Source organism: Spea bombifrons, chromosome 2 (genome assembly GCF_027358695.1).
Source record: "Spea bombifrons isolate aSpeBom1 chromosome 2, aSpeBom1.2.pri, whole genome shotgun sequence".
NCBI classification, from domain to species: Eukaryota; Metazoa; Chordata; class Amphibia; order Anura; family Pelobatidae; genus Spea; species Spea bombifrons.
In genome coordinates, this window is record NC_071088.1 from 68,131,597 (window position 1) to 68,202,703 (window position 71,107).

A 71,107-nucleotide genomic window follows, 5' to 3' on the forward strand; every position below is an offset into this window, starting at 1 on the left:
ATTTAATAAAAGCTATGATTGAGACGTTTGGTTTTTATTTCCTTTCATTTGACAACCTACCCCCGAGTTATGCACCTCTGCCCCCAGGCTTTGCCCCCCTGATATGCCTTCTAACCCCCTATATGCCACTCTGCCTCCAGAAATGCCTTATACCCCCTATATGCCACTCTGTCCCATGATATGCCTTCTAACCCCCTATATGCCACTCTGCAATATAGGGGGTTAAAAGGCATATCATGGGACAGAGGGGCATATAGTGGGTATAAGGCATTCCTGGAGGCAGAGTGGCATGAAGGGGGTTAAAAGGCATATCATGGGGCACTCTGCCTCCAGGAAAGCCTTATGCCCCCCTATATGCCACTCTGCCTCCCTAATATGCTTTATACCCTCCTATATGCCACTCTGCCCCATAATATGCCTTTAAATCCCCTATATGCCACTCTGCCTCCAGAAATGCCTTATACCCCCCATATGCCACTCTGCCTCCCTGATATGCCTCAACCCTCCTATATGCCCCTCTGCCCTGTGATATGCCTTTTAACCCCCTTTTTGCCACTCCACCTCCAGATATGCCTTTTGACCCCCTATATGTCACTCTGCACCCAGAAATGCCTTATACCCCTATATGCCACTCTGTCCCATGATATGCCTTCTAACCCCCTATATGCCACTCTGCCATATAGGGGGTTAAAAGGCATATCATGGGACAGAGTGGCATATAGTGGGTATAAGGCATTTCTGGAGGCAGAGTGGCATGAAGGGGGTTAAAAGGCATATCATGGGGCACTCTGCCTCCAGAAAAGCCTTATGCCCCCTATATGCCACTCTGCCTCCCCAATATGCTTTATAACCTCCTATATGCCCCTCTGCTCCATGACATCCCTTTTAACCCCCTTTATGCCACTCTGCCTCCAGACAGGGCCGGACTGGCCCACCGGGATACCGGGAAATTTCCCGGTGGGCCGGAAGGTCCGTGGGCTGGGCGGCCATGAAGACAGCCGCTGAGCTGCCCCCCAGGCTGCCCGAAATCTAATCAAAGCGGCCGCTGGGTGCTGATGCGGCCGGCCGGCATCAGCACCCAGCAGCCGTGTGCGATGGTCGTCTAGTGATGGGAGCAGTGTGAGGGGTGAAAGCTCCGCCCCCTCGCACTGACCTTTCACCCCTCACGCTGCTCCCATCACTATGCGGCCATCAGATTGCTGGGAATGTAATCTGAACGGCCGATGCGTGCTGATGCCGCCGGCCGCCTCTGCTTTAATACTTTTTTTTTTACTTTATATGGCGAGCCGATCCAGCTTACCATATAAATAAAAAAAAAAGTGTTAAAGTAGCTCCGGCCGGCGGCATCAGCACGCACCGGCCGTTTAGATTACATTCCCAGCAGTCTGATGGGAGCAGTGTGAGGTAGAAGCTCCGCCCCCTCGCTGCAGCACCGGATGTCAGGTCAGTGGCATCCTGTCAGCATAGAGGAGAACAGTGTGCAGCTACCAGGAAGTCAAGTAGAAGGTGAGTGAAATAATGTATTTTTTGTACTGTATAATGTTTTTTTGTATTTGTTAAAAACAAAAAAATCGACATGTGTGTGTATGTAAGTGTGTCCCCCTATATGCCACTCTGCCTCCAGAAATGCCTTATACCCCCCTATATGCCACTCTGTCCCATGATATACCTTTTAACCCCCTATATGCCAGAGTTGCATATAGGGGTATAAGGCATTTCTGGATGCAGAATGGCATATAGGGGGTCAAAAGGCATATCTGGAGGCAGAGTGGCATAAAGGGGGTTAAAAGGTATATCATGGGGCAGAGGAGCATATAGGAGGGTATAAAGCATATCAGGGAGGCAGAGTGGCATATAGGGGGCATAAGGCTTTTCTGGAGGCAGAGTGCCCCATGATATGCCTTTTAACCCCCTTCATGCCACTCTGCCTCCAGAAATGCCTTATACCCCCTATATGCCACTCTGTCCCATGATATGCCTTTTAACCCCCTATATGGCAGAGTGGCATATAGGGGGTTAGAAGGCATATCATGGGACAGAGTGGCATATATTATTTTTTATTTAATATGGCAAGCTGGATCGGCTTGCCATATAAAGTAAACAAAAATGTCCCATGATATGCCTTTTAACCTCCTATATGGCAGAGTGGCATATAGGGGGTTAGAAGGCATATCATGGGACAGAGTGGCATATAGGAGGGTTGAGGCAAATCAGGGAGGCAGAGTGGCATATAGGGGGTATAAGGCTTTTCTGGAGGCAGAGTGCCCCATGATATGCCTTTTCACCCCCTTTATGCCACTCTGCCTCCAGAAATGCCTTATACCCCCCTATATGCCACTCTGTCCCATGATATGCCTTTTAACCCCCTATATGCCAGAGTGGCATATAGGGGTATAAGGCATTTCTGGATGCAGAGTGACATATAGGGGGTCAATGGCATATCTGGAGGCAGAGTGGCATAAAGGGAGTTAAAAGGGATGTCATGGGGCAGAGGGGCATATAGGAGGGTATAAAGCATATTGGGGAGGCAGAGTGGCATATAGGGGGCATAAGGCTTTTCTGTAGGCAGAGTGCCCCATGATATGCCTTTTAACCCCCTTTATGCCACTCTGCCTCCAGAAATGCCTTATACCCCCCTATATGCCACTCTGTCCCATGATATGCCTTTTAACCCCCTATATGGCAGAGTGGCAAATAGGGGGTTAGAAGGCATATCATGGGACAGAGTGGCATATAGGGGTATAAGGTATTTCTGGATGCAGAGTGACATATAGGGGGTCAAAAGGCATATCTGGAGGTGGAGTGGCAAAAAGGGGGTTAAAAGGCATATCACGGGGCAGAGGGGCATATAGGAGGGTTGAGGCATATCAGGGAGGCAGAGTGGCATATGGGGGGTATAAGGCATTTCTGGAGGCAGAGTGACATAGGGAGTAAAAGGCATTTCTGGAGGCAGAGTGGCATATAGGGGATTAAAAGGCATATTATGGGGCAGAGTGGCATATAGGAGGGTATAAAGCATATCAGGGAGGCAGAGTGGCATATAGGGGGGCATAAGGCTTGTCTGGAGGCAGAGTGCCCCATGATATGCCTTTTAACCCCCTTCATGCCACTCTGCCTCCAGGAATGCCTTATACCCACTATATGCCACTCTGTCCCATGATATGCCTTTTAACCCCCTATATGGCAGAGTGGCAAATAGGGGGTTAGAAGGCATATCATGGGACAGAGTGGCATATAGGGGTATAAGGCATTTCTGGATGCAGAGTGACATATAGGGGGTCAAAAGGCATATCTGGAGGTCGAGTGGCAGAAAGGGGGTTAAAAGGCATATCACGGGGCAGAGGGGCATATAGGAGGGTATAAAGCATATTGGGGAGGCAGAGTGGCATATAGGGGGCATAAGGCTTTTCTGTAGGCAGAGTGCCCCATGATATGCCTTTTAACCCCCTTTATGCCACTCTGCCTCCAGAAATGCCTTATACCCCCCTATATGCCACTCTGTCCCATGATATGCCTTTTAACCCCCTATATGGCAGAGTGGCATATAGGAGGTTAGAAGGCATATCATGGGACAGAGTGGCATATAGGGGTATAAGGCATTTCTGGATGCAGAGTGACATATAGGGGGTCAAAAGGCATATCTGGAGGTGGAGTGGCAAAAAGGCATATCACGGGGCAGAGGGGCATATAGGAGGGTTGAGGCATATCAGGGAGGCAGAGTGGCATATGGGGGGTATAAGGCATTTCTGGAGGCAGAGTGACATAGGGAGTAAAAGGCATTTTTGGAGGCAGAGTGGCATATAGGGGATTAAAAGGCATATTATGGGGCAGAGTGGCATATAGGAGGGTATAAAGCATATCAGGGAGGCAGAGTGGCATATAGGGGGGCATAAGGCTTGTCTGGAGGCAGAGTGCCCCATGATATGCCTTTTAACCCCCTTCATGCCACTCTGCCTCCAGGAATGCCTTATACCCACTATATGCCACTCTGTCCCATGATATGCCTTTTAACCCCCTATATGGCAGAGTGGCATATAGGGGATTAGAAGGCATATCATGGGACAGAGTGGCATATAGGGGGTATAAGGCATTTCTGGAGGCAGAGTGGCATATAGGGGGTTAGAAGGCATATCAGGGGGCAGAGTGGCAAGCCTGGGGGCAGAGGTGCATAACTCGGGGGTAGGTTGTCAAATGAAAGGAAATAAAAACCAAACATGTCTCAATCATAGCTTTTATTAAATATGGAAAAAAATAGTCTACATGAATTAATAAAGAAATAAAAGTTTCTTACCAGAATATCGTGAAGAATAATGTGATCAGTGTTTTGTTCCACTGAATAAAATGGAACTCTTTCATCTAAAAATGTTCGCAGTAGTAAATGTTTTGATCCCATTCTGTGTAATGTATTTCATTTATTAGGGCCTTTTAACTCTTTTGCTTTCTGGGATTTTAATACAAATAATGAGATAAAAAGAATGGCACATAGTGTGACTCGGGTGTGTATAAGGGGTGCGTGTGGGTATAAGACCTTCACCGTGAGATAAACTATATGGGGCTGGTCTCCAAATTTTTCCAGGGCTGCTTTTCAGTCCCAGTCCGGCCCTGCTACGCATCATGATTGGCAATCTTTTAAATAGCAAAAAAAGTACACATAGAAACGAGATGTTTCAGAGGTAGAACTCTCTAAATATACTGACATTGTATGATTTTCTCGTCTAGGACCTCATGGGAATCCATTTGAAGATAAGGTGTTCAGGCATTCCCTCGCCGAGCACAGAAGACACGCTACCGACACGCTGCGTGTAGAACCGGAGACATCTTCACCGGCCTGCGAGGACGTCACTGCGGAAGAAAATAGTCCAAAATCTCATCGGCGCTCCCGAACCCACCCACGCACCCGAGTACGAATAACCTATGGAGGAATATTTTTGTTTGAGGGGTGGGGCTAGGTTTGTGGTAGGGGTGGGCAGGGCCGGCCCAAGGCAAATTACCTTTCAGCAGTCCTGCGGCTTGTCTCCCTGTTCGGTCTCGGTGCCGGCTTGTAATGCTGAGCGCCAGAAATCTTCCGGCACTCAGCATTATAAGCCGGCACCGAGAACGAACAGGGAGACTCGCCGCAGAGGAGAGAGAGAGGGGCGCCGAGTGGTTTTCGCTTACCAAGCTGTCAGTACCCGCTCGGCGCCCCTCTCTCTCTCCTCTGCGGCGAGTCTCCCTGTTCGTTCTCGGTGCCGGCTTATAATGCCTCTCTCTTTCGCTTTAAAAAAAAAAAAAAAGGGCTTGGGGCGGCAAAGTGCCGCCCCTTCAAAAGTGCCGCCTGGCGGTTGCCCCACTTGGCTCCATTGTCAGGCCGGCCCTGGGGGTGGGGCTAGGGGTGTGGTTGGGGCAGGGTCTTGCTGAAAGTTTTATGTCACCTTGACATTGATGAGTAAAACGGAGAAATGTGACATCTCTGCTTTAACCCTTTAGATTCATTTAACCCCAGTTTATTAGACAGTAATTACTAAATCTTGCGTCCAATCACATTAATATTTATGATTATTGAAACATTCTATATATTATGGCTTTTTTCCCATTAAAAAAGCGCATGTTTAAAGGGAAGTCACATTATTACCCTGGGGATTTTCCGGTATCTTGATAGAATTTTTAATTCCCCAACAATGTAAAGTGTTCTGGTTTTTATTAAAATGTCGTTTTTTTTATCTGTTTTTCTAGGATAATCCCGGTTTCTTTAGACGGCACCTCGTTAAGGAGATTTCCATCGGCATTGTCAGTTTGGTGATCGGTGGGATCTCCCTGTTCCTGAGAAAGGTAATTGTGATTGTGTTTTATATATCGGGAAGGGGGGTCAATGACAAGGGGTAGAAGAATCCCAAACAATTCTGGGGTAGGTGCTGATGCCCCCGGTTTCCCGTAGTAAAGCTTGCACATAATGCTGGGGGGGCAGTTTTTGGGTCTATTTCTGGTACATGAGGAGGGGTATATTACCAGATATACAACCAAACCAATTTATAGTCATCGGGGGGTGGGGGGTTGGGGAATAAAGGGGCCACAAGCACATGGTGGATGCATCGCCTAAAACACCCGCATTTTATTTGATTGGATAATTAGTATATATATTTATAACCCAATCCGTGGCCTCCCGCTGTGACGCTGCACAATTTGTGTGCAAAGCGTGATGTTTTGGTCAAAAGAAAAATAGCCATTTAGATGAATTAATTTAAATATTATTTTTCACAGGTGTACTTCAAATCAGAGACCAAGGAGCCTCCAGAGATCATCCGCATGGAGGAAGGGCGCAGGTAAGCGTGGGAGTCCATGCATTATATTCCTTTTTTACTGAGTGAAGACGAGTAGGGCAGCTCTATAGATGAATGGAGTTATTGGCCAACTTGCCTCCTCGTGAGAAGTCGAGCTGAATCCAGACACAAGAGTTGGTTTTCAGTGAATTAGTCGAGTTCTTCGTAGCGACTTCTCGTGGAGTTGACTTTAATGAAGAGAATTTGCGCATTATTAGCCAGCTCAGCCGGCCCAGCTCAGGCAGTTTTTGTTTCTACAGCTTTATAGACGATGGGGATGCAGGAAGATTCCGAGCGCAAAGTATTAAACATTTCCCGTTTTTTTATTTTAGCAGAGCGACTGAAGCAGATCAGTAAAGAAGATCAAGATCTGGACAGGGGAAGAATGTAACATCTGTTCTCAAGTAACATCTCAGAAGAAACAGCTTCTTCATCCAAGGAGAAATCTGACCGCCATTCTGGGGTCAAGAAGGAATTTTTTCCCCCAGTTTGTTGCAAAATTGGAAAAAGGCACAAACTGGGGGTTTTTTGCCTTCTTTTGGATTAACAGCAGTGTAAGAAACAAAACTTCCCCTGAATACAAATTGGACAAACCTCAGAACCTGTCTCATGTATTTTTTTTTCTTTATGTTTAGTTATCTTATGTTCCAGAAAGCGCGTAAAGCTGGAGAAAAACATACGCCGCAGATGATCATGGTTTTAACTAATACGACGATACTGATATATTACTGATATATTCTTTGTACCGCACCAAAACTTTAAGTGTCTTAACTCAGTCCAAAAGAAGACTTGTGTTTAATCTTTTGAGATGACCTCTTGGTGGTCATCAAGTTAAAAAACAATAATTTGAGGAGAAGCAGAAGACCTTTCCTTTTTGGTGACTACATGAAAACCAGTAGTGAGATATTCTGATCAGTATCCTTGATGAGTACCGTATTACTGCATTTATACTCCAGAGAGTTTTACTGCAATGCAAAAAAAAAGCTAAAACCGGGGGGAACTGAAAATTTAATATAAATCACAGCAGCATTAATAACTAAAATAACAAAAACATAATTAATTATTAGACTCTGATGACAGTGTCCAAGCCCCCCCCCCCCATTTCATTTACTCTAATAATTGTTTCCTGGGCTTTATGATATAACATTCTTTGAAAGGTACTGTTTTAATGAGATAATATGTTAAGTAAGACAAGTTATTTATACTCAGAAAATATACTTTTAGAGTTTATTTTTATATCTAAATTATTAAGGAAATACATTCCCAAACACTTCATATAATGCTCTGTGCCCTGCCCTTGAGTACCACGGCTACAAGCTTAGAATAAAACATTCCCTGAGATATTAGGTACAGATTGAGCCCTAACCTTAAGCTGTCCTCTAGGAAACAAACAGATGAGCTGAAGTAAAACGGATTCCAAAATAATATATCTTAGTAGAGCTTAAAAACTGAATTTTGGTGACAAAATATGTGACATGCATAGATCGAGAGCCAGGGGAGGGTTGGCGGCCTTTTGGCCAGGGGGGGGCAGGTAAAGTCAAGAGGCCCCATCGTCCCACTCGGTAACATATATACTGCACACATTTAACACATTCTCACACTAACACATGCTAAATACATCTGTACGCTAAAACGCACGAACACATATTTACGCATACCCACCCATGCTAACACATGCATACTTACACATACATACTTCTGGGTTTCTCTTGAGCTATACATTTCTTGTATAGCTGGAAACCTATGGTTATATTTTATCCGCTTCAAGTAATCTTATACACCTCTATCAACAAGTATACTTCTATGTAGACACTGAATATATCTAGGCAGCTTTATGGAGATCCCCCCCAGAAATCCCCCCCAAGATTCCTGGAATTAAGATACGCCAGTTGCAAGCGGCAGGAGGGGTGACAGTACAAACACGGCATGATAACAAGGAAACCGGCGGTAACCTAAACCCACCAGTTTACATTTACAGAGGTTAGTGAATAAATAAATACTGCGGCAGCGCGATCCTTTTACACACAAAAAAATGTCTTCACAGTGGACGCCGCCATTTTGCTTTTACAAATGGATAGAGCTGGTGTCTATGACTAGTGTATTCCTGTCCGCTTGGTGTCACTGGTCACTGTCAGATACCGCAAGGTCTCCAGTACCTCAGATGGCTCCATGTGTGAAGGTCCACACACTCGCTCCACCAGATGTTACAGTCCTTCCAGAACTTGGCATCCTGAAGGTGTTCACATCACTCTGGGTTCTGCTGCTCTACTCAATGTTGTCGTAGACCCTCATCACGTCTATTTGATTGTGGATTAACTCTAGGAGTTGCGATGCCAGCTCCATGTCAGCGTCTGAGAGTCTCACAGTGAGGTTTGGGAGGAACTCTGGTCCAGAGGTGAGCGGCACCAGACCCAAAGAGACTAAATTGGAACGAACGTCACGCAAAGACGACACATCACAGATATACTGGGGGGGAAAAAAGAGAATAGAAGAACAGAAGGAATGAATGGTCTGAGGAAAAACCGTTAATCAGGAACTGCTCGTTTCATTAAACGGGAAGTCCTACTGCTTTCCCCTCTGTATGGGATACGTTTATACTGTTAGTTGGGTAACCTATCTGTGATAAGTAGATTTTTGGTAGGTGAAGCAGAGAATCTCCTCTGGTCCCTGCTCCCCCAGTGTGATGTACAAGCAGTAAATCCTGTGTAACTTTTCCTGGCCTGACAGAGCGCTGCCACAAACAAACATGATGCCATTTGCAGCAAAAGATATTTATGTGATTCTGCTGCACAATGCACGGCACGTGACAACATTGGTACCATTTTCCTATCTCCAAGAGAAGACAACTATCTTTGAGGGAGGTGACCACTCACGTCAAACACGGGAATACATAACAAAGACAGAATAGAGACTTTTGTGACAAGTATATTTTCCCATTAAAACCATAGGATAATAACCAAAGGATGAACAAGGGGCGTCCCCCTTTAAAACAATCGGAGACAGCATTATAGGTCTTGGTTTGATGTGAATCCAACCTTGCTCGCTCCTTTCACACCAAGTACATTTCCCCGTCCTAATATCTCTCACCTTGTACACGTCCCTCTCTTCTTCATCTTGTGTTTCCTGCACATCCTCAGCTCCCGCTTCTATAGCCAGTTCGAGCGCCCGTTCCAGCTGCACAGCGTTCCCCTCGCCGTCATTAGTTTGCACCGTCACAACCCCCTTCTTATCAAAACAGTGTCGAGCTCCGTCGCACATTGATCCCCTGAAACGGCAGAAAACAAGTGTATAATTCTGTTTACCTGCTCCTCCCCAGCGAGCATGAATTAAAGAAAAAATAGAAACTTTCTGGACATGACTAAGTAACGAAGAGACTACTAAACATTACCCACGAGTGCATGCAGTCGACTTGTGATTTTGTTTTCAATCAGCGTCGTATAAATATTCCACAGCTTGGATAGACTAATAATATATCCTAATAGTAAGAATAACCCTAAAATCACTTACCCATTCCTTGCCATGATAAGTTTGAGTTCCGCGTATGACCTCTTGTTGTTGTCTGTGAGAGCCTCAACGAGCAGCGAGGAGCCACCAGGTCCTCTCCCCTCATACAGTGCGTACGACGTGGGCTTCGACTTATCCTAGAAGAGAAAACTCACAATCACACAACACGCGTCATATATCAAACCCTAGCAGCTCTTTACAGAGAACAACAGAGAACAAATCCAATTTATCTGTTCCACTTGCTGTCTCTTTTATGGTCCATCTTCAAGCTTAACATAATGTTTACGGTAAAGCGTAGAAGCAGAAGTGTAGGGTCGATGGTAAAAACTCACCGCCCCTTTGATGGCATTGTCGATGGAACTCTTTGGCATGTTTCGTTGCCGACATTGCTCGATCAGCTGCGCCAAATTGACATTCAGGTCCGGGTTCGGTCCTCCTTCTGCAAGAAAAGAACAATGTTAGCCATAAGAGAACTAAGCAAATACATTCCAGAAGATCCGTATAATGTCTTGGTTTATAGAAAGCTGGACTCCTCAAGCATCGGTATAAGAAATCAGTTCAGTGCTAGAAGAGTATATGTATATGTTAACTACCCCATCTTTATAGCACCATGTAATATGTTAGCACGTCATAAAGGATGATAATAACTGTTAAAATCAATCATGTTTGCAACTATCATTACAGACATATCGCACTGTTCAATACCAAACCCCTCCTAGAAAGAATTTTCTCTTTAATAATATCAAATTTTGTATCATATATATATATATATATATATATATATATATATACACACACACACAATTATAGAGCCTTGCAAATATATATATATATATTTGCAAGGCTCTATAATTGTCACATGACAGACAGACTCTTATAGGCAGTTGTTGCCATGCATGCTTCTTACGATGCTTAAACCCTCAGATGAAACAAAAACACCTGTTAAGGTGTATTTGCTTGTAATATTTGACAGAGCGATGGAGGTTTGTGGAACAGCACCTCAAAATCATAGCCCTAGTTTGGCACATGCCACCAACTGGCTCGTGTTTGTTTTACACGTATGTGTTAAACATGCATTGACGCGGCTGCTGGTTTAAGTCACGCAACCACCTGCTCTTACCTCTAACTGCCACTTTGATCATCACGGCCAGTTTGGCAAATAGCCGCGCCCGCGCCTCATCCTTAGGACCTTTTATATGCTTCACCTTGGACCACTTATTGTGTCCAGCAGAGGAAACCGGGGAACTGTGGAAATCTGAGCCTGGGGAGTACAAGCCCAGGTGGGCCCAGATCTCCAGGGGTTCCTGACATCCAACTGAAGTCCTCCAGAGATGTTTTCTGGATAGGCAGATGATCCTGTTTAAAGCCATTGTCACCCTTTCAGCATGGCAGAATCCAAACCTACGGGTAAAGGGTGTTAAAGGGCATAACGTGTGTCTCCCCCTCCCTCTGCAGGGTGTCAGTAAGACTATTCACTGAGTATTGGATGCCAGATACCCCTATAGGCTTCGTATAGTAAATTATACCGGCACTTTAACTCATTCAGACGTACTTTCCTACATACCACACGAGCTACCTCACCAAGGTGGCCCTTTACTTCCGGCATACGGGGCACGCCCACCTCCCCATGAGCCCCTGTGTCGTGTCTATTTTCGCTGTACCACGGTCACATGGTCTGCCGACGTCACCAAGGTCCTTCTACTGGGTAGGTACTAGCGGCTGCCATTCAAGCCCCTGTCGTACCGCTCGTAGTGGGCAGGGATGGTAGACTAGTGCTCGAACCTGTATTTTCTCCTGTGCCCTCTAGATGGCGATCATAGTCCATAGAGCATCTACACTCGATTATTCCTTCCTGGGGAAAATGGCTGCGCCCTTGTAGCATTGTTGGTGTTGCTGTGCCGATCCGGGAGTGAAGATGTTTGCGTTGCGAAAACCTTTATGTGAAGCACTGGGTCGGGGCATTAGGCTGGGAACCGGCCCGGTGAGTGTGGGGAGCCGAGTTGTAGGAAATGCGGTGTATGACAGAGAGAGGAGAACCCTGGAAACACGTGAGTAAAAATGACCTATGCGTGGGGGACAGCAAATAAGCGGTATATGTCATTCTTTTGACCTTGTTCCCTGCTGGATGGAACTGTCAAAATAAACTTTATAGGTGGGAGGCGATATATTAACCGAGCCCCACCTAAATGCATTGTGTATGTGAGCAAATGGCATTCTGACACTAATTATTTATGTTTCTAATTGTGTTCACTGAGCACTTACAGGTTATCTATCTATCTATCTATCGCGCGTGGTATTCGATTTTCACTAAATTATTAAATTTACTAATCCGAGCTCCTATAAGTATAGTCCCTTTTTTAAAAAAAATAAAGCGTTGCGCCTATAATTATAAAAGTAACAATCAATCGATTATTACACCAAAATAATGTGCAGTGGAGATAAAGATAAAAAATAATAATACTTATATTGATTTTCTAATCTCCATTTGTTGTATCAGAATCATGTATCAAAATGTAGAAACAAAAAAGAAACAAAAGATCATAGTGCTTTCAACAAGTATATGTGAATCAGGTGTATCTTCTATATGGTGTTTCACTCACATGGGGATGAGCAATGAGTTTGCTCTGACTTGTTCAAATATATAGCAAAGGAGCTCTGGCTCCGTTTTCATTTATCGGGTTGTTCTGGTAAGTTCTCTCTGAGTCCCTCCTTCGAGCGTTTTAGCCGTCCATACAGCAAGAACACGAATCAAGCAGTACAAGATAGAAAGGCAGGGAGGTGAGATATAAATGCGTATTTAATATTTAAAAAAGATGCAGCATGCTTACATTTAAAAAAACAATCTGTAGCACGTCTGAGTCTCTCTGTTTTTTTCCGAGACGGGGGGCTTGCAATGGGCGATGACGATCCAACACGCAAACGCGTTTCACCCAATCAGGCTTCTTCAGTGATGTGTTGGTTTGTTCTCTCCTCCCTCCTTAAGTACTTGATCCGGTGTATGACGTGTTAATTGTCTCTCGTTACATTGTATCAATTGTTTATATATATATATATATATATATATATATATATAATTTTTTTTATATATTAATAATTTATATAACTTATTAAATAGTACAATATTTAGCGCCTGATCACTATTACTATCACTAGTAGTCCCTTTTTAAGCAATACCGCCTCTAAAATAGTAATCATTTATGTTCTGTATAATTGAAGGCCCCCCAGTATCTCCATGATCTGCATTATGTTTCTAGTTGGAACAGTGTGCAGAATTGATATGTTCTCTTTTGCTGACTCCATGCTTCCATGCTAATGATAGCGATGGGATCTCGTGCTGAAACCAGCGATGAAAGTTACACTGCATAGACAAAAGTATTGGGACGCCTGATCATGATACCAACAGGTTCTTTGATGACATCACATTCTAAACACATAGACATTAATATGATGTTGGTACCCCCTTTGCAGCTATAACAGTTTCCACTCTTTCTGGAAAGGCTTTTCACAAGATGTTGGAGTGTTTCTGTGGAAGTTTTTGCCCATTCATCCAGTAAAGCATTTGTGAGGTCAGGCACTGATGTAGGATAAGAAGGCCTGTCTGGCAATCTCTGTTCCGGTTCGTCCCAGAGGTGTTTGATGAGGTTGAGGTCAGGGCTGTGTGCTGGCCGGTTCTTCCACACCAAACTCATCCAACTGTGTCCCATTACCTTTAGTGTATATGCCCTAAGAGCAAGTGTAAGCACGGATGCAGTGTTTGATACCTGGCTCTCCTAACTGATCACAGTCACTAAGCTACTCAGATTTTTACTGATAAGAGAAGGGGGTGAAGCTGGTAATAAGTTTTGCCTTCTGGCTTAGAGGGTGGTTTGCTTATGTTAATCATTTGGTGTACTCTGATTTAGGCCAAGTATATGGTTATTGTTGATTTTGTATTTGGTATTATTGTTATATGTAAACAAAATAAAAGACCACAGGCTGTATAATCCAAATTCTATATCTTGTGTTTTTACTTAGAAACTGCAATCTGTTCCGTTGTTTGTTATTGTGGTTAATGCGTATCCCTTACAGCCGCATGTAGGGGACAGATTTACTTAACGCCTTCTGTTTTTATAACATATATTTGTTGTTATGATATATCTGTTAAAGAAAGATTTAAGTCAACGTCTTTCGCCAGGCATCACAATGTAATTTGCTGTATTTTTTTTTCTTCCCCATCTAGGTAGCTGCCTTGCTCATGCTGTAAGAAATTATGCTCGGGCAAGGAAACAAGGTAAATCTCCTAGAACTAAGAATGTATGTGTAGCAGCTAATATACATAGCTGCATTGCCCGCTCTGTTCCTGGTTATGATGCCCGTTGACGATTGGGTTCAATCATGAATCCATCCACAGGGAGCAAAGCGGGTGGGACTGTGTATGTCATGTCAGGAGGCAGCAGCCTGGTAACTTGTGTTGCTTGGTTCCCTAAAGACCGCAAAGCTCAGCTGTTTGTCTCAAGAAACAGTAGGAATATTTTTTTATCTAATGCAGTAGAAAGTGAAGCGAAATAAATGCAACAAGTGCAGAAGAGCTGAGCGTTGTGGGGGTTCTAGTTCAACAACAGCTACAGAGCTTCTTGTCAGCTACTCGTTTCTAATAGAAGAAAATCCTTGGCTCTCTTTTTGCGTGTACAGTCTATAATCTTGTCTTATCCACTGTAATTTTTAACTGGCATAAAGTGATCTAAAAGATGTTTATATTCAACGAAGCTCCATAAGGTCTGGTACAATAAACACATTGAAAATATCCCCCCCATGAATTTTTTTTTTTTTTTTGTTTTTTTTTTTAAGATATTCCCAGCCAGCTTGATGACTTGCCACCCACTCTGCTGAGGAAAGACTATGCAGGGATACAGCTGACGGATCAGTAAGTGAGAAACGGTGCACGCGTTTCACTAGCATTCATTGCTGCTCGTCATGGCTTGGGGTGGCCTTGGAAAACACTTAGACAAAGTGAAATCCCCTACCAGTAGACAGCAACGTTTGGTAAATATGTTTTTTGTTGTTGTAAAGAAATACATCCTTCTTGATATATGGATAGAATGTGGTTGTTTTATGCTAAAGAAGGGAAATGTTAATAGACTAAATATCAACTGCCTCAGCTGATAAAACTGTTGCATTGGTCAGCTCAAAGCTGAAACTGTGGATGTGGTTAGCAGCACACTTGTAATGCAGGTTACACTGAGCCTTGCTTAATAGTAAAGGGTGATGTATTCATGATATGGCCAAAAGGGAGGTGCATTCTCTGGACAATGCTAAGAGTAATGGCAAACTCTCCCCTGTTTTTTATTGCAGAGTGGACGATGTTGTTAAGCGGTTGTTGTCGCTAGAAATGGCGAGTAAGGTCAGTTACCATTAGTAGACACGTGGCAATGTAGCTTGATGCTGCAGGGGTGTGGGAATTTAAAACAAAATCTACTTGTCCAAGGGACTAATGTGGTAGCCCAATCTACTTGTCCCTCATGACAATCTACTTGTCCTGATACAAAAAATAATTGTAATCAAAGCTGTTAATACACATGTGCCTGGTGCCTCTAAATCATTTGGTGTGAGATGTGATACTTTGTTTTGCACACATTATCCCCTATGCACCAGGCATGTGTATTAACGGCTAAATAATGTTATATTAATAACACCGCGTCAACCAGCATAACAGCACTCCTCATACAGAGCCCATCATCCTGGGGAATTCCCCTCATGAGTTTCTCCTCACATCCACTAAAATGCAGAAGATCTGCAAACAGGGCTGTGTGGGGGCATCGTGCCGGATATGAAATGACGTCGTGGCTGGCGTAGCCACAACACAGTGTGGGGGAAGAGGCTTCAGTGGTGACCTGCCACTGACTGGAGGATATCCGTAGGGCTGAAACGAACGATTATTTTTATAATAGATTGATTGGCCGATTATTTTTTCTGATTAAATGGAGGAAAACAATATGCAATTCTTGTTTATTTAAAGTTATTTAATGAACAAACTAGGTGTTAAAAACAAACAGCAGACTAAAAACTTTACATTCGGTTGTGTCAATGTACTCTTTCATATTTAATAAAAACTAAGATTGAGAAAAATGCATTTCTTGTTTTTATTTCCTTTTATTTGCCAACTTGCCCCCAGATATGCCTTATACCCCCCAGATATGCCAATTTGCCCCCCTAGACTTACCAATGCATCCCCATTCTTGTCCCCCATGCTCCAGACTCCCTGATGTCTAATGGGGGCAGACAGTGGACGTCCAAATGATGCGCGTAGACAACCTCTGCTGCTGCTCAACACTTCCGCTGGGGCTTCTGACGGACTCCCGGAAGTTCATGTCACGCCAGCACTCTGTCATAGAAGCCACGGCAGAAGTGTCGAGCAGCAGCGGAGGTTGTCTACGCGCATCGTCAGACGTCAACCGGCTGCCAGCAAGGAGGATCCAGGTCCGCTGCAGGGGATCCTCCTCTCTGGCAGCTGATGAACATCTGCGTGATGTGCGCAGACAACCTCGGCTGCTGCTGCTGGCTGGACCTTCTATGATGGAGCACCAGAAGGTCATATTGCGCCTGCGCTCCGTCATAGAAGCCCCGGTGGAAGCGGAGGGCAGTAGCAGAGGTTGTCAGCGTGCATCGCACAGACGTCCACCGGCTGCCAGAAAGGAGGATCCAGGTCCCCTGCAACGCTGAAACAAAAAAACGGCGCCTGGAACTGCATGCCCTGGGTGTCGGGCGATACAAACTGCACATCCCTGCTGCTGATTCTATTTTGCACTACTGATAAACATAGCTGTTTCCTTTGTTGGATTAAATCCTCTAACATATTGAAGTTTATCTGAAAAATGGAAAGTTCCGTTCATTTTATTTGTCTCATTCAGCTTTACATAATGTATCTTATTGTGTGCTTGAATTGGAGAGGCCTACCGTACCTGTCTTGTATTTCTGTGCAATTTGATTCACACAGTAGCCTGGAATACTATTAACCCATGTTCAGCAGCAACTCTCGATACAAACTCTGCCCAATATTAACCTGTTTTTATACTTCAGTATGCACATATAGCGATATGTGTTTACATTTTTAACAATATACAGTGAGTAATAACAATGATGGTGCAACCAGATGTTTTATTTTAATGTACATTTACATTTATTTTGACTTTCCCAGACAGAGAAAATAAAGGTTAAAACACAGCAGCTGGTGGACAAAGTGAAAAGAGGCCCTGATGACACTTATTCCCCTGAAGTCAGAAGTGAGTATGGTCCTAAGTGGCTGGGGTAGTGGTGTTTTTAGTTGACACTGCATGAGTACTGCATTTTATATGCCTAGTACTGTTTACCTCATTAGCTCTTTTTCCCAAATCTTACATTGTAAATATATATTATGTATTTATATCACACACACCCATCAAAAACCACCTTGTGTAAATACCATGGGAGAGGGTATATGTGTATCCTGTCCACAGGATCTGCATGGTTATTCATCTCCTCGTCATCTTAATTCTTCCCTATTGGATTTGTTAGTTAATAGTGTCTCTGCCAACAGTCTCATCTTTCATGATTTGAACTAGAGGTCTCCTGGACGATTACGTTGATAGAAAAACAGAAAGCACTAGCTATAGGTAGCAACAGCCCCGATTTAATGACAGATCACTTGCTACTGCTTACATAAGTCGTAATGTTAACAGATACATTAACTATTTTGGAGGCTTTGGTATAGTACTTTGGCCAATGGAAATACAACAGTGTTGCTGAGTGCACATAACATAGCTGGATAAAGTGTTTCTTTTTGTAATGAAAAGGGAAGGGCTTTATATTCTGATATTCTCAACCCCTTAAAGAAACCTTTCCTGGAATGATTTGTCTTTGTTGTGTGTGATCTATCTCTCTTCAGTAAAACGTTTCACAATGTGCTCAATTTCTCAATGAAATGTCTTTGTTGTGCTCTGTTCCTTCTCTCTATGGTTTATGGGATAGCCTTGATGTAAAACATTGTCTAAAAACATTTGAGGAACCATAGAAAAATTATTTTTAATACACATGTAAAGTTGAGGGAAAAAAGTCTACTTCACGCTTGCTTGGCTCTTTGATGTCACTTAAGCAAGTGGGCAAAAGAAACAAAGGAGAACATTAGTTGGCCTCCATAAGCCCTGCTAGTTTTTTCCACAAGGATAGAGGTCAACGACATAAAAAAAATCCTAAAAGACATTTATTAAATGTAACCGTGTAAAATGTAACTAATTTACAATCACAATTGTGTGTTGAGTATGTTGTGAGGAACAGCTGTTGAAACCAGTCATTTCTTTCTTTGTGATCCATGAAAGTAGCTTACATTTTATGTATTTTTGTTGTTTGTGAATTAATGGGACTGTTATGAAGGGTCGGTGTCACATTGTCTGTGTGCAATACAAGAAGCATTTCAATAGGAAACTCTGCATGGTGTGTGTGTCTCATTGTTGCTTCGTTGGCAGTTAATTTAAATATTTTGGACTACTACTTGCAGCTGTTCCGTGCCTTTTACCTGTGATTATCTAAAATGCCTTCAGCTTGTCAATAAGAAATGGAAAAGCATAATTTAATGAAGGATTGTATCCTTTATGTGCTCTTCCTTTTGGGTTTCCCATGTATTCTGTTTGTGTAAACTTTTTGGACAGGATTGAGAGTGTTGTAGGCTACTCTGTTAACAGCCTAGGCTGAATGGTGCCTGAGCTGCGTGGTTTAAAATTGAACTCTTATAAAGGTAAAATCCTTTCTCCGAGCTGTACTATTGGAGAGACTAATTCTATAATAAGTTTAATTTTCTAAACATTCCTTCTCTGCCTTTTGGCTAAGATCAAGTAAATACCTGTGAGAGAGAGAAAGCTTGGCCCTCTAGCCATAAGCTTGAGTAGGCTCACGAATGTGCAGGAGTACATTTACTTACATGAGACATGAAAAGTGCACAAAGATCACCTAGATTGTTTTAATGAGCCATGCCTGAAATGGCAAAAAAAACTCCTTCAGGTTTCAGACACTGACTTTTTGGATTCTTCACGTTGAAAATGCCACAGCTGTCTGAGTTCCTGAGGACACAGCATTGTGGTGGGGAGATGGTTGAGCCTTTTGGACACTTCCATCTTGGAACAAACTTCAGTTGGTCTCTTTGGAGGAGACCCTAGAAGATCCAGCCCTACCTTGACTTCTGTCTGAGAGGGAAGGAAGGGGCTGCATATCCACATGGGGGGGGGGGGGTACAACCTCAGAAGAAGAAGACTGGGGACCTGTCGCCCTATGGCCTTAAACCAGGGGCGTCCAACCTGCGGCCCTCCAGCTGGTTCAGGACTGCATCTCCCATAATGCTCTTTCGGCTAAGGGGCTGGCTGAGGAGTATGGGAGATGTAGTCCTGCCGCAGCTGGAGGGCCGCAGGTTGGACGCCCCTGCCTTAAACCAACTGGAGTGCCAACTGGAACATCTGGGCTTCAATTAAAATAAACAAAAACTGAGACTTTTTTTCTTCTCATACAGGTTTAATGAGTCCAGATTAGTTTATGCAATGCTTCCTATATTAACCATTACGTGAATTTATTATGTACAAGCCCAGTTTTGGGAAGCTGTAAGTCAGAGTAAGCATGACAGATATCTGCAATATCTGCTATATGGAGAAATACACGTTTCCCTATTTATTAGTTGCAATCTCTGCTGGAAAGACTAATTTCAAAACTGTAGTACTTGCATTATTGTGTGATTTTGGTTAGGGTGTTGCTGACTATCATGCAAAACTGCTGTGCATGATACATTCTTGTGAAGAACTGTGTTTTTGCAAAATGAAGTAAGCTAATCTATCATGTCAAGGCACCACCATGAGAGATGAAGGCCTAAAAAGAAAAGCATGCCTCCCAGCCATCCTGTTTTCTATTCAACAGTCCTGATTTTGTCACTGTCAAAGGTGCAAATTCAGGAATTTTTTTTTTTTTTTTTTTTTTTTTGCATGGTACTAATTTGTCTGTTTTTCTGCAGTTGCTATTTTGACATCCAGGATCAGAAATTATCAGGAGCACCTTCACATTCACCCCAAGGTAAGCTGAAGGAGAATAGAGGCAATGCATCAAGTAAGAGTTGTGGGAAAGGATAAGAAACCTGCAGCTCTTAGAGGACTGACCATTGTGTGGTATAGTAAACCATAGCCTACCTTCATATCTTCCTTCTGATGCTGTTCATCTATCCTCTCTAAGTTACCTTCTTCCATGCTTTTTTTTTTTCTCCCCAGGACAAGGCAAACAAACGCCGGATGCTGATGGCCATTGACAAACGCAAGAAGCTGCTTAAGAATTTACGTCTCACTCATTGGGAGGCATTTGAAAATGTGTGCACCCAGCTGGGAATTGAATACACCTTTCCACCAGAGTATTACAGACGTGCCACTCGCAGGTGGTTGGCAAAAAAAGCCCTCTGCTTAAAGGTCAGTGTGGCATATCCCTTGTGCAAACTCAATTTTATCAAATCTAGTTGGACAATAGCATTTAAAAGGAGAAATAGATTTACAGAGGCATGCAATGTGGGACCAAGAAAATGGCACAGGGCATATTATACATCTCTTAGCAGCTTATTTTTAACAACCACACTTTTATAAAAAGTAACACACTAAAATGGGACAAAAACAACAACAATATTATATATATATATATATATAATTATCAACAGCAGTCACACTCCTATCATGCAAAGTCAGCCAGTACATGCTAGAACATGGCAACAGAGTTTTAACTGTTGGTAGGAGGTACCTCCAATAAATTGACTGAGAACATGAGAACTGATGCAGAAGAAAAGGCACCTTGGATACTAAAGCTAGGTAATGGGGAACAAAGTCTTGGAGAACAGACTATTGAAATCCCAGAAAACTTCATTTGTAATGGGTTTTTGGTTAAGGAAATATTTAGCACTTCTTTTACATTGCTGTTCTCACACTATGCAATACTTTGGCCAAAAAGTGATGATTTTTTTAAAGATAGATAAATATGTACTTAATAGAATAAAAGGAGCAAATTTTCTGGTGGAATTTGTAACTTCAGGCACGCTTGCACATAAATTATGTTTGAAAGTTGGTAAAATAATAAAGTTGCTCTGAATTCTGAACAAGGCTTAGCGAACAGAACGTGGCTACAGAAAAAAAAGTAGCTAAAAAAGTCATAAACGCAGAGGTTCAAACTGGTAGCGCCAAAGGAAATTCTGTTTTTATTCCCGTATGCCAACGTAAAATCTCGCATTAGCGATCATAACATTTATAATTTTAATGCGTCTGTAGTCATGCTCACTGGTGTCCCTTTAACCCCTTAACGACCAATGATGTCCCTGGCACGTCTTGGCATTAAGCAAGCTTAGAAAGCGATCTACAATCAATCTCTCAATAGAGAGGCACTCAGTGACACTGAGCATCCACCCCAGGACACAGCGTGACCTCTCCCCGGAGAGCGGCAAAGACTGGTGGTAGAATCTCGTGCGTGGAAAGGTTTAACATGCCAGCATTTGAAATAACTTGGGGTGTCTCGTTTTTAAAAACATATGGTTTGATGGGGTAAAATGAATTAGCCAGCTTCAAAGGACATTGGGGCAGTAGGACCAGATATCAAAGTTCCGATTTAAAAAAACTCTGATGTTGCTGAACACATATTGGGGTGCTGTGTGACAGTGACATATAGCAGGAGCAGTGTATCCATACTTGAAGTACAATTTGTGTGATTAAAAAACACAAAATAAATTACCACAAAGTTGGACAAAGGGTGATAGTAGTGCATGCAAAGAGTTAAAATACCAGCATCTAAAACACCTTGGGGTGTCTAGTTATGGGGTAAATTGCATTGGCTGGCTTCAAAGATACCCGAAATAGCACATGGGGCAGAATGACCAAATTTGAAAAAATGGTTTTGAAATAGCAAAACGCTACTTGTACTTATTGCCCTATAAAAAAAATGGGTATTTTTAAACTCAGGACAAATAGTAGAATCTATTTAGCAGGTTTTTCATTAGCTTTTGTAGATGAGTAAAAGATTTTTCACGTAAAAGTGAGAAACGGGGGGTTCAATTTTTCATTTTATTTTTTTATAGGGAATTAGATGGTCAAAAATTAATATCTGAAAGAAAGCCCTTCTTGTCTTGAAAAAAACAATATATAACTTGTGTGGGTACACTAAATAGGAGAGAGAAAATTACAGCTAAACACGAGGACCAAAAACATTTTTAGAACAGCCTTGGTCCCAAAGGGTACAAAAAATAAAAACACAGCTTGGTCCTTAAGGGGTTAAATGTGTGTTTGAGGTTACAGTGTATCTGACTTTACAAAACAAAAGCATCTCATCACAGTCCCATGACTTACCCCCTGTTTTGTTTTAATGTAGGTGTTTCAAGAAACAAAGAGGCTTCGGGAAGCAGGACTGCTAAAGAAGAAGGGACCAACACGAACCACATCCCAGGAAAAACAAGGAACACCAGTATAACAGATATGCATGCAATTTATGCTGTTTTCCTTCTGTATGGTTTGCTCTAAAACAATGTTTATCTCTGTGTGAAAAACACTCTTTTTGAATACTCAATACCCCAAAACAAATAAAATATTTTTTGTGTAATTGACTTAATATGTATTGATCATGACAATAAATTCTGCCATATGGCTTTGGAGTAGTCTTTCATAAAAATAATCTTCCTGTGTTAGTGGGACCTTTTTTATTTGCATTGAGGGTTTCTTACTGTGCTTGCAGACATGGGCGTAGGAACCCCTAAAAATCTGGGGGGACAGCATTTTCCCCCCATCAGATCCCCACTTTCTCCCCATCAGATCCCCACTTTCTCCCCATCTCTCACACTATCTACCCCCTCTCCCCCTCTCATACTTTCTTACTATCTACCCTCTCCCTACCCTCCCTTCTCACACTATCAACCCTCTCCCTATCGCCCCCTTCTCACTAGCTACCCTCTCCCTCCCCCCCCTTCTCACTAGCTACCCTCTCCCTACCCCCCCTTCTCACTAGCTACCCTCTCCCTACCGCCCCCTTCTCACTAGCGACCCTCTCCCTACCGCCCCCTTCTCACTAGCGACCCTCTCCCTACCCCCCTTCTCACTGTCTACCCCAGGGGTGTCCAAGTTTTTTCTGCAGTGGGCCACTTCATCAGAATTGTATACGTGCGTGGGCCGCACTCATTTTTCACTGTGAGAAAATATGGCCTTTAATAAAATATGCAGATTAAAATAAAGTAAATGACACAAAACCTTTACTTTTCCTCTCACTGATTTCTGGGCCTAGAAAGCTTTGACTACAAATTCAGGATAATTAAAAATGAGAGCGTTCTATTTATTCTAGGGATGCACCAAAATGAAAATTCTGGACCAAAACATTCACGGTTCACTTAGCCAAAACCGAAAATGACCCCCCACCTTTAAAAATAATAATAAAAACTCACATTTTTTATAAAAGTAGGTAACACACCACAATTGGACAAAAAAAAATTAGCAATATGACTTGGCATGATAGGAGTGTGATTGCTAACAGCAATCACACTCCTATCATACGCAGGCAGCCAGTATATGCTGGTACAGGGTGGCTGTAAGTGATGTGCAGACCCCATATTGCTGGCAGCAACAATACACAAGGGGGGCAGCTAGCCAGGTTTCAGCATGTACTGGCTGACTTGGCATGATAGGAGTGTGATTGCTAACAGCAATCACAGTCCTATCATGCCTAGGTTCCAGCACTTACACATCCAACCAGTAAATGCTGGAATCTAGGCATGATGGAACTGTGATTGCTGTTAGCAATCACACTCCTATCATGCCAAGTCAGCCAGTACATGCTGGTACAGGGTGGCTGTAAGTGATGTGCAGACCCCATATTGCTGGCAGCAACAATACACAAGGGGGGCAGCTAGCTAGGTGTTTCAGCATGTACTGGCTGTCTTGGCATGATAGGAGTGTATTCGCTAACAGCAATCACAGTCCCATCATGCCTAGGTTCCAGCACTTACACATCCATGCTATCACACACACACTCCTTCAGTCATATACTCATTCATTCCCTCAATCACGCATACTCATTCAAAGACCCCCCCACCCCCTTACCTGCACTGCAGCTCCTCGATGCCGCTCACAGACTTCAGCAGGGGGTGCGGCCTCCCTCTGCGTTCTCTGGTACCGCACAGAGGAAGCAGGATGTGATGTGATGTCGCGTGACCTCTGCTGGGTTCCGCTTCCTCTGTGCAGTACAGAAGACCCTCCCACAGGTAAGTAGCAGGGCTCGAGGTGCGGACCGCGTATAATCGGTTGCCCTGGCTGCCGATCTTACGCGGGCCGCACCTCGAGGTCTCGCGGGCCGCGTTTGCGGCGTTTCTATTGGGGGTGGTTCCTACGGCCCTGGGGGAGATTTCTTCATTATCGGTCCCCCCGCATGAGTTACTGGGGTGGATCTGTCCCCCCCGTCCCCCCCCCCGGGTTCCTACGTCCATGCTTGCAGATCATGAGACTTGGCATCAATGCATTTTTTTAAGCATATAGTTTCAGCAAAAGTAACCATAGTACACTTTTAGCGATACTTCTACTACCCCTTAAATTTAAGTGGAAGGGTTTCCATCACCTTTTACCCGCCATAACTTATGTAATGGTATTTCTTAGCTACCCCTTGCCTCAACTATTAAGCCAGTATCACAACCTCATGCTGACGAGTCCCTTGAAGGACGAAACAGCTGTCCATGAGTGGTGATCTGGCTATTGTACCTCTTCCCGAGTTTTGTCTAAAGTCTTGTACAGCGGGCAACTACTTTCAAGGGATCCATGTATAAAGTGGATATAGAGGCAAAGATGATAATTGTTAACCTTATTTGCATGTGCCTACCCAGAATCCCTTGTGGTTGTGAAAGCACCATGGGATTTCTGAGGGAAAAACAAGCCTTCTGGCTTGTCTGGTGTCTGTAGATGAGTGTTTAATAATACTTCTACTACCCCTTGAATTTAAGCGGAAGGGTTTCCATCACCTTTTACCCACCATAACTTATGTAATGGCATCTCCAAGACTAAACTTCGGATTACTCTGTCTCCAAGGCCACCAATTCCTAATATCTCCACAATCTACCAAACAGCTGTTTGCTGTTCTGTCTTTTCAACCAAATGTTGCCTTCTCCTGTAAAATTCTCTCAAACATGCCCTTCCCTCACACAAGGCACTGCTAAACTACTAATTTATTCCGGTGTGACATCCTGTCTTGATTATTGTAACTCCCTACTTACTGGCCTCCCCCATTCCATTTTTTACACTACAATCCATTTTAAATTCCTTTGCCATTTTTCACTCTTTTATGTTACCCAACTGTCTCACCCTTTTAAGCATTACAGTAAAACATTTGACCCATACCTGCAGAGTCATCACTCAAATCACTTTTGTTCAGTGTAGTTGGGCTTCCTATTGGCTGCTAGAATACCCTGGTATACAGTGGTGTTCATGGTCGACTCAATGGCTGTGGCTGCAAAACAAGCCCATGTCATCACCCCTCCACCACCATGCTTCACAGTTGGTGTGAGGTGTTTTGTGTTGGTGTGCTGTGTTTCATCGAACGTGACGCTGTGCATTATGGCATTATCTCCACTTTGGTCTCGTCTGTCCAAAAGAAATTGTTCCAGAAGGCTTGTGGTTTGTTCAGATGCAACTTTGCAAACCTAAGCTGTGCTGCCATGTTCTTTTTAGGGAGAAGAGAGAATAAGCTTTCTTCTGGCAACCCATCCAAACAAACCATACTTGCTCAGTCATTTTCTAATTGTACTGTCATGAACTCTTAACATTTAACTTGCTAGCTGAGGCCTTTAGAGTCTGAGATGTAACTCTTGGGTTTTTGCATTTTCTCTGAGCATTGCACAGTCTGACCTTGGAGCGAATTTGCTGGGGCACTGTGTGCAAGGTCTCTCCGAAAATTTGTTCAATCACAAACATTTCCAGACTACCTTTCTCCAATGTCTGTCTTTCCCTCTGTGGCCCCCTCACCTAAGCTCTGTGTGACAAAGTTCAGAAAAATGCATTTGGTGGCTTTTGTTTGGTCTTCGTATGATCTGAATTTGCTACTTTGGTGTACCTTAAATGGCTACATCTGATTTTTCCTGAACAACACAGAATGTAAGCCATTTTATTGGTTCACACAGTAAACTCAGAAATCTAGTGTGCATTAATAGGTTGCACATTGATGGTATCGGCCATCAGGCCCGGACTGGCCATCGGGCACACCGGGCATTTGCCCGGTGGGCCGGGCCACGGCAGGGCCGCATTGACTTTAGGGGCTGATGGAGCTGCAGCTCCAGGCCCCTAACCTACCTACGGCCGCAGTAAAGCAGGGCATAAGGGGCACCTGCCCTTTAAGCCCGCCGCAACTGCGACCGGGTCCGCCACTCTAAGGGGCCGGGAAGTCCCCACCAAGGCCGGCCTTACGGGTCTGCGGCCGCACAGGGTTTAAATTAAAACATCGGGGGTTTTTTTAACTTTATTTAACATCCTCCATGTTAAATAAAGTTTTTTTAACTTTATTTAACATGGAGGATGTTAAATAAAGTTGAAAAAAAAAACCCCGATGTTTTAATTTAAACCCTGTGCGGCCACAGACCCCTAAGGCCGGCCCTGGTGGGGACTTCCCGGCCTCTTAGAGCAGGGCGCCACACTCCAGGGGGCGCGACGGGGGGCGGTCCGCACCGGGTGCCGCCAATTTGCGGCACCCGGCACTCCTCCAGAGACGGACAGTAATGTCCGCCGCTGGAGGAGCAGGCTCGCAAGGGAGCGGTATCGGAGGTCTTTAACAGACCTCCGGTTCCCTTGAGTGATTTTAAGCCGGGTTCAACCCGGCTTAAAATCACTCAAGGGAGCCGGAGGTCTGTTAAAGACCTCCGATACCGCTCCCTTGTGATCTGCGCGACAACAGCTGTTGTGCGCCGGGGTTTGCTGTCAGATCCCGGCGCACAACACTGAAGCCGCGCCCACCGACCCGGTGACCCGGAAGAAGACAGAGAAGACAGAAGAACTGAAGAAGAGGAGCGAAGAGGAGGAAAAGGAGCTGTAAGGAGAAAAGAGGAAAGGTAGGAAAACATTCAGTGAGAGTGGATTGGTGTATATATGTGTGGATTAGTATATATGTGTTGATTAGTATATATGTGTGGATTGGTGTATGTGTGTGGATTGGTGTATGTGTGTGGATTGGTATATATGTGTGTGGATTAGTGTATATATGTGTGGATTAGTGTATATATGTGTGGATTAGTGTATATATGTGTGGATTGGTATATATGTGTGGATTGGTATATATGTGTGGATTGGTATATGTGTGAGGATTGATATATGTGTGTGGATTGGTATATGTGTGTGGATTGGTATATGTGTGTGGATTGGTATACGTGTGGATTGGTATACGTGTGGATTGGTATACGTGTGGATTGGTATACGTGTGGATTGGTATACGTGTGGATTGGTATATGTGTGGATTGGTATATATGTGTGGATTGGTATATATGTGTGGATTGGTATATATGTGTGGATTGGTATAGGTGTGGATTAGTGGATTGGTGTATACGTGTGGATTGGTATATATGTGTGGATTGGTATACGTGTGGATTGGTGTATGTGTGGATTGGTGTATATGTGTGGATTGGTATATATGTGTGGATTGGTATATATGTGTGGATTGGTATAGGTGTGGATTGGTATATACGTGTGGATTGGTAAGTGTGTGAGAGTGATGGGTGTTATGCTGTACCATTTCCAATGTCTTTTTCATGATCTAATAATGCTCTAAAAGTACATCATAACTCCCATCACTCTATACTGTTCCATACAGTGGCAGAGCTGGGAGGCAGAGGCCTTGCACCCCCACCACAGGACTCCTGAAAGGTAAGTGAACTTCAAAGAGGGAGAGGGTAGATAGTTAGGAGGGGGTAGTTGCGGCAGGCTTAAGGGGCTCTGCGTTAATGCGGCCATATAGTACCAGTCAGTCCAGTCCTGACTGGACCTATTTTAAGGTGGGGGCCTGGAGCTGCAGCTCCATCAGCCCCTAAGTCAATCCTGCCCTGGCACAGGCGCGGTCGCTGTTGCTGCTTCCTCCGGCAACAAGGTAAGTAGGGTGAGGGAGGGGGGTGCAGTGAGAAGGGGCAGAGGGGGGTTAGATAGTGAGAAAGGGGGAGAGGGGATAGATAGAGGCGGTACATATTGAGAAGTGGGGAAGGGGGTTACATAGTGAAAAGGGGGAACATAGTGAGAAGGGGCAGATAAGATGAAGAGAGGGGCTAGTGTGAATGCGTATGAGAATGAATGAATAAATGTGTGGATGAATTGTGTGAATGCGTATGACAATGAATTCATGTGAGGATGAATTGCTTGAATGATTTGTGAGACTGCATTAATGAATGTGTTAATGATTTGTGTGAATGATTTAATGCAAAGATGGTACGGGTGGGCTTTAACAATAAATAAATAAATAAATATGGGCTGCTCAGGCTTAAATGCCCGGGCCTATTTTTTGTCCCAGTCCGGGCCTGTCGGCCATGATAAACTATTTCTGCTTGTTGTGAAGTAGGGGCCGCAGGGAGTACTACATTGGTGCAGAAGCGGTGTTATAATGAGCAACATTGGGCTGACAAAGTGATACATTTTAGTCATGAAGCCCAGAAAAGCATTTGGAGGGTCGCTCCAGCCATCATATGCACTTTTATGTATATGATACCTGCATGGATCCATTAAATATTATTGTAGTCCCCCTTGCAAATTGTGCAGAATCTTCCTATAGGCATTTGCATCTTTCCAAGCCCTCCAGCTCCTTGCTGGATGTGTCTTCAGTAGAACACATTCCCTGCTGCCTGCACCTCCACCTAGCTGGCAGTTACTACCTGTGCACATGCATACAAAGAACTCCCATTGTGTAAGTGTGTATTAGCATGCGTTTGCATGTGTTGGCATGAGTGTATGTCTAAATGTTTGTTAGCATGAATGTGTATATGTAAATGATGTTTAAGTGTGCATGCTGGCATGTGTGTTTTATTTTAGCATATGTGCATATGTGTGAGTCTGTGTGCAACAGGCCAATGGGGCCATTTGGATTTGCCTACCCTCCGGAACAAAAGGTCCTTCCTTGACAAAGAGTCTAGAAATCATCCAAATGGATGATCTTTCACACTCTCTGCCTGAGCAATGGATTAGCCAGTGATATCACATACACTTCCTGCATGCATGACCAGTCTGTACACAGTATGGAGGAAGAGAGATACACCACTCCTGCACGTGGGCAGGGACACAGACGAGCTGTACTGACTAGTTGTTTGGGACAAAGATGGCACAGACAAGTTGTTTTGTTGCAAAGATGGCACATGGAGGCTGTTTGGGGTGCAAATATGGCACAGACAGGATGTTTAGGGGCACTGACAAGCTGTTTGGGGACACAGCTGGCACTATGGGAGATGTTGCTTGGTGAAGTCTAGGGACAGTGGGGTAATTTTCACACCAGGGTCTGTGGGCTGTGGTCTAGTTACTCATCTTAGTTCTCCTCACCAATCTTCATCCCATATGGCGTCTCCTCTGCTCCAGCCACATCATACACCATAAAAAGTTATTGTGGCTGTATAAAAGCCAAATGAGACAAATCTACATTACAATATACAGACAGAGGCTCAAAAATAAATCTACGCAACTTAGAAGTGTCACTGTTATTTAACCTTAATCATATTGATTATTTTCTGCCCCATGGAAGAGCTACCATTTCATATGTTTAAAGAGAGACTCCAGTGTCTCAGGGAGTTCCTGATATTCAATTCATATAAAAAGTACTTGAAGCTGGATATATGTTTGGCAGAACGCACCTCCTGCAGGGCAAATAGCTGGTGGTGGAGAAAGAGGCAAAAGCAAATAAGGACCTAGACATTGAAGTGCATAGGATGGCTGGAGTGTCCCTTTAACTGTAGGTGCACTTTAACGTGCCAGAGCAAAAGTACCTTAAAAGGAACCTGTGCTGATGACAGAATTGTGCATGTTGCTTCATTTTTTCTTAATGTAGAGTGGCTCCATGATATATCGGATTTTGCAATAACGTCTGTGTTCCTCTTTTCCTGTTATGTTATAAAGCTCAAACCATCCTGGCTATCACAGTTACGAGACGTGGAGAAACAGCACGCACACTTATCAAAAGTGGTAAGTGTCACAATAGTCATAGTGGGGGGAATATATTCTTAACATCTTTAATGTAATACAAGAGAATACTTGGAGTTTGCAGACAGGTTGACTTTTGTACAAGACCTCTTGTGACCCTCTTTGGAAGCTGCATAACCCCGTTTTAGCTTGTCTATTATGTTTTTATTAGTGGCAAATTGATGATAACTTGTTACAGAAATTAGATGTTTTGTTTTTTTTCTACTGTTATAGTTGATGTTTTACTACAGGTGTCATGTCGGTGGTTACTCAGCAACCTGGATTTGCCCCATCTGGAGCTCTGTCTCCAACGGGAGAGTGGAGCACCAACCTCTTTGACTGTTGTGATGACTGTGGCATTTGTAAGTAGGGTTGCCTGTGGCTGAGGGTTCTTCAGTTCTGAGGGATGCTGGGATATATGTTTAATACTAACCTTTTTAACACAGCACAGTGTGTATAATTATTTATTCAATAGATGTTGATATAATTGATAAATAATGACACAATATGGCCGCAATACCTTTTTGGTCATTAAATCTGTGTATGTTTGGGAAATAAAAATCAGATTTAGTCGGGCAGGTGAACATGGTATATGTGAAAATGATATGTGTTTTCCATATGAGCATTTTGAAATCTCTTTATTCCTTAGTGTGCCTCTGTATTGAGCCACTGTACAATGAACATATAAAATTTCCATGGCCTCACAAGCAAGGGAATTAAGCATGGAATGTGAACGACAATTCGCATGTGTTTAAAAATACATGTAGCATATCTGTGTGATACTTCCATTAACCATGTATACTTTAGTTGATTATATGGTAACACCCCCTACACACACACACACACACACATATATGTTCACATTAGGGTTCCAGGGTGTCTAATGAGACGTCTCACATGCATGCTTCTATTGACTTCAATAAGAATGATACCTTGCTGCTGATTGGCTGCTTCAAGCAGTGAAAATCAAGAGCATGGAAGGGACAAGCGAGGCAGCTTCTCTAGAAGTTGAAGCATGTATATAAAGTACCTACAAAGTACTTTAATATTCATTTTTAGTTGGCAGGTTGCATGGGACATTGGAGTGTCCCTATAATATACATTTGGCCTTAATCCTGAGGAATAGTGAGAATGTTTCCTGTGTGATTACTGCTAAATAGTGTCCTTATACTGTAGGCAAATCTGTTTATAATACAGTGTTGGAGTAATGTAGTGATTTTCTGTATCTAAAATTTTGATGCACGAATTATATATTTATTTTTTTTTACATTTTACAGGCCTGTTTGGGATGTGCCTCCCAACATGCTTTACGTGTTACGTGGCCAACATGTATGGAGAGAACTGCCTTTTACCATGTGTTCCAGGGGGCCTGACGGCTATGCGCACACACATGCGTCTGTCATATGGCATAAGGGTGGGTTTCGTTACCATCATTGCTACATAATTAATACGGGGGAGCATTCTTAAAAAGACGCATGATAGATTTCACCATATATTAAGCAGGACCAATTTGGTCTGTTTTCAAGGACACACTTAACAGGTTTAGCCATTGAGTTGAAATGTGCAGACAGACCACAGCCATAGAATAATCATTTACTTTTATTGTCCATGAAATTGGATGTAAGCGTTTTGTCATATTGTTGTGTAATGTAGCAATAGGGATGCATTTGACAGTTTGTGAGGAAATTTTAAACAGTTTTGGAATAATTTCATGAAAAAGGAAATTGTAACAATAGTTGCAAAAACTTTCAGTTATGAAGAAATACGAAGTGGCAACATTAAGTGTCTTACTTTAACACAACTGACCACATTTTGTTTTGTCAAACACTCATTAAGCATATTAGAAACCGGCATTATTTCTCAGAATCCCCTGCTTGACTGTTTGGTGTGTGCTTTAAGGTCTAAACAGTGACATCATTTGGTTGGATCAGTAGTAACACAATCTGGTTGCATGAATAACATTTAATTTGCCATGTTGTACCTTCTCAGAGTAATTTGTAAGATACAATTTTTATATATCTTATCTTATGAAAGACACTCATTGTGGCCGCTTGAATCAACCTTTCCAAAGCCATATCATTTAAATAATTTATACCTTTGTGTTCCAGGGTACTGTGTGCAATGATGCACTTCTGATGTGTTTCTGTGGCTTGTGTGAGATGTGTAGAATGGCAAGAGAAGTTAAACATCGATCTCCTTAACCAGCAAGGCACGCCTTCCCAACTTCAAAAGGTATCTTATGTCTGACTTGTCTATCCGTGTGAACAGTAAACATCGCATCTGGCTGCTCTTAGACCGTCTCAAATCTCACGTTCACAAAGCTCTCCAAATGACTCTGAAACATAGGTTTCCAAACACCACTGGCCCGTGGCCATCTTTAATGAGACCTTGAAACAATACATGAGGGTTATCTCCAAGTGCCCTCAATTATGCAGAAGTAAAGCCACACAAGGGTGCAGAGGAAGAGATATTTGTGCCATTCAGGACCACCTTGATTCACACTACTAGACCAGCAATCATTGAAAGCATTCACATACACAGAATTTTGTGAAACGATGAAGGGGGCAAATTACATTAATGTAGTAATCCAAAACTGTGTGGCTTTCCTCTTCCTCTGCATATAGAGTTGTACGACCTATTAGGCCTGTTTCAGAACTAAAGCCACTTGCCCCCATCATTTCTTCCTTAAGGTAAAGTACTTTCAAATATATATTTATATATAGCTACACTGCCCCCATTGGAGGATTCTTTATGTGTTTTTAACAGAATTACTGCAAAGCAAGAATATTTCATAGAAGTCACAATAAAATGCAAAAAAAGTAATTTTCCCTAACTGTTCCCAGAAATCTATGCATTTGGGATTTAAATAGACAGGGTAATTATGTATTTTGTGGGCATATGTGTTGCTCATATGGTTGGAAATTCAGTGATGCACTTTTCATGTACAAAGTGTGAATAGGAGCATGTAATCCTAATCTACTTTTTGCCCTTTTGTAAAGACAGTGCTGACTGACTGCACAAGACAATCGTATGTAGCAGATGCATTAAAAAGGAATTGTTGTGTTGAATATAAAATTATAACTGCATAAATCACTTAAATCTATGGAAAATTAGAATTGGGAGAACTAGGAATGTGACAGCTCCTCTATAGGAAGGCATGGCTGTGAAAAGTGGGGTGGCTTTGCATATTCAAGAAAATGTGAAGGGATACAAATGTACGAACAAGTATTTTGTTCAATTTGCTTTTTTATTACCGTTTGTATAACGTTATGTATAAAAGCACAAGGCAAAAAAGTTTTTATTGACATATCATTTTATCCACTTCAGGATCAGTTGTAGTAGTAGATATTTGACATTTTCACCTGTACCTGGTGTTATTGGCTGTCAATCAAGAATAATAAGAGTGCGTTGAGCTGTAGCTCCCATATGTTAATTGGCTTGTTCTGGTGTGAACACTCTGGCTGAATATATATATATATATATATATATTTACATCACCTTGGTACATGAATAGGTGTATAACAATTTTATATTTGTCTTTCAGGCTTCATCTACAACATGGACTGAAGTCAGTGCATTCTGCCTACTGGTGCCTGTACTAAATACAAACATAACATAAACATGTATATGCGAAAGAAATAATTTGCTCACTTTTATACTGTCATATTAAAAAAAAAAAGAATAATTCTTTTACGTGAGAGTTCATATTATTAATTGTTTTATATAGCGCCATCAAATTCTATAGAGCTGTACAATGGGTAGACAGGACAAAACAAGTTGTATATTATATGTGTGTAATACATACGGTACTTAATGTACTCAATTTAAACCTGGGTATGGCCAGACACTTTTACAAATTGTATATAGCAGAATGCATTGACACACCTCCCAATATTCAAATGACCAGCCATAGACATTATTATCATTTATTGTTTCATATAGCGCTATCAGATTCCGCAGCGCTGTACAAAGGGTAGACAGGACATAATGATTTGTATAACAAAACAAGATGACATACAGAAACATTTTATTAGTTTTGAACATATAGCTAAGATGAAGAAAGCCTTTTATTGACACAATTTAATTATAAAAACACATTATGTTTCTAGTATTATTAATATTGCATTTTATTTCTGAAACACCAACAGACTGCGTGTCGCTATTACGCATTATTTTGACGTTTAGGCCTGTAGAACACTCATGTCTGCACATTCTGAGCTTTTACAGAACAACATACCATAAAGGAGAGGCAGGTGGTCTGGGTTGTCCTTTTGGGGAGAAAAGCTATGTATATGTTTGTGGGTTCACAAAAAATAAAAAGGGGATTAATGTTTGAATAAGCATATGATTTAAAAAAAAAAGCAGGTTAAGAGAAATTAGCTTTAGTAAAGAAGGGGTTAATGTATTGTTTAAAATGTATTGCTGGTTAAAGCAAATTCCCATGACCATATTTCTACCTTGGAAACAACTAAACCTTAACAACAATCACAACACCGGAAACCAAACTGAACCAGTCGCAGTTTTACGTCATCCTACTGCATTTACCTTGCCTCACGTTATATGCACAGGAGAGTTTGCCCCTCCAAATATGACGTATAAAACAGTACTGCCATGGGCCAAACACGGAGTTTTAAGAGGGAAACCACTCGTCCACGAAACAAGAATGGCCGAAGTCTACGCTCCTGACCAAATAATCGAGCCAGAGTTCATTAAAGTGAGAATTATAGAGGGCAACATTTCATCTCGTGTGTTTATGACTCAGCGCCATTTTCTCAGCGACGTGTGATTGGCTGGAAACGGCAGTCTCATAGCAACGAAGCGCGTCTGAGGCCTGTGAGCCAGGGGAGGTGTGATTGATGGAGATCCAGTGCAAAACACCTAAGCGAAGACTGCGAGGCGACTGAGGTCACTTCAGATGTATAGAGTGACACCTCCAATTACGACAGACTTTATGCCCACTGTCTCCGTTCTCCGGTCTGCCGGGGCGAACAGTCCTTAACTATTCCTCGGACACAATTTTTTATTATTATTATTAATAACATTCCACTATCTTCGTGGTAACAATGTCCCTGCGTACTCTCCCTCTTCTCTTTATTAATCTTGGAGGGGAAATGTTATATATCCTGGACCAGCGATTGCGGGCACAGAACATCCCCCCTGACAAAGCAAAGAAGGGTGAGTGTGATCATTAGACCTGAAGTCTTTAACCTGTAATAGCATTGAAATACCCCTCCCCCTTAAAAAATTTACCTGGGGTGAGAATGGTGGTTAAGTCTCTCATGCAAACAGTGGTATTTTACTTGTCCTAAAATATAAACAATCTTATGATGTCATAGTAAAAAGATAAATATTGGTAGAGTGTGTATTAAGCAGAATAGAATGCATTTAATAGGTATGCCTTTACCAATGGAATGCGGCATCGATGTAATACTATGGTAATTATGTCATACTTGGATAGGCCTCTTCTTGCTGTCTGGTAATGAACGTTTACATGTTCCCAATCTGTGATTTAATGACATCATAGCTGATCTGATATGCCTGCACAAACCCCTGTAAGCTGACCAGAAGCACGTTGAGCTTGGGTTCTTATTCTTTGTGGTGCTGCAATCCAATACCCAGGGGCTTACACCGTACAGTGGGTATGACAAAATGAAAAGACCAAGTAAACCAACATATAAGGACAAGACAGCTGGCTAGCTAACAATCGAAAATAATTGTGGCCAAGGATTAAATGTTCTGAAAATGTATATCATGTGTTCTCTCATCCAGACGAGCACCCTGACTTCTTATAAACACAAATTGTGGTGTTTGAACACAAAGTCACCCAAAATATCACGGATGACAACAGTGGCAGCCTCCAGGTCAGCAGATGAAGGACATGTATTGAAGTAAAATAAAATAAAACCAGTTTTTTGTCACTGCTAACATGCAATTTACATACATTACATTTTATAGCTTTGAAGAAGAACACCAGAAAGACAAACATTTGTAATTATAATCTATGTCTCTATTCCAACCAAGCAGCTTGCACTTGATAGATTTAATATTGTATGAATGGACGGTGGTTGGTGGACAGAAAGTCAAAGGATATAGGATAGGACAGTTCGTACTGCAAAACCTTTACAGCAATATTACATTTCTTGGTGTCCATTTCCAGAGCATGTGTGACCTGATTGCTCTGTTTTCTTGAGGGTGTCACCAAAGACCCAGTCTTATTTGTTGAGCTTGCCTTATGAGGAAAAGATCAGTTTCTATAACTTTCTCTATATGTTGTTTGAATGCTACAAAACAATCTCCCATTATTAAGTGGTAAAGGGACATAGGTACATTTGTAATTAATTTTTTTTTTGGCCCATTCATTTTTGGACAACAAATTTTTACTCTGACTTTGACACTCTCATTTTTCTTCACTCTCTCTCATGCTCTCTAAATGTCTCCCTACCTTCTCTGCTGACCACTTCCGTGTCTTGTTATTATGAGACGCAATAGAAGATGATCAGTTCCATTCAGAATATTTAGCAATAATTTGCTCAAAGTGCTTAAGATTTTGATTACCTTGATCCAGGTGGGCTGGTCGATGAAGATGGAAGAATCACAACCCTGTTGGAGTCTAGCCGTATCGTATAGTGCAAATCGGCCTTTTAATTTGTGGAAAAAGGAACAGACACTGAGGAAGCCTTTCCTATTGTTTGTCCTTTTTATGTAAGAATGAATGAGTTTTTAAATACTAAGAGGACCTTACTTTTGTCCATAAAATTCTGCACCTTCCATATAGACTCCTTCATTCATTGATCAGTGTTTCAGAATCTGAAACGATACAGGATTTGAAGCTCTTGCGGGAGTTGGATTAGCCTTAATTTTTTTTGATGGCTAAAGTTTTCAAGGTCTTTGATCCTTTTCCATTTCCAACGGTCATGTTGTAGTTGTGTTAATTAGCTTTGGTATATTTCTCTTCTGACTCAGAGAGGTGCTCCTCTGCATTATTAACTTATTGAGCTTGGAACATGGATTTCATTTAACAGGAGTAGTGCTGGATGGTCTGAATCCAGACCCTGGTTCAAAGAGCACCCACTATTTCTCTCAAGGAGTGCAAGGCTTACTAGGTTTAGCGACGCCTGGCTTTTGCGAGTTTATTGAACTTGGTACACTGTTATGGCACTTTCTACTATAGGCAAGAGATTTTCAAACCTGGTGTCCAATGAAGAAGAGAAAATGTAACCCCTAATTATTATTTAAAGGGTCCTCAGGTGAGGATTATAATAATTGTAGGGTTGAAGATCTTGTTTTTCTTGACCGTTTGTGAGGCATTTCTCTTTTTTTTAGGGCTGCAACAACTAATCGATAAAATCGATAATAATCGATAATGAAATTCGTTCGCAACGAATTTCATTATCGATTAGTTGAATCGATTATTATCGATTATAAAATGAGGGTTTTTTCAGAGCAAACGCTCTGAAAAATCCCCCTCATTATATAATAGTTTAGTCTGACTCACCGTCTCACAGCAGCAGCTCCTACTTACTCCCCCTCCCTGTAATCACTGTGACAACTGGCCCCGCCCCTTCCTTCTCCAGGCCAGAACCACATGGCTGTGACACTCATCTAACTGTAAGTATGTGTGTATATATATATATATATATATATATATTTGGGCTACTGAAAGTTAGGGGAGGTGGGGGTTAATTTAAGGGCAGTTATGGTTAGTGGGGTGTTTAGGGTTAATTTAGGGGCAGTTATGGTTAATTGGGTGTTTAGGGTTAATTTAGGGGCAGTTATGTTAATAGGGTGTTTAGGGTTAATTTAGGAGCAGCTGTGGTTAATGGGGTGTTTGGGGTTAATTTGAGGCAGTTGTGGTTAATGGTGTGTTTAGGGTTAATTTAGGGGATGCTGTGGTTGATGGGGTCTTTAGGGTTAATTTAGGGGATGCTGTGGTTAAGGCAGTGTTAAGGGTTAATTTAGGGGCAGTTATGGTTAATGGGGAGTTTAGGGTTAATTTAGGGGAATCTAAATCCTGGGGGCAGTGAAGTGACATATCTGGGGGTATAAGGTATATACAGTATATAAGGCATATGTGGGGAAGGCAGTGTGGCATGTCTGGGGAGGACGGAGTGGTGTATCAGGTTGTATAAGGCATATCTGGGGGTAGAGTGGCATATCTGGGGGTAGAGAAGTGGCATGTCTGGGAGGCAGGGTGGCATGTCTGGGGAGGATGGAGTGGGGTATCAGGGGATATAAGGCGTATCAGGCACAGTGGCAGATGTGGGAGGCAGCGTGGCGTGGCAGATGTGGGAGGCAGCGTGGCGTGGCAGATGTGGGAGGCAGCGTGGCGTGGCAGATGTGGGAGGCAGCGTGGCGTGGCAGATGTGGGAGGCAGCGTGGCGTGGCAGATGTGGGAGGCAGCGTGGAGTGCTGTGGTAGGCAGCGTGGCATATGTGGGGGGGCAGCATGGCATGTCTGGGAGGCAGCGTAGCAAGCCTGGGCTCAAATGTGCATATATTGGGGGGCTGGTTGGGAAATAAAGACAAGAAATGTATTATCAAAGTTTTTTTATTCTGCTGTTTGTATTTAACATCATTTGTTTAGTAAATTATTTTAAATAAAGGAAAAATTTACATTCATTTTTTTTATCCGATTAATCGATTAATCGAAAAAATAATCGGCCAACTAATCGATTATTAAAATAATCTTTAGTTGCAGCCCTACTTTTTTTGCTGAAGCTACATGCTTGTCCATTTTGTGAGAACACAGATTCTAGTTATCTACAAACTGGGTCAACCTTATCATCTACTTGAAATAGCGAAAGCAGCAGGTTTCACATCCAGTATGAGGTATATGGGAAGAAAAACAAAAAATAGGAAGAGGCAAGAAGAGGAACAAAAATAGAGAAGAAAAGGAAAAAATCAGAAATAAGAATACGTGTTGGTAAAATTCCTTACTTAAAAGCATTACTATACATGGGGCACCCTGGTTTGACCTGAGGTCTTTGGGTGTAGCCCTGCTTCCCTAGGTCTCTGGGTCACTTTCCCGCTTTCTCCAGGCTGGGGGTGTGGTGTTTAGTCACGCCTACTCCCCACCCACTTTTCTTCCTTCGGAAGACTATCAAGGTCCAACCCCACCCGAAGCACAGCTAGCTCCAGCCCATAGATGGTTAGACCCGTCTACTCAGTCTTTTAACCCCACCCCATGTATACCTATCCTCACCCCTTATAAGCCTCTTCTTCAGAAGAGAGAAACTCCAGGTAGTCTATCCTGAGAAGCTGGCAGGTATGAGCATGACCATGGGGAAAATATATGATCCTTTAATTGTCATGAATTTTAAAGAGATCATTAATTTCAAAAGGTATATTTTCATGGCTTGTGGTGAAATCCCCTTGCTTATTGAGATTTGCCTAGGAAATATAATTTATCTGGTTTATCAGGCCTATATGACTTGATTCAATGTCGCTAATCTGTTTCAATGTAACAGGTATGGCAAATGTAGGGATTAAGTATAAATCTATACTCAGCACCAGTGTTGGTGTGTACTGTAAAAATGTTATGTTTTCCCAAAAAATATAGAGTCCTTGGGAGCCAAGTATCTGCTGTTCATTTTGTTTTGTTTATTTTTGCGTTTGCCTCATATAGATGATTGGACAGATGAGGACAGAAAACGAGGTACAGTGTGCTGATAGACACGATGGCTCTTCTCTGATTCCCTGGCACTTGATCCCTTTTTTGCTTTCGCTTGCTGCTTGCAGCACTTTTTGCTTCGGTGCTGTGCGGTTCAGATGTTTTTGTCTCTTTTGGGGTTTTAGGGCGTTAGCAACATACAACCTGCAGCCTGTCTATGATGTCTGCCTAATAAACGCTCTGATAGAAAATAAAAATGCTTGTTCCTTGTATTCTTCATTTACTCTTTATTATTTAGATAGATTACCTATAGCGTAGCTACAGTATAATCTATGCATTACATTTGTATAATTTGTATTATTGCTATAAAGTATGCATTATGCAATTGTGTAAATGACTAGTCTGTGATAGGGTTGTAATTAAGGTTTCAGGCCTCTAGGAGCATAGTGTATCTATGTAAGAGCAATAGCTTTTGTATAGGCAATCAGCCTTGTCTCTAACAGGCCACAACACTGGCAGGGACATGGTGTCCAAATTCTCTCGTAGCCGTTCTGTATCAACTAAAGAGGATGGTGGTGCATGCAGAAAATCATTAGTTACCAAAAAGGTGCCAATATTCTATATCTCTATATGTCTGGCAAAGAGACCTTTAATTATCGCTACGGAAAGCTTGTTTGTCATTATCTTTTAATTGATGAAGAAATGTTTGTAGTGCATTTGGGCTACAAAAAACTATTTATTTGCTGGTTTTCAGATTTTCTTCTCTCTTTAATAAAAAAAAAAAAAAACTTTGTACATTCACAATCAGAAAACTTGCTTTGATAAAATTATGCTTGGCAGGTGTGGGCAAACTCTTTTTCACTTCTAAGCTCCTAGTTATAGCTTTACCTGCAAAAAAATGAATCCGTTGCCTGCCGTTCACATATGAGCACCGATGAAATTCTGTATCGATATTAATTAAAATCTGAATGAGAGGGTGTAGCCTGTATAATGTCACTGGACTTTAAGATAAAGGTAGTGTTCCACTTAGACCAGGGGCGTCCAACGTGCGGCCCTCCAGCTGCTGCAGGACTACATCTCCCATAATGCTCTTTCAGCTAAGGGGCTGGCCGAGGAGTATGGGAGATGTAGTCCTGCAGCAGCTGGAGGGCTGCACGTTGAACGCCCCTGACTTAGACAAAACGCTAATTGCAATCAACTAAGCAAGAAGACCTTAGCTGATTGGGCATTTTATTTTTTTCATCCAAAGGTTTAATCATATAAAAGGAACACATGACAATTTAGCGTGTCCTGCAAAAAATGATAAATGAAAAATTTTACTTGATTAATGAATTATTTATGGGAAGAGATTTTTACAATCAATAGTACTAGGTATGGTGCTTCTAGTGCTACATTTAGTTACAAAAGTAAAATATATTACCTACCTGGTAGTTCTCATTAGAAAATAATTTACTCCCCGATTATAGTGATTGTCTCCCTTGTTTTATGCCATGTACAAATTCCAAGATCTATGTTTTCCATTGCAAATAGCCATCGCAAGAAAAAACTCATTCTGCATCTCGAATGGTCTTCTTTGCCACAAGAGGGCCTCTAAGCGTCCTCCAGTGTACATTTATTTGAAGTGCCTTGAGACGATAGCAGAAAATCCTATTTTCTTTTACAGTCATGAATGATATCATAACCACAATGTTCAACAAGAAGTTTATGGAGGAGTTGTTTAAGCCGCAGGAGTTGTATTCTAAGAAGGCCCTCCGCACTGTATTCGACCGCCTGGCTCATGCTTCTATCATGAGACTAAACCAAGCAAGTATGGACAAGGTATACTGGAGTATTAACAATCTGTGTGTGTGTTATCTTAGTCTTGTTTCAGGGTATGCTCATCGCACATATGAAAAGGCAGTTGACATTAGTGAAAATGCAGCACGGTGATTATACATACATTTGATGTGTTGAGCTAAATATTTAACCTTAGTTATTTTTATACTGCTAGAGGACCCACTAGTGTGTTTTACAACACTCTTAAATACTGTCTTAGCTGAATGTCTATTTTACCTTTAGTAGGAAATAGGTCATGTGCAGGACAAAAAAATAAACAAGTTAAAATATAGAATAACCTTTCTTATGCTGTTAAAGTGAGACATATTGACATTAGCCTGAGCATCGTCAAAGGCGGTGCTCTTCCTGTCAAAAGTGATCGGCCATGTGTAGGGTTGACCTTTTGTGACCTCAACTACCGTGAAATATTCAGGTATAACTTTAATTCATGTTGTTTTGTACCTATTTTGTTCAATTCTACACAATTTTATTTACAAATTTCCCTATGCAAATTAAACACTTAGACCTATACAAATAAAGACAATAGCCTAAAGATGGCACTAGTTAACCCAAATGACTGCATGCCCTAATTCAGTTACTACTCTTAACAATGCCGTTTCTACGCTTGTTTCATCTAGCTCTATGACCTGATGACCATGGCATTCAAGTACCAGGTTCTGTTGTGCCCTCGCCCTAAGGATATACTTCTTGTAACTTTCAATCACATGGATGCCATAAAAGACTTCATCCGAGATTCACCAAGCATCCTTAACCAAGTGGATGAAACTTTCCGTCAACTGATTGATGTAAGAGAACGCAGCAGACAATTCTGGGAATGGATGAATGCTAGACACTGTAAAAATAGCAAAATATATCTTTTAATTATATATACATACATACACACACATATACAGCGTATGCAGTAATTGCAGTAAACAAAGATGCATGCTTAATAGCAGAAACACCAAACAAAAGCAGGCAAAGTTCTTTCTTAGGACAATCTGGGTTGTAGCAAACATATGAGTTCACACCACTACCTTTAATCACAGTTTCTTAGTACGTAGTTACATAGGCTGAAAAAAACAGATACCCATCCATCAAGTTCAGCCTTTCTCACATCTGTTACCGTATATTCCGGCGTATAAGACGACTTTTTAACCCCCAAAAATCTTCTTAAAAGTGGGGGGTCGTCTTATACGCCGGGTACTTACCAAGCCGGAGGTTCCCACGAAGCCACCAATCTCTCTAATCACTACGCGCCGGCTATTGATGCCGAGCACAGGGATGACGTCATGTCCCGGCGCCCGGCATCAATTGCCGGCGCGTACTGATGAGGGAGCAGGGAAGCCCGAGGTCTGGCACTTGAGACCTCGGCTTCCCTGCTCTCTAATCACTAGGCGCCGGCTATTGATGTCGAGCGCAGGGATGACGTCATGTCCCGGCGCCCGGCATCAATAGCCGGCGAGTAGTGATTAGAGAGCAGGGAAGCCGAGGTCTGAAGTGCCAGACATCGGGCTCCCACAACTGGATGGAAGAAAGAAGACAGAAGATAAGGTAAGAGATGGGGAGAAAGGGACAAAGGGGGGAGGAATATATATATATATATATATATATATATATATATATATATATATATATATACACACACACACACACACTGGTGTATATATATATATATATATATATACACACACACACACACACACGTGTGTGTGTGTGTGTATATATAAATATATACATACGTCTGTGTGTGTGTATATATATATATATATATATACATATTCATATACATATACATGTGTGTGTAAAGGCATGGGTGTGTGGTGAGGGTAGTGTATAAATGTGTATGTATGGACAGGCATATGTGTAGATATATATATATAGATATATATATTATATATGTGTGTGTGTGTGTGTAAGGGCAGTGCATGTATGTATATGTCAGCAAATCAACCAGCAAATCACCGGTAAGGTACATAGCTTGCCGTGATTGGCTGGTTGTTGTACGCTGGGTAGAGGGGTGGTCTTATACGGCGAGTATAGTCCAAACTCTATATTTGGACTGTAAAAGTTGGGGGTCGTCTTATACGCCCAGTCGTCTTATACGCCGGAATATACGGTAATTGTTGTTGCTGTTGATCCAAAAGAAGGCAAAACGAAAAATCCAGTTTATAGCTCTTTCCAATTTTGCAACAAACCAGGAAAAAATCAGATCTTTCCTTGGATCAAGAAGCTATTTCCCCATAACTTAAAAATCATATCCCTGAATATTATGTTTTATGATTATAGTGTTTGCTAGGTGGCCATCTCATTGTTAAACATAATCTTGGAATACACTACCCTCTTCTATAAAAAGATTAAATAATGCCTTCCATAATTACAACTAAATTCTGTTGAGGAATTGTCCTCAGGGAAGGCTGCACCAGCTATAGCACTCGCCATCCATAGCCGTGCAATCTTATAAGATCAGAATTAACAGAATTCACAATGTGCACCCCTTTCAGGATGCATGGCATAGCGTAGAATGTCCTTTTCAGACACATGGTGTACTTTTTGGCATGTTTCAATACTACTGGTTAATGGCGGAAGACAGAGTGATAGCTAAGCTGACATACATAGTGTAACTGCGATCCCTAGGCATTATTTTCCTGCGGTGTCAGGAAATCTGAGGTGTAGTGCCCGCCTCCTGATTGCTGTGTGATAAGTACATAGGAAGATCTGAGTAAGAAAAGAAAACACTTTTACCTTTTCAAAAAAAAAAAAAAAGCTTTATTATATCTTTTCATGTGACAACACAGAAGTATTGACACTGCTGCAATGTAAAGTAGTGAGTGTACAGCCTGTATAACAGTGTAAATTTGCTGTCCTCTCAAAATAACTGAACACACGGACATTAATATCTAAACCTTGGCAACAAAAGTGAGTACACCCCTAAGTGGAAATGTCCAAATTGGGCCCAATTAGTCATTTTCCCTTTCCGGTGTCATGTGACTCGTTAGCTTACAAGGTCTCAGGTGTGAATGGGGAGCAGGTGTGTTAAATTTGGTGTTGCTGCTCTCACACTCTCTCATACTGGTCACTGGAAGTTCAACATGGCACCACATGGCAAAGAACTCTCTGAGGATCTGAAAAAAAAGAATTGTTGCTCTACATAAAGATGGCGTAGGCTATAAGAAGACCCTGAAACTGAGCTGCAGCACACTGGGCAAGACTATACAGCGGTTTCACAGGACAGGTTCCACTCAGAACAGGCCCTGCCATGGTCGACCAAAGAAGTTGAGTGCACGTGCTCAGCATGGTATCCAGAGGTTGTCGTTTGGAAATAGACATATGAGTGCTGCCAGCATTGCTGAAAGGGTGGGCGGTCAGCCTGTCAGTGCTCAGACCATATGCCGCACATCAAATTGGTCTGCATGGCCTCTTCTAAAGATGATGCACAAGAAAGCCAGCAAACAGTTTGCTGAAGACAAGCAGGCTAAGGACATGCATTATTGGAACCATGTCCTGTGGTCCGATGAGACCAAGATAAACTTATTTGGTTCAGATGGTGTCAAGCGTGTGTGGCGGCAACCAGGTGAGGAGTACAAAGACAAGTGTGTCTTGCCTACAGTCAAGCCTGGTGGTGAGAGTGTCATGGTCTGGGCCTGCATGAGTGCTTCTGGCAATGGGGATACTACAGTTCATTGAGGGAACCATGAATGCCAACATGTACCGGAGACCGGGCCGCAGGGCAGCATTGCAACATTATAACGACCCCAAACACACCTCCAAGAAGACCACTGCCTTGCTAAAGAAGTTGAGGGTAAAGGTGATGGACTGGCCAAGCATGTCTCCACACCTAAACCCTATAAAGCATGTGTGGGGCATCCTCAAACGGAAGGTGGGGGAGTGCAAGGTCTCTAACCTCCACCAGCTCCGTGATGTTGTCATGGAGGAGTGGAAGAGGACTCTAGTGTCAACCTGTGAAGCTCTGGTGAACTCCATGCCCAAGAGGGTTAAGGCAGTGCTGGTGGCCACACAAAATATTGGCACTTTGTGCTCAATGTGGACATTTCCACTTAGGGGTGTACTCACTTTTGTTGCCAAGGTTTAGACATTTATGGATGTGTGTTGAGTTATTTTGAGGGACAGCAAATTTACACTGTTCTACAGGCTGTACACTCACTACTTTACATTGTAGCAGAGTGTCATTCAAAAAGTTTGAAAACAAAACCATATTTTTATTCTTAAAAATATTCATGACCAGCATACTCTTATTAATAAGGGAACTGTTTTTTATAGATGTATAACTGTCTGCCATCTGGAGAATTTCAGCTTATCAGGCAAACCCTCCTTATCTTCTTTCAAGACATGCATATCAGGGTAAGTGATTTTTGAAACACTACATTTTCATGTTCTGTTGAAATTCAGAAATCTAACACTCTATTTAAGTGAATGTGTTTTTTTTAACATCACATAATAGTCTGCATTCTACCAGCTAACAAATTAAATAGTTTGGTTAGTTCAGCAGCATAAATGGATAAGTTTGCTTATCAATTTGTATAAATTCATCATTTTGCTTTACAGTTTAGAGACTCATGTTGTATCAATGATTGTTGTATCAATAATTGTTAATTAAATTGGACAAAGTGTGTCCCATATAAAAACTTTGGTAATGATCGTTCCATAGCATCCCTCCTTTCTATACCTTTTTTTTTTTTTTTTTTGAATAAAAAGAAAGGCAGACCTTAACCCTCTTTGTTCTGCAGGTGTCTATATTCCTAAAGGATAAAGTTCAAAACTCCAATGGACGTTTTGTGCTACCCACATCTGGGCCAGTGCCCTGTGGTACTGAGGTGCCTGGACTTATCAGGTATGTCATGGGGCAGACAAGCATGGATCTAATGAAGTGGGGGCTGTGTACATGTGTGTATGAATGTTTATATATTGATATCAGCAGTGATCAATAAGCATGTCAGGATGTGTCTCACCTTGTAACTCTTTACCTTTATAGCAATATATTATTCCTGCCAGCATTAAAAATATCTCTATAAAGTAAAGACTTACAAGGTGAGACCCATTGTGATTTGTGATAACTAAGCATTGCTGATATTGCTTTATAGACTTATTTCTACAAATTTATATTGACTGCTGTAAGTGTTGGCACTAAAGTGAGAATTTTCTGATATGACTACCTCTTCTCTAACATCTAATCACCCCTCTCTGGATGCTTTATTGCAGCTAAATGTGTAACTGTACACTATAGGATCAAAAGTATGTGCACACGCCTCCTATATACAGTAACTCACAAAAGTATCTCCCCCTCCATACCCAAGAGGGTTAAGGCAGTCCTGGAAAATAAAGGTGGCCACACAAAATATTGACACTTTGGGCCCAATTTGGACATTTCCACTTAGGGGTGTACTCACTTTTGTTGCCAAGGTTTAGACATTAATGGCTGTGTGTTGAGTTATTTTGAGAGGACAGCAAATTTACACTGTTATACAGGCTGTACACTCACTACTTTACATTGTAACAGAGTGTCATTTCTTCAGTGTTGTTACATGACAAAATATAATAAAATATTTACAAAAATGTGAGGGCTGTACTCACTTTTGTGAGATACTATATATTCAATGGTCAGGTGTCTGCATAATTTTGGTCATGTGATGTAGGTGCAAAGCTTTTGTTTGTTTGTTTGTTAATGGAGCCCATTTATTCTCTGTGTAATAGGAAAGCAGACAATGCTCCCAATGCATGTGCTTACCAAGAGGCTGGGTTTGGGATTGAACTCATATTCCCTCCCTCCATCGCTAACATTCCGTCATCAGTCTCTCTCAATGTTAATGGTGCAATCATCTCCCTGTCCCCTCACACTTGCTCCCTTGGTAGCACTCTTGAAACTGACCTCTCATTCACTCCTCACATTCAGTCTGTCTCAAAAATATGCCATCTTCATCTTAAAAACATTGCCTGCATTCGTCCCTTCCTAACACAAGATGCCACCAAGTCTCCCGCCTTGACTATTGTAACCCTGTCTAAGCGGTTCACGCTCTTAGCCGTCTTGCCCTTCCATAATCCACCATGAACGCTGCTGATGGACTTATCTTCCTCTCCCATTGTTTTACTAACACCTCGCCCCTCTTTCAGTCTCTTCACTGGCTGCTTGTACGTTTCAGGAATTTATCTCAAAATCCTGACACTTAATTTCAAAGCCCTTCGTAGCGGTTCCCCTACTTACATCTCCTCACTAATCTCTAAATACACTCCTAACCGGTCTCTCCGCTCATCCAATGATCTGCTTCTGTCCTTTCGTCTAATTTCTAGTTTTCATGTACACTTGCAAAATTTCTCATCCGCTCCTATCATCTTGAATGCCGTGCCCCGGCCTATCCGTCTTTCCCCCTGCCATCGGTCCTTCAAATAATCTCTCAAGGACACCTACAACCTTACACGTTAACACCCTGTTGTTTCAAGGCTGTTTGTTGTTAGAAGCACTCTGCAGAGGACAGGCTTCAGTAGCTAACTAATAAAAAATTATACACAGCTTTGTTTAAAATGTTGTTTCCACATAGACCTAATTTTAAAAAATGTATTACTCCTATTAGGATGTTCAATTGCAATGGAGAAGAAGTTAAAAGAGTCGAGTTCCTGAACGGTGGGAATTATGTCAGTCCTCTCCGAGAAGGATCATATGAGCTGTTTGGAGAAAGAGTCCTTAAACTTGGGACTAACATGTGAGTGGATTACTTACAACATGCTGGGTGAAACTGGCAAACACTGCTATAGAATATGTTAACAATGTACTGCAATATACCATACACACAACAGTAATTACTGTAATGTTAACGGTCATAAAACAGACATATGCATCCGTTTTTGTTTTTTTAACAGGTACAGTGTAAGTCGTTCTGTCGAGACCCACATGTCTGGGACATTGAAAAGCTCGGCTTCACACACCAAGGTGAGGTGAAAAAATTCCTTCATCATGCATGCTCATTTTAACAGGTATCAAGAGGACTAAATTAACTACAAAATGTAAATAGAACATTTTTTAATTATCATTCAATAATTCATTACAGTAATTTGGTTGAAAATTCAAGCAGCCAGATTGGCAGATGGATTTGGTAATCCCAGCTTCATCTATATATTCATTGAAATTCAAACAAAAAAACAAACAAACGTGCATTTCTTATAATTTTATATAAAGTAGTCAAATACAATGTAAATGATGACCAAAAGAAAAAATCTCTTGCCAATTTAGCTTCAAAATCCACTGCTAGGTTTTCTTTATTTTTTAGCATTTCCGTTAAAAACTAGTGGGTAACGTGACCATTAAGTATGTGACCAATACCATTTGCTAAATTGCTACTTAAGAAATAAGGAAGCATTGCCAAACACTAATTAACATGCTCTCCCTTTCCTTAGGAGAATGTGGCACCAAATCCACTGGCCAAGGAAGAGTTAAACCTTCTAGCAAAACTTATGGGTGGCCTGGAACTGAAAAAGACATCTGGGAGTGACAACAGTTTCCGGCTGAACCTATTCACCAGTGATGAAGAAGAAGAGTAAGTGGGTCAATCACATGGGTTTTGTTAACCTGCAGGAAGGCAAACTTGTCACTGGCAAAGAATCATTTTCACATAAAGTTAGGATGAATTTGTAATGGAATGAGGCAAAACCTCTTTTCTTTTGCTGAATTTTGCGATTAAAATATGAGAGGTAACAAAATAAAGGACGTCTAATAAGGTTTATTTGGTTAACATACTAGAGATCTGAACTGGTATGTGTACCTTTGCCCTCCTTGTTGCATACTTTTTAATTTCTCATCATCTATTTCCGATCACGTGTCTTAACACATGCCCCTCAATATTTCAGGTGCCCAAGTTGTGTTGTGTTGGAGGTTTGGCAGAGCCACCCGTTCAAGGGGGCAAGGCTGGGGCATAGCTGCCTTTGAGCCTTACTTGAATAGCCACCTCGTGGTGCTAGTGTCACAAGGTGGCCAGCACAAGCTGCAATTGCAGTACAGGCCTTCAATGAATTTTACAGCTCCCTCTCCTGGTCGAGGAGATCAGAGGATCTCCCCAACTGGCTCATGATCCTCAATGCCTCCCAAAAATGTGACTTTTGGGAGGTATGTAAACAGTCCTAGGAGGATATTAGAGCACATTTGTAGTAGGTTCAATGTTTATTGGAAAACAAATGTGATGACTTGAGGTGATGTGATCCGCATCAGCTGATCTCTTCTATTCATACATTCACTTGAGCAGGATTGATTTAGAACCAGACTGAGAATCTCTAGAACACTATTCATGAATGAACAGAGCACTGTGCGTTATGCGTAAATTGCTTCCTTTTTTAACCCCTTCGCGACCTTTGCCGGTTCAGGACCGTCATGACATGAAGGTCGCTAAATGACCTTTGACGGTCCTGAACCGTCATAAAATTAAATAAGCTTAGAAAGTGATCAACGATCACTTTCTTCGCTTAAACGGCGTTACTGTAATGCCTCGATGTCGAGGCATTCAGTAACGCCGAGATCGGCATCGGGGGCCATGTCTGGCCCCTCCCCGGGGCGTCAACAGCCGCCATACAATGTACGGACGCCCGTTTTAAAAGCGTTTAGGAGGCGATCGACGATCGCCTCCTAAACTTAAATGGTGTCGCTGGAATGCCTCGATCAGGAGGCATCCAGCGACACCAAACACTTACCTTTGGATGGGCTGTGACCGCGGCGGCGGCCCGGGAAAATAAACAATAAAGATGAAAGAGTTAGCTAGACGGTCTCCAGACCCTCTAGAGAACTCTGGCTCCACTTGCAGGTTGAATACAGGTACTGCATTCAACCATGCAAGTCAATGGAACCCAGCTTTCTAATCACTATGTGATTAGTAAAATATTCAAAAAAAAAATAAAAAAAAATAAAAAATGGAAAAAAAATTAAAAAAAAATGTGCTAACATTTAAAAATAATTATGCAGTGATGTCACTAGATGAACCATCCAGTACATTGCAAAATGTGTAAAAAAAAATATAAAAAAAGTATTAAAAAAATAAAATAAAATAAAAAAATAAAGTTTATTATTTTGAGCAAGTGCTAAAATTTCTCAAAAATCTCAACAAAGAGTTAAAATAAAAGCACTTCAAATACCCAAGGGGTGTCTAATATATAAAAAAAATGGCTGATGGGGTAAATTGGAGTGGCCAAGCTCAAAGATAGGGCATAGGTACAGACTGACCAAAATGGAGAAAAAAAGCGCACTTCCCAAATGTGGCATTTTAAATCTCAAACAACCCGACAAACCCATGCATGTCGGGTATCACTGCACTCAGGAGATGTTCCTGAACACATATTGGGGGGTTGTTTCACAGTGACATATACCAGAACCTGTATATCTATAACTAAAGTACAATTTGTGTGAAAAAAAAATAAAAAAAAAATACTATTACAAAGTTTGACAAAGTGTAGTTCTATAATTGGTGCATGGAAAGGGTTAATATAACAGCATTTGGAATACCCTGGGGTGTCTAGTTTTCAAAAATATATGGTTTGAATGGGTTAAATTGAGTTAACCCGCTTCAAAGATATTCCAAAGAGGAGATGGAGGCAGAATGACCAAATGACCACCTGGATTACGCATGCCCCAAAAGTAGTCTTTTACCAGCCAAACAATCTGACAAACCCATGCATGTGGGGTATCGCTGTACTCAGGAGATGTTCCTCAACACATATTGGGGGGTTGTTTTACAGTGACATATATCAGGACCTGTATATCTATAACTAAAGTACAATTTGTGTGAAAAAAAAATAAAAAAAATTACTATTACAAAGTTTGACAAAGTGTAGTTCTATAATTGGTGCATGGAAAGGGTTAAAATAACAGCATTTGGAATACCCTGGGGTGTTTAGTTTTCAAAAATATATGGTTTGAGGGGGTTAAATTGAGTTAACCGGCTTCAAAGATCTTCCAAAGAGGAGATGGAGGCAGACTGACCAGATTTGTTAAAAAAGATTTGGAAATCATAAAACGCTGCTTGTACTTATTGCCCTATAACTTACAAAAAACAGCAAAAAAACATAAAAACATTGGGTATCTCTAAACTCAGGACAAGTAGTAGAATCTATTTAGCTAGTTTTTTTACTTGCTTTTTTAGGTGAGTAAAAGATTTTTCAAATAAAAGTCATAAAATGTGTTTTTTTTCAATTTTTCACCATGTTTTTTTTATTTTTTTTATAGTAAATAAGATGATACGATCAAAATAATGGTATCCGAAGAAAGCCCATCTTGTCCTGAAAAAAACAATATATAACTTATGTGGGTACACTAAATGGGTGAGGAGAAAATTACAGCTGAACACAAGCACCACAAAAGTGTCAAAACAGCTGCGGTCCCACAGGGTACAAAACGAAAAATGAGCCCGGTCCTTAAGGGGTTAATGTAAATTTCTACAGTGAATATTTACACCTGAGGATTGAAACATAAGTATTTCATCCTTATATATTATACATTGACATGTAAGTATTTAAGGTGTTGTAGAAAACATTTTCATATTATATACTTTCTAAAGGTCAATGTTTAGTGTTAGTTCAAAATAATGTGTAGTTTTCTTTAGGTTTTTTACCACTTTTTCTTTTTCATTTGCTTTAAAAAGGCATGCGGCACTAACAAGACCAGAAGAGCTCTCATATAAAGTCATTAACATTCTCGCCAGTGAAGTAAGTAAAAGTCTATGTAGATAAACATGTCAAGCGGGCATAAAACATAAACAAGACCTGAAAATGTCCCACAAATGTACACCAAGCACGTGCAGGAGACCGAACAGGAGGGAACTTCTGATTGTTCTGCGAGATTTTTTTGAGATCTGACGCACAAAATTACATGACATCAGTACTTCCAATAATACTGTATTTTATCTGTTTCAGGACCAGGAGAGAAATAAGGAACTTTCCCGAATCATGGGAGAGTTCCGTTCAGAAGAGATGTGCATCCAGAGTACTAGCAAAGGAGATGATTTACTAGCCATGATGGATGAGCTGTGAGAGTGGAGATTATTGTACTACCATGAAAAGCTTTTAACTGTGGAAGACAACAGGAACTGTTCCTAGAGGCCTAGTTTTATTGTGGCACTATGAACTGTAGCTAGTGCTCTTGGTCTGTTTATGCCGAGTAGCCATACCTCATTTGGACTTTTGGTTTCCATCTGATTACTTACCAGAAGCTTAGCCAATAGTATATTGCCTTTTCCTCTGTAATGTGGGATGCCTTCAATACAGAGCCTGAGATTTTGCATGTTTAAAAGAAACCATGTAGTCCACACATTTTATTTATTTTTATTATTATTTTTAATCCATATTGGAGTCCATTTTCCATGGACCGCAATGTATTTTACCGAATGTTAAATGGTGCAGGCATTTGTAATTATTGGACTTAGAAAATGAGACGACTTCTCCCCCCCAATGCCGCTAGTGAAGCCAGAAAGCATACACGTGTACGTATTCCTATGTAAATATCTAAGCTCAGTAGCGGTCACGTTCTACTAAATAGTAGCTGAACCCCCATTGAAATCAGCGTGAGCAGCAGGAGTAAATTGCATGTATGCAAGCTGAACATGTGTAATTAACATGCAATACATGCAATTGCCAGCAGTTACATCTATTAATTTCAGTTGGAACCCAGTTTACATTGAGCATGTGCTCATTGTTTCAGTAGATAGACCTGGGGCTGGAGTCAAATGAGGCAGCAGTCTCGTTTCTAGAGAATACTTCCACTGATTTGCATTGCAGATCATTTAAAATGCATTCCAATATGCATTTAACACAAAAATAGGGTAGACCTTCACTCTCGGTATCTGTAATTATTTTGGATGTTTTCTATATAATTAGAATTATTGGACTGTGTAACTGGCACACTTTATTTTAGGCCCCACATAAAATATGTACATTTTCCATACAGGCTTTTGTACTCTACCAGCACCTAGAAAGCCACAAGCAAGGTACAATTACAGGTTGCATGGTGAGCATAAGGTAATACCGCACCTCTAAAGTTTGATATTCATTTAAAGAAAATGCAATTAAAAAAAAATTACTAGAAAGCTAAAACAGTATTTTCTCTCTCACTAATGCTCTTTGACACTCTCACGTAACTCATGCTCTCTCTCACTCTTAATGCCTCCCTACCTTACCCACTTGTCCCTGTGTGTTCAGTTTTGCCTCCTGGCGCACTTCCACAAAGGTCAGAGCTTCTGTGCACACCTCCTCCCCTGATTGGAGGAACAGAGGAGGGGTCTCTTTGTGGATCTGTCAGCAATATTTGGGCCTCTTAGGGTACTTACGCAAAAGACTGGAGTCACGGGGACAGCTTCTCCAGCTTTTCTCCAAACTATAAAGCAAGTGTGCCCAGAAGCTGAACACACAGGGACAAGCAGAAGACAGAAGAAGATGTATGACAACAGAAGCTTGTGCACTCACGCTGAGCTGAAGGAAGAAAACTCAGGGTTACCGATAAGGCTAGTTAATGAAGGTTTATTAATTGCAAGTAATGGCGAAAAGTTGTGGTACACTAGTGCAGTAACTTCTCACAAGCACAGATGCAACTTCAAACCAGGGACAGTTACATTTTGATATCATGCAGAGCAGCACTGATTATAATGTAGCCCTGAAATAGCCGTTGTTCATATATGTCCATGTTTAAGGTGGCAACTCATCACCCTAGTATATACATGTGATCATAATCCATAGGTTGTGTTGTGCACCAGGGTAGGTTTTGTGAAAAGACTTTGAAGTCAAGTTTTGAAACGGCTACATTGGTCCATGTGTCCATCTCCCCTACTTAATTATATCTGCAAAAAAATAAGGACTTTCTTCAACAGAGACACCCACAAACCTAAACTTGTTATACATTATTTATTTACATTATAATTTATTTAATCCAATCAATATGATTGTTGTGATTTGTAACAACTGACTCCTTTCCATTAAATACAAAATTAATTTATCTGTAGCTGCTTTTCTTTTCATAAAATTGATTTTTTTTAAAAAATATATTATTTATTAACTTAACCCGTTAAATCCCCCTAGGACATACTGGTACACCCTAAAACACTGAGCCAAGAAGCCTGTAAGGACTGGGTTTCCTGCTGACTGATTGTTTGTAACAGTGCTCGCCGCAAGCACCGGTACACTGTCATGCAAGGAATGACTGATCAGTGCTGACACCCACCAGAAGTTCACTTGAAGACAGGAGAGCCCTGCTGTGGCACCTACAGGAAATGAAATGTATCTCATCATCATCCCTAATAATTATTATTTATGTATTTCTCTGGTTTTAAAGAAGGCCCTATAATCTTTAACAAAAGGATGTATCATTTATGTAGGTTCTTCCTTATGGAAAGGGGGAATCATGGTTTAACATATATATATATATATAGTGACATAAAGCTGGTCCACAGGTTCTGAAGACTCCCGGGACCGAAGGGGTTATTATTCTAAAAGGGCATAGACGTATACATTTTGCAAAGCCAACTGAGCCTTCCTACATAATAAACTAGCAAGGGTGGATCATTCAAAGTAGTGAAATCAGTGAGATGAAATATAAACCCCTTAAAGACCAGCCTGTTTTAACACTTTTGCAGTGCTAGTGATTTGCTGTAATTTTCATCTATCCCATTTAGTGTACCCACACAAGGTCTATATTGTTTTTTTCAGAAGATGGACTTTCTTTAGATACTATTGTTATGGTATCATCTAATTTCCTTTAAACAATAAACTTATCTACAAAAGCTAATGAAAAAAAGTTTTTTTCAAAATCTGGTCATCCTGCCCCATGTGCTATTTGTGAAATTTTTTAAGCCAGACAATTATATTTAGCCCATCAAACCATATGGTAGTAGAAGTATTATTAAGCACTCATCTACAGACACCAGACAAGCCAGAAGGCTTGTTTTTCCCTCAGAAATCTTGTGGTGCTGCCACAACCACAAGGGATTCTGGGTAGACGCATGCAAATAAGGCTAACAATTATCACCTTTGCCTTTATATCCACTTTATACATGGATCCCTTGAAAGTAATTGCCCGCTGTACTAGACAGCCTTTAGACAAAACTCGGGTAAGAGGTGCAATAGCCAGATCATCACTCATGGACAGCTGTATTTAAGTTTATTGATACAAAACTGTTTAGGGTAAAACAGATTTTGTGCCTGTTTTGACAAAATTACGTTAGTTCAGACAGTCGATAAGTAGTACTGTGAAGCAGCGCAGGGAAAAACACGTTACAATACGACTTCAGTTATGGAAAGCTCAGTAATATACAGTAAAAGCAGTGTACAATTACAATTCCAGATATGGCACATATGGTTAGCACATTAATGGAAACAGTCTGGGAAAATGGGGGAATGGAGTGGTTGGGGTGGGTGAGGGGGAGAGTAAAGGGGGCCGAGGAGAATGGGGCTAGTCTTCAGGCTCTAGACTGTCCTTGAGAGAGTAGTCTCTCAGCAGGCTGTGGATAAGCCTGTGGCAGTCACAGACTGTGACCTGCTCCCTCCTCAACACCAGGCGGTTCCTGGCATAGAGCGTCCTTTACACAGCACATGAGATGCCAAGCATCGTCAATGCAAAGCAAATAGGGGGTTAAAAGGCATATCTGGGAGGCAGAGTTGCATATGGGGGTATAAGGGATATCTGGGGGCAGAGTGGCAAATAGGGGGTATAGGGGATATCTGAGGGGCAGAGTGGCAAATAGGGGGTATAAGGCATATCTAGGGAGAAGAGTGGTGAATAGGGGGTTAAAAGGCATATCTGGGAGGCAGTTGCATATAGGGGGTATTAGGCATATCTGGGAGGTAGAGTGGCATATATGGGCTATAAGGCATTTCGGGGGGGGGGCAAATAGTTTACATGTTTACTAGTAAAACTTTTTATCTATAGGGTAGTCTTATATTAAGGCTTTTTGTTTTTCTCCCCTAAATTAACATTCACATTTTGGGATGTCATCTTATTATTGAGCAAATTTGGTATATTAAAATCTAAAAAAAATGGCCAAACTTTTAACGTTATAATGCGTAAACTGGTTATACATTTTAATAGAACGATGGCAGCCATGGTTATTTAAAAAAAAAAAAAAAAAAAAAAAAAAAAAAGGAAAGTATATACATGCACGTCTGTGTATTTCAATAGCTATTCGCACTGCGATTACTTAACATCTTTTTTGTTGTTGTTTTTATAGGTAGAGTAAGCGGTTTTCTTTATTGCGGATAAACCAGATGCCTAAATAGTCCCATAACGCAGCATTCAAAGAGAGCACATTACCAACACTGCGAGCCTCTTCCTGTTTACAAGCGAGTAACTTCCTACCTCTCTGATTGGTGGGCTCAAGCTCTGATGTGAATGGCTGAAATGCCTTAAGCTGCGATTGGTCAGAATGCATTTCAGTCATGACAGAGCATAGCTATTCGTTAACGATGATTTGACTAGAGCGTTGGCGCCTTTGTATTATGTTGCGTCCAGTTACGGAGAAGAGTTCCACGTTACGATTGGTAAGGAAGCCTGAGGCGATATAGTGTCTTCTATACACCGAGTTTGTTGTATTTTCCAGGGATGTATGGTGCTTAAAGAATGTGGTAATCCCCTAGAGTCTCGGGCCATTTATGTCATTGTGAATTGTACCCATGAAAGTTTCTGTATAGAAGACGGCAAGCATACCGGAGTATAAGGTTTTTCCTGTCCTGATAACATGGACCCGGAAGTCCTTTTATTGCGTGCTTACTGCTGAGACTCGCCAGCTTGTGCAACAGATCTTAAAACAATCCATGCTTGCATGGACTCCAGTGTATTTAGCTGTGTGCATGCATTTATTTGTATTTTTCTCCCTTCCCTTTTTAATACTGAAGCCGGCAGTGAACAAAAGCACATATCTTGCCATACCAGTGAGTGGCTGTAGCTCAAGTTCATAGCAATACCAGCGAGTTTGTGAGCGCACAGAAATAATACTGCCCCTTCCGGTACCAGAGTTTTTGTCATTGTAAACCATGATTCCCATATTTGATGAACCCACACAAATTATACACTGTCTTGTTCAGTGGAAGTAGGACTTTTAAAAATCATGGAAAACATGACCCATCAGCAGCATTCCTTGTAAATGGGGCAAAGTGGTTATTGTAAAGTCTTGCACAATCATCCTGTGGGACATCTGGCACGGGGATGGTGAATGAAGGTCCCCTGCGTCGTGGACCGCCAGGTAGCAGTGTAAACTTCTTCATCATCTGGCACACTTTTTATGATGGCGTGGAATATCAGTTTTAACCGGTTAATTATGCTGCCATTTTTTTTTTTGTGCAAGCAGGAGAGGAAGAAAATGTGGGATATACCGTATATCAGTAAGTTTATTACATAATCAAACATGCTCCACTTTGGCTTTGCAAAACTAAGTACTTTTTTCGGCTATACCAAGGGCTAGGTGACATTTCAACACCTTATCCTGAACCTGTCCAAATAAACCGCATTTAACCTGTTAAGTGCAAGTGATTTTGGTACCTTACCTGAGGGCTTTTTTTGCCATTTTCACCATAATCTATATGTGGGTTTAAGTAAGAGTCCCCATTTCTGTGTTTGATAACTACACACCCCCCCACCCTACCCGAACAAATAGGGCTTTCATTTGAAACCATGGAAACATGTTGAACAATGACAAAATTTACATCCGGAAACATCCCCTAATTTTGGACATACCCCACGTTTTTTTATGTTCTAGAGCAGGGGTCCCCAACCACCGGGCCACAGACCGGTACTGGTCCGTGGCCTATAAGTAACTGGGCCGTACGATAGGGTGACCACATGTCCCGGAGTCAGTGGCTTCAAACGCCGTCTTTTATTTATTTATTTCCCAGCGTGGAGGAGAGAGAGGGACGCAGAGTGGTCGCTCATGAAGTTTTCAGCAACCGCTCGGCGTCTCCTCCGCGAGGCTTCTAGCTTGTTCGCGGTGCCACCATTTCATGCTGAGCGCTAGAATATGATGTCATATTCCAGCGCTCAGCAGTGAAGCAGTGCGCTCCGCGGCAGAGCAGGGAGACAGAGGCCTCGTGCTCCCCCTGTAGGACTCCTGGACGGTAAGTGAACTTCAAAGGGGGAGAGGGGGTAGATAGTGAGAAGGGGGTAGTAAGGATATTGAAATAAAGAGTGAGAATGAGTGAGAGAATGGAAGTAGAGTATTATAAATAATAAATATATTAATAATAATAATAGAAGTAAAATGCACAATAAATGTAATGCACTTGAATCAAAACCAACACACCCTGGCCCGTGGAAAAATAATTTGCACAAAACCAGTCCCTGGTGCCAAAAAGGTTGGGGAGGGCCTAGAGGGCCACATCCATCCTTCCTACATAGTACCCTATAGGGTATTCATTTTAATAGTTATGGCTTAATGGGTTTGGGGGTAGTGGATGTGGGGGGGTTATACATTTTACATGAAGAGCTAGGGAAATGGGATGTAAGGGTTTTTTTTCCTGCGCTGTTATCGGTGCAGCATGGATAGAGATCCCTCTAGGGACCGCTTGAATGTGGTGTAATGTCAGTGATGTCACAATGATATAACTTAGCTCATTTTATTCTATGTTTCTTATGAATTTTTTTTACATTTGAGACACGTGAGAATGGGAGAAACATTTTCTCACTCTTCCCTGTGATCCCCCTGCACTGATCAGGCTGTGATTGGGGGCTGGAATGCATGTGATCTGACAGGAGGGGGAACAGTCAGACATCCCTGCAGTAGATATCCTGTCCTCTGCTGACCTTCTGGTTGATGTCAGCAGTGATGTCTCCCACAAGGAAATGCCTAATTGGCCATTCAAGTAACAGCTTACCGGCAGCCGTTTCAGATGATCCGTTAGTGGGAGGCCAGCAAGATGTCCCTGCAGCTGCGAGAAAGCCAGGACGTACCTGTACGTCCAAAGGGCTTTATTGAATGCCCTTTAGGGCATACAGATACACCCACAGGGGACTCAAGTGGTTAAGAGATCAAAGTATGAGTCTATCGAGATAATCTGCGCTCGGTTTTTGGGTGTTTTTGTTTTTTACTTCTGCACTTTTTCACTTTTAGTGAAAGAGTCTGCGGTGGTATGCATACTAAAAGTAAAATGCATATTGCAAATCATCAACTATTAATTTAGTAAAAACTAAGTCTTAAACTCCAAAATGTTTTGTATTTTCTGTTACTAGGTTGACGAGTTCATATTCTTATCGTATTTGTGGTTGTGAACATGGAGGTTTCTCACTCTGTGAAGGAGAGGACAATATCTGAAAACAGCTTGATCATTCTTCTTCAGGGACTTCAGGGACGTGCCACCACTGTTGACCTACGGGATGAAAGTTCAGCCACAGGTACTGTCACCAATGTGGATGCTTTCATGAACATCCGATTGGCCATGGTCACCTACAAAGACAGACGAGGGAAGGAGACAGACCTTGAGGACATTTTTATTACAGGACGTAATGTACGTTATGTACACATTCCAGAGGATATGGACATTATGCGCACCATTGAAGGACAGTTGCAGAAGATCCAAAATATTCGTGGATTTGGTGGAAAGGGAAGAAAAGAGTTTCCTGCGAGAAAACCAAAGTGAGCCTTGGTTTCAAAAACAACTTTAAGAAAAGCATCAGTTTATAATTTAACTTTATGTGGAAAATTCTAATGCTTGGATTTCCAGGCCAGTGACTGAGAAACTAATAAAAGTGAACATAATGCTACAGATTTAATAAATGTTTGATTTTTAGCAATTTAATATCTTGATTCCAAGCACAGTTTCCCCGCACAGATTTATATACGGTTATGTGTCGCTTAATGTCCCTGATGAGAAATAGGTTGTGATCTGCATGTTGTGCCAACACCATTATATACAGGTACTTAGCAAAGCTATATGGGATACTGTAGTGTAACTTTTGACTGAATAGCTAAGATACTGTACACATACCGTACTGTATGGGAACTATTGCTTTTGTTGTGTCTCTTTTTCTGTTCATGATTTCTGAACTCTTGTTTGACTACGGGCGTATTTGTGATTGTCCGAACAGATGTGATTAACGTGGAACGTGTGTGTGTGTGTGTGTGTGTGTGTGTGTGTACAAAGACCTTTCATCGCACCATAATAATAATAAGTAGGCAGGTAAAAAGTATTTTTTTGTCTTTGCCTCTATCCTCATGATCAATGTCATACGTTAATATGCATTCTTGAACATGTAAGAGACAGAGGCTTACTTTCAGGAGAAGCTGCAGCTCCTGGGCGATGCTTTAGTGATCCTGTTTTTGTACAGACGATTGTTTGAAACAGCAAGTCGGTGTCGGGAACAGGTTCCCATTTAAATCTGAGAGAGCTTTCTGCACATGGGGAGGGATGTTCGACTCCACTCTGGAACTCCTGTAGGTCTGTTTTTGCAGCTGACTGGCAGTGAGTGTATCTAGTGGGCACTTATAGCAGGAGATGTGTTCAGCTAAACACATTCACTGCAATCCAAGTGGCTTTAGGGATGGGGCAAATGGATATGGGAATTCTGCAGAATCCTTCCATGCATATACAAGGGCCGCTCAATAAGGTAACTTACAGCCCTAAAGCTATTAGCTAACCTACTAAACACTTTATCACCATAGGAGCTAGTATATTCTTCCTGCTGTTTTGAGAATTTCTTTGGCTGCTGTAATCTTTATAGTTTGTTTCCATATAGTACGCATCGGAGAGATCCAGGAGTGAACTGAATATTTCAAATGCAACTAATAAACAGTAAAAATTACATTACAGTTCCCAAAATAGTTATTTTACTATGCATGATTTCTAACTGCCATATAAATCATATTTTCTGAGCTTCTTAATATAACTAATCCTAAAAGGCAATTACATCAGCGCGGTTTAGGACCAGGGCAGATACTGGTCAGTTAAGGATGTGCAGTTCACTGTGTGGGAGGTGGTGTGAGAACACCATGTACTGCAGAAAGCTGATTGTAAACACTGCCTCTTGCCAGTGCCCATAAGGTCCTTGCCTCTGACTTCACCCATGTTTTTGTTTTATTCTGGGCACCAGAGTGTTGGCTGGGACTCCCTGTTGAGCAATGCTGTCTGGGTGCCAACAGCATCTGCCAGTGCAGACTTCCCAGCTTCTGTGCAAAAAAAGTTGAAGGAAACCTTTTCCAAACTGCAGCCTTGCTCAGCTTTCAGCACCTTCTGTACAAAGGACACTCCAGCCATCATGTGCGCTATAATGCATATAGTTCCAGTAGTAGGGGTGCCAGGGACATTAGACTGTCCGTTTTAAGATGGATAAATGGGTCTGCAGAAAAGGTAGTTTTAGTGCAAACACCATGGCAACCATAGTTACATAGTTATATAGGCTGAAAAAAAGACGTGTCCATCAAGTTCAGCCTTTTCTATATCTGTTAATTTGTTGCTGTTGATTCAAAAGAAGGCAAAAAACCCCAGTTTGGCTCTTTCCAATTTTGCACTAACCAGGGAAAAAAATCCTTCTTGACCCAAAATGGCACTCAGATTTCTCCTTGGATCAATAAGCTGTTTCCCCATAATTAAAGATTATATGCCTGAATATTATGTTTTTCCAGGTATCCATCCAGTTGCAGTTTAAACGTCTGTACAGACTCTGATAAAACTACCTCTGCAGGCAGAGAATTCCACATCCTTATTGTCCTTACTGTAAAAAAAACCTTTCCTCTGCCCTAGTCTAAATCTCCTTTCTTCCAGTCTAAACGCATGACCACGTGTCCTATGCATAGTCCTATTTATGAACAGATTTCCACACAATGGTTTGTATTGGCCCCAAAAATATATTTATATAACGCTATCATATCCCCTCTGAGGCGCCGTTTTTCTAGACTTAAACAGATTTAAATTTGTTAACCTTTCTTAATGACTACAGTGCTCCATTCCTTTTATTAATTTTGTAGCCCATCTCTGCACCTTTTCCAGTGCTATAATATCCTTCTTTAGAAAAGGTGCCCAAAATTGCACAGCATATTCAAGGTGTGGCCTTACCATTGATTTATACAGAGGCAAAATTATATTTTTAATCCGCAAATTGATAATTTCCTGCTCGCACTGTATTACTTTACCTAGTTTGGTATCTGCAAACACAGAAGCATGACTTTCAACGCCTATTGTCAGGTCATTTATAAATATGTTGAATAAAATTGGTCCCAGAACAGAACCCTGAGGGACACCACTTACCACTTTTGTCCAGTTTGAAGATTTACCATTTATAACAACTCTCTGTACTCTATCTCTCAGCCAATGTTCTACTCAAGAACAAGAATTTGCATCTAGACCAATTTCCTTCAGTTTGAATACTAACCCAATGGAATGGTAATTCTAAATGCACTATTTTTACCGCAGTGCACTAGAATTGCTGTTTATATGTGACCCTTTATGGGAGTGTGTATGTGCAAGGCATCTGCACATGTATTTTATTATTTAATTAGCTGCATCGTATTCTGCGCTATGGGCAAAATAGGAAATAAGTTATAGATCACAAAAACAGGACCTTGTTCAAATAAGCTAACAATCTAGAAGCGTTTTTTCCCCCCTTCATATATATATATATATGTATTTAGCAGCTGCAACAAAGACTCTTTGGATTTTATCCCCTACAGTTGGAGTAGTTTCAGCTCCATAGATTCCCTCGACATTATGAAGGTAAACTTTGTTTCGAGAACGACTTAAAGTAAAGCGAAGTCAGCGAGATGAAACCGCAAAGCTTCTACACACCGCGTTTTAGGTACAGTGTTGTGGAACCTAAACTGTTGGTTAATGGGAACCAGGAATTGGCTGCAGCTCAACCATGGGAGCCGTGCAGGCGCCCAACAGTATTATTTTTCTCAGGATAGGCACCGGAGACCTGGAGACGTGTATGACTGTGTGTGTTGCTGGACAAAGACCTTTCATCACACCCATCACACACGATAATAATTAGGCAGGTAAAAAGTAATTTTATTGCTTAGGGACGCTTACTCTTTATTACGTCTTCTACGTGCATCAATGAGGTAAATAGCATTAGCTTGTGTGCTTTAAGCAGAAACCAGCTCTGACACAATTGCAAACTACTTAAAAGCCAACACCCACCGTTTTTGTTAATAGTATCAGATTAAAAATACATTTACAAAATGATTGTGCTGTTCTAATATATAATGTTTTATTAGACTGCTGCATAGTAGCAGTTTGTGTATGTTGATCTTAGCCCAATATAAACTGCTGACCTTGAATACTATATACCACACTGTACTTTGTGTGTAAGGACGCTCAAAAATGTACCAAATGTATGGTCTATTTTTAACTAGGCGTAGGCAACTACAAATAAAACAAGAAAAATATGCTTTTAAAAGAAATCGTGGGTAGACTTCAATTGATAGAAGCAAGCAGGTCTAGTATTTGTGGTACTAGAGAGTGATGGAATTTAAGGTGTCCCACAACTGAAATCGGCCTAAACATTCCCGTTGCAGAAGATGGCAGGGGTCTCTTAAAAGGATGGAGATGAATTGGCATGTGCACTGCCTGTACCACTATCTCCATGAATGGCAACATTTGTGGCATTGGGCAGAAGTCTGTTCGGTGGGGTTTGTTCCATTAAGTGGCAGTTTGCTGTTTTGTGCTCCTTCGCAATGCATCGAGAAGGGCCAACCCCAGTGAGCTTCTCCAGCGTGAAGGGCCAAGTTAGCCCTATGTAACAGATGGCTCGATGTGTAACTAGACTTCTCACTGATCTAACTGCATTATAAAGAGTAAACCAAGCTCCTTTCCCTAACGAAGCGCCTTGGGGTTGGTTCTTCATAATAAATGGAGAAGTTGGTGAGCTGAAACTTCAACTCCTGCAAACCCCCTGCTTTAATGAGTATCAAGTAGTGACTAATGACTTCAGTTGTTTGTATATACATGTTTTTTGCATTATAACTTTAATGTACACAAATGTTTTTGTGTAGTTAACAAAAGTTCATCAGTGGATGAGCAATCCTGTGCTTGGAAAAATGAGTCATTGCTATGACTTTGAGGCCAAGCCACGTCAACACTTGCAAATACCACACCAAGACAACAGCAGTGACACATCACCTCATGTCCGTGGGAACCTCTTTGTTCCTCCCTAGGCAGCATGCCTTATCTCCTATAAATAAGACCGGCCAATCAGGGCGATGCACTTTGCAAAAGCTTAGTCCTCGTTTACAGCTGCATGTAACTTTTGCATAATGCTGACAGGTTAGTTGTCAATACACTTAATGACAAAGCAGACTGTGATCAAGATTCCTGTCATTGCAGTACTAACCAACAACTACGGTATATGATTCCACCCAAAACAGCAATTGCTTCTTTTGTGTAGCATAGATTGAAAATTGCAAACAAGAGTTTCTCTGGTTTGATCAATATTACCAATATTTATCTGTATTTAATGTGAACATAGAAATGGTTTACATTTTTTGTCTTATTTAACACACACACCTCATGGGGCTTTGAGAGCTTTGGCCACCCGTCAGTACCGAGACATAACTGAACAGAAGACCAATCCATCAATGGGTTTTCAACTTTGGAAGAAGAAAAAAAATAAAAAAAAAACCTTCGCTATCGGGTATTTTGTTATCCTACGTACTCTGTACTACGTACAGAGTACGTAGGTGTTTGAGGTACCAACTAAAATTATACAACTAAAATTATACATCCTTTTTTCTGTTTGAAACCATAGAAACAGAAACAAATGATTGGTATTGTAGTATTTTTTTATTTTTTTAAACTCACTGTACTAAAATGGGGAAAAAAAAACTTTTTCTTAGAACATCTACACAGTAAGTGCCTCTGTTGAACAACAGCCCAATTTATGATTAGACATACATATTTTTTGTTCTAGAGGGCCACATCCATCCATTCCATAGTACCATATAGGGTAATATTGTTAATACCTCTGACTTAATGTAGTGAACAGGAGGTTAGGGGTTATTATTTTTACATGTAGAGCTAGGGTAATGAGATATCAGGACTTTAAAAAAAAAATTTGGACAGTTACTTTTATATGGATAGAGAGACCTTTTAGGGATCTCTCGTACAACTTATGTATGCCAGGGATTCTCTCTATCTTTTCCCTTTGTAGGAAGAGGGAGAAACATTGTTTCTCGCTCACTTATCTCCAATCTCCTGCAGTGATCACACTGATCAGCGGGCAGGGCTCCTTAGACTTGCATCAGAAAGGAGGGTCTAGACAGACCCCGTGGAGTCTCCTGTCCTCCAGTGACGCCTGCCGGAAGGGAATGCCCAGTCGGTCATTCCTTTTATATAACTGTTACACACACACAGGGAAGTTCTTATGGGTGTTTAGGCGCAGCGTTTAAGGATGTACCGTTATGGTTATATCCTTCGAAGGAATGTTATTTACTGATACCATGACCAGAGCACAGGAGACCTAGGACGGCAACTAAAGTTTTAAGCATGGGCGCTTTACTTGAGTTTTTGTTTGTTTCTGTTCTGTTGGTAACAAAGCAAATGATGTTGCTTATCGTATTTAGGAGGTCATTCTATTTCCAATTAAATTCTGCTACATGTGCATAAACAGGAGCCTAAAAATATAGAAGGAATTTTGGTAAAATTACGGTTTATCTATTATAAAAAAATCTGTCCATGTTTCTTTACTTTGGTTTTTCTAATATTTTTCTCTTGTATTGATACATATTTCCAATGTTTAACTGAAAAAATTTGATCAAAAAGATTATTCAGAGTGCAGCAGCGCTTTATAAACAGCACTAGATTATGATTGAAGCAGCCACCAGACTTTGGATTCGATGATATATATATATTTGGTTTGCAGATGTTTGATGTGGTATGACTCACGCTGGGTGTGTGTTTGTGGCTACAATATCAGCATTCAGCCCACACACAAAACTAAAATGTCTTCCATGTTTTCATGTATTTAGGATTGCTTTCATTACGTTCTTATGATTATATCAAATATCACGTGTGGAAGGTGCTTGGAGTATACCATGCCAAAAGTCTAGCTCATGGTGACCACCTCAGGATTCCCTTTAAATTATGCTTTTGTGCCTTTTTCACATTAAAATTATATGAGCCTCAAAAGGATAATTGGTAACTGCTTCATGTCCTATCACATTAGCATGGTCTTGGCTTTAAAACTCCATGGTAGACCTTGGTGGGTATTCCTGTTGCAGAAGCTGTCTGGGGTTGTCTTATAAGTTCTAAAATAGCAACAGTAGAAACCGTGCCATTAAAAAGCAACTGTTTGAGTGCTATCATTTTGGATGATATGAATCAGAAGCGGATTTTTAGATCCCACAGGGTCTATCCAATTTGCTGTTTCATTTTTACATCTATTATTTCCATGTGTGGCTGGTAGGCACATCACTAATTTGTATTGATAAAATGTCCTCATGGTCATAAGCATATAACTTGACCAACTATGCAGTGAGAGATGGGAGGGATATTAAACACGTTTACTGGAAAAGAAGCTCCTGATATATTTGCTTTTCGAAGAGTTGTCACTGTTGCGGCATTGTTTAAGTACTCTTCCTTCTCCTCACCCAACTTTACAAAGGCTGTCTAAATCAAGAGCAACCAGGAAATTAAGGATGAGGGGAGATAAGTAGGAAAATCATCAAATCTAGATAAAGGGAATTTGACTCATCCCCCCTTGGCACACACAAAATGTGTAGGAATTATACTACATATTTTAATCTGCACAACACAGCATTGATTCAATAGATTTGGAAGTACACTATATGAATAAAGTATGTAGACACCCCTCCTAATTATTGAGTTTAAGGGTTTCAGCTACATTCAGTGTTCAAGCACATAGGCAGCCTTCTCCATAGACAAAATTGGCAGTAGAATAGCTTGTACTGAAGAGCTCAGCCTCTTATAAAATGGCGCTGTCATATGATGCCACCTTTGCCAGAAGTTAGTGAAATTGCTGCCCTGCTAGATATATCCTGGTCCAGAAGGTGCCATGGAAGCATCTAGGAGTAATAGCTTAGTTATGAAGCAGTAGTAGGTTTCTGGGTGCTGAAGTGCCTAAAACTCACCTGCTCTCAGTAGCATCACTCACTACAGCGTTCCAAACTGCCCCGAGAAACAACATTACCACAAGCATTATGTGGCGTGAGCTATTGAAAAGTTTGGTGGAGGATGGATAATGGTCTATTTTCAGGGTTTGAAATAGGCCCCTTAGTGAATGTTAATGCTACAGCATACAAAGACATTTTAGACAATTGTATGCTAATTGTATCAGCTTTATGACATCATTTTGGGGAGACCCTTTTCTGTTCCAGCATGACTGTGCCGCTGCGCACAAAAGGCAAGTCCGTATAGACATGGTTTGAGGAAGTTGGTCTGAAGGAACTTAAGTGGCCTGCACAGAGGCCTGACCTTAACCCCTCTTAACACCTTTGGTATGATTTGGAACTCCAATAGTTTGGGAATGGAATGTCCCGAAGCCCATGTCGGTGTGATGGCCACATGTCCACATACTTTTGATCATATGGTATATGTGCACAGCTGAAATGCAAGCAATGTTATTTTTTATGAGATAAAATAAGCAAACACAATATTTGATCAAATATGCAACATTCTGGGGCTATTAATTATTGTATGACCAAATTGACAATATTAATACATTTTCACAATAATAGAGCTACCCTATATTTTACCTCTGATCATACATTCTTTCAGCTCACACCAAAATGTATAATTCAAAATGAGGGATTATACCACAATGCGTGTCACATTGATTAAGATAAGGAGTTTCTACTTCTAAATTTCTTATACTATTAAAGCTAGTGATATACATAATCAGAAAATACTTGATGAAGAAGCTTTTTTCATCAAAGCTCATCTGTTTCCAATATTTATTTGATCAAAAAAAGAACAAAAAAAAGAAAACACCGATGGTTCTGACTCCATTATGTGTGTGTGTGTGAGTATAATACATATGTTTCCTGCCCAAAATATCTGACAGCACTGACTGTTACTATGGTAGGAACAAGTTAATTTACATGTTTCTCTCAAAGGGAAGATGGTAATTCCTATGTTGATGCATACTCTGGGAGTAAAATTGTTATTGTTTGTGCGTAGGTTTCTGATTGTGGTAGACTAGATTTCACATTTGCAAGGTTCTATTACATAACATTAGCGATTGCTGTATTTGTACCAAATATTAACCCCTTAAGGGTCAGGCTGTTTTCTTATTTTGTGTACCCTTTGTGACCAAGGCTGTTCGTTGCTCATGTTTAGCTGTAATTTTCTCCTCTCCCATTTAGTCTACCCACACAAGTTATATATATGTTTTTTCATATACCATTTTTTATCATATCATCTAATTTTCCTATAAAAGAAAAAAATACAAATTGAAAAAAATGACACTTTTTTTCTCACGCTTGAAACATATTTTACTTATCTAAAAAAGCTAACCTTTTATCTTTTTTATCTAAAAAAGTTTTTTTATCTAAAAAAACCTGCTAAATAGATTCTGCTATTTGTCCTGAGTTTAGAAATACCCAATGTTTTTTTATGGTTTTTTTTTGCTTTTTTTCTGCAAGTTATTGGGCAATAAGTACAGGTAGTGTTTTGCTATTTCAAAACCATGTTTCCCAAATCTGGTCATTCTGCCCCATGTGCTATTTTGGGTATCTTTGAAGCCGGCCAATGCAATTTACCCCATCAAACTATATTTTTGAAAACTAGACACCCCAAGGTATTTCAAATACTGGCATTTTAACCCTTTCCATGCACTAATTCTACTACAACCCTTTGTGGTAGTAATTAATTTTGTGTTTTTTATCATACAAATTGTACTTCAGGTATGGATGTACAGCTCCTGGAATATGTTAGCGTGAAACAACACACCGATATGTGTTCGGCAACATCTGCCGAGTACAATGATAAACCCAATGCATGGGTTTGTCAGGTTGTTTGGGAGGTAAAATGCCACATTTGGGAAGTGCGCATTTTTTAACTTGGAGCTTTGACATATGGTCCTTTTGCCACCATCTCCTATTTGGGACATCTTTGAAGATGCTCAGCCCCATTTACCCCATCAAATCATATATTTTTCAAAACTAGACACCCCAGGTTATTTCAGATGCTGCTCTCTTAACCCTTTCCATGCACTAATTGCACCACCAGCCTTTGTCAAAAGTTGTGATGGTATTATTTTGTGTTTTTTCCCATGCACATTGTACTTCAGGTATGAATTTACCACTCCTAGTATAAATCACTGTCAAACAACACCCCAATATGTGTTCAGCAACATCTCCTGAGTACAGTGATACTGTACAGTGATTGCTTTGTCTGGTTGTTTTGGGGCTAAAAAGCCACATTTGGGAAGTGCGCCTTTTCCCCCATTTTGGTCAGTATGTGCCTATCTTTGAACCCGGCCACTCCAATTTACCCTATCAAACCATTAAACCCAATTGGGTATTTTAAATGCTAGCACTTGCTCATAATAATAAACTTTATTTTTTATTTTACAAGTACAAGTACAATGCCGAGGGTCAGATAGAGTGATGTAAAGTATACTGCCACTGGGCTCTGGAGCAGTAGAAACAAGTTCTGTGAGTGATGAATCATGCTTCTCTGTTTGGTAGTCTGATGGGCTATTCTTGGTTTAACGGATGCCAGGAGAATGTTACCTGTCTGACTGCATTGTGCCAAATGTAAAGCTTGGTGGAGAAGATATAATGGTCTGGGGCTGTTTTTTAGGGGTTGGGCTAGGCCCCTTTCTTCCAGTAAAGGGAAATCTTAATGATTATGCATACAAAGACATTTTGAACAATGCTATGCTCCCAACTTTGTGGAAAAATGGGAAAGGCCATTTTCTATTCCAACATGACTGCACCACAAAGCAAGGTCCATAAAGACATGGTTGGATGAGTTTGGCATTGAAGAACTTGACTGGCCTTCACGGAGCCTTGACCTCACCTGGCAACTTTCAGGACTTAAAGGATCTGCTGCCGATGTTTTGGTGCCAGACACCTTCAGAGCTCTAATGGAGTCCATGCCTTGATGGGCCAAGGCTGTTTCAGTGACAAGAGGGGACCTACACAATATTAGGCAGGTGATCATATATATGTATATATATATAAACACAGAGTACTAACTACATTCGTCACTTCTCTACTGTATGTTTCCTGTGACCTGTAGCTCCCTCATTGAGTGGCAATCTGATCGGGTCCTGCAACGTGTTGCAATCATCCTCCCCCCTTGACCTGAGAATTGATGTAATTTCCAGGTGCGCAGTGTCAGTGAGTGCGCTGCCACTTCTGGTGCATAATTATTATTATTATTATTTATTGATTTATATAGCAACACTATATTCCACTGAACAGAATAGAATACACCACTCCACTGTTTTTTGATTTACTTATATGTGTGTATCCAATCATTGAGGTCTTTTATATATGTTGTTTTTATCTGTGTATTTCTTTTATTGAATGTTCTGTATATTTTTGTCTTTGTATATTCGTTTTATATTTATCCAAGCGCTGTCTCTTGTTTTCAGTCACTATATTCCACTGGCCTATCTCACATACTAATTTGTGTTCACACAAAAGAGCATACAATCTAGGGGGGATAAACGGATGAAAGTTGTCCATTTTGCGACTTAATTTCTAAATAATTTCTATTACAGTTTTTGGGCATACACGAGTTGTAATATACTAAATATTGGCATTTTATTTTTCATGTTTTCTAAATACATGGCAT

At 41.2% G+C, this 71,107-nt stretch overlaps 5 protein-coding genes across 8 annotated transcripts; 4 read left to right on the plus strand and 1 right to left on the minus strand.

Moving 5' to 3' along the window:
• Window positions 1-8,116: 8,116 nt before the first annotated feature.
• On the minus strand, window positions 8,117-11,450 carry LOC128472721 (translational activator of cytochrome c oxidase 1-like). 4 transcript variants are annotated; one of them, XM_053454650.1, is made up of 6 exons: window positions 11,298-11,414; window positions 10,921-11,201; window positions 10,133-10,239; window positions 9,804-9,937; window positions 9,384-9,561; window positions 8,117-8,762 (listed from the first exon to the last, which is right to left on the minus strand). In XM_053454650.1, the coding sequence occupies exons 2-6, from the start codon at window positions 11,168-11,170 to the stop codon at window positions 8,562-8,564; spliced, it is 870 nt and encodes a 289-aa protein (XP_053310625.1). In that variant the 5' UTR covers window positions 11,171-11,201; window positions 11,298-11,414; the 3' UTR covers window positions 8,117-8,561. The 4 variants fall into 4 exon arrangements, with proteins under 4 accessions (XP_053310625.1, XP_053310626.1, XP_053310624.1 ...); XM_053454651.1 differs by having other exon boundaries at window positions 11,353-11,413; XM_053454649.1 differs by having other exon boundaries at window positions 8,118-8,762; window positions 11,365-11,450.
• Window positions 11,451-11,629: 179 nt separating this feature from the next.
• Window positions 11,630-22,456, plus strand: MRPS15 (mitochondrial ribosomal protein S15). Its single transcript, XM_053454653.1, has 8 exons — window positions 11,630-11,848; window positions 14,020-14,070; window positions 14,628-14,703; window positions 15,132-15,180; window positions 16,975-17,059; window positions 19,804-19,862; window positions 20,054-20,245; window positions 22,179-22,456. Exons 1-8 carry the CDS (start codon window positions 11,716-11,718, stop codon window positions 22,275-22,277), a joined length of 744 nt encoding a protein of 247 aa, XP_053310628.1. The 5' UTR covers window positions 11,630-11,715; the 3' UTR covers window positions 22,278-22,456.
• Window positions 22,457-29,906: 7,450 nt separating this feature from the next.
• On the plus strand, window positions 29,907-33,661 carry LOC128472724 (cornifelin homolog). Its single transcript, XM_053454654.1, has 5 exons — window positions 29,907-29,971; window positions 30,220-30,330; window positions 31,246-31,382; window positions 32,077-32,200; window positions 33,513-33,661. Exons 2-4 carry the CDS (start codon window positions 30,225-30,227, stop codon window positions 32,167-32,169), a joined length of 336 nt encoding a protein of 111 aa, XP_053310629.1. The 5' UTR covers window positions 29,907-29,971; window positions 30,220-30,224; the 3' UTR covers window positions 32,170-32,200; window positions 33,513-33,661.
• Window positions 33,662-34,985: 1,324 nt separating this feature from the next.
• Window positions 34,986-52,674, plus strand: OSCP1 (organic solute carrier partner 1). The gene is made up of 10 exons (XM_053454648.1): window positions 34,986-35,143; window positions 41,241-41,395; window positions 42,031-42,198; window positions 45,674-45,754; window positions 46,141-46,244; window positions 47,980-48,108; window positions 48,266-48,335; window positions 48,800-48,939; window positions 52,024-52,087; window positions 52,295-52,674. The coding sequence occupies exons 1-10, from the start codon at window positions 35,032-35,034 to the stop codon at window positions 52,409-52,411; spliced, it is 1,140 nt and encodes a 379-aa protein (XP_053310623.1). The 5' UTR covers window positions 34,986-35,031; the 3' UTR covers window positions 52,412-52,674.
• A 4,100-nt stretch (window positions 52,675-56,774) lies between these two features.
• On the plus strand, window positions 56,775-60,148 carry LSM10 (LSM10, U7 small nuclear RNA associated). The gene is made up of 2 exons (XM_053457181.1): window positions 56,775-56,902; window positions 59,583-60,148. The coding sequence occupies exon 2, from the start codon at window positions 59,624-59,626 to the stop codon at window positions 59,987-59,989; it is 366 nt and encodes a 121-aa protein (XP_053313156.1). The 5' UTR covers window positions 56,775-56,902; window positions 59,583-59,623; the 3' UTR covers window positions 59,990-60,148.
• The last annotated feature ends 10,959 nt before the right edge of the window (window positions 60,149-71,107 follow it).

Coding starts and splice junctions, on each gene's coding strand:
- LOC128472721 (XM_053454650.1), bottom strand. CDS start 11,170: ATGGCTTTAAACAGGATCATCTGCCTATCCAGAAAACATCTCTGGAGG. Junction 10,240..10,920: donor GATCAAAGTGGCAGTTAGAG/GTAAGAGCAGGT, acceptor CTTTTCTTGCAG/AAGGAGGACCGAACCCGGAC. Junction 9,562..9,803: donor CTTATCATGGCAAGGAATGG/GTAAGTGATTTT, acceptor CTGCCGTTTCAG/GGGATCAATGTGCGACGGAG.
- MRPS15 (XM_053454653.1), top strand. CDS start 11,716: ATGTTTGCGTTGCGAAAACCTTTATGTGAAGCACTGGGTCGGGGCATT. Junction 14,704..15,131: donor GGGATACAGCTGACGGATCA/GTAAGTGAGAAA, acceptor TTTTTATTGCAG/AGTGGACGATGTTGTTAAGC. Junction 15,181..16,974: donor CGCTAGAAATGGCGAGTAAG/GTCAGTTACCAT, acceptor TGACTTTCCCAG/ACAGAGAAAATAAAGGTTAA.
- LOC128472724 (XM_053454654.1), top strand. CDS start 30,225: ATGTCGGTGGTTACTCAGCAACCTGGATTTGCCCCATCTGGAGCTCTG. Junction 30,331..31,245: donor TTGTGATGACTGTGGCATTT/GTAAGTAGGGTT, acceptor TACATTTTACAG/GCCTGTTTGGGATGTGCCTC. Junction 31,383..32,076: donor GTCTGTCATATGGCATAAGG/GTGGGTTTCGTT, acceptor TTTGTGTTCCAG/GGTACTGTGTGCAATGATGC.
- OSCP1 (XM_053454648.1), top strand. CDS start 35,032: ATGTCCCTGCGTACTCTCCCTCTTCTCTTTATTAATCTTGGAGGGGAA. Junction 46,245..47,979: donor GAGGTGCCTGGACTTATCAG/GTATGTCATGGG, acceptor TACTCCTATTAG/GATGTTCAATTGCAATGGAG. Junction 48,940..52,023: donor ACCAGTGATGAAGAAGAAGA/GTAAGTGGGTCA, acceptor TGCTTTAAAAAG/GCATGCGGCACTAACAAGAC.
- LSM10 (XM_053457181.1), top strand. CDS start 59,624: ATGGAGGTTTCTCACTCTGTGAAGGAGAGGACAATATCTGAAAACAGC.